Source organism: Canis aureus, chromosome 1 (assembly GCF_053574225.1).
Source record: "Canis aureus isolate CA01 chromosome 1, VMU_Caureus_v.1.0, whole genome shotgun sequence".
In the NCBI taxonomy this organism is placed as follows: Eukaryota; Metazoa; Chordata; class Mammalia; order Carnivora; family Canidae; genus Canis; species Canis aureus.
In genome coordinates, this window is record NC_135611.1 from 97,090,566 (window position 1) to 97,162,654 (window position 72,089).

At 46.6% G+C, this 72,089-nt stretch overlaps 2 long non-coding RNA genes across 3 annotated transcripts; both read right to left on the minus strand.

The window, feature by feature from the left end:
• Positions 1 to 19,858: 19,858 nt before the first annotated feature.
• Positions 19,859 to 49,174, minus strand: LOC144290302 (uncharacterized). 2 transcript variants are annotated; one of them, XR_013358053.1, is made up of 4 exons: positions 48,751 to 49,174; positions 47,780 to 47,943; positions 47,550 to 47,653; positions 19,859 to 21,678 (listed from the first exon to the last, which is right to left on the minus strand). It is a non-coding gene; the product is annotated as an uncharacterized LOC144290302 (long non-coding RNA). The 2 variants fall into 2 exon arrangements; XR_013358046.1 differs by lacking the exon at positions 19,859 to 21,678 and adding an exon at positions 45,015 to 45,699.
• Positions 49,175 to 62,077: 12,903 nt separating this feature from the next.
• Positions 62,078 to 64,572, minus strand: LOC144290362 (uncharacterized). Its single transcript, XR_013358075.1, has 2 exons — positions 64,346 to 64,572; positions 62,078 to 62,210 (listed from the first exon to the last, which is right to left on the minus strand). It is a non-coding gene; the product is annotated as an uncharacterized LOC144290362 (long non-coding RNA).
• Between the last annotated feature and the right edge of the window lie 7,517 nt (positions 64,573 to 72,089).

The following is a 72,089-nucleotide window of genomic DNA, read 5'->3' on the forward strand; positions in this document are numbered from 1 at the left end:
GCCACGCCAAACACGTCCATGAAATATTTGAAATCTGCTCCCTTAAAATCTCCAGAGCATGAGAAGAATGTGGCATGAAGATATTCCTCAGTCCTGCACAACTGCTCTTGAACATGAGACGCAAGGGCAAGGCCAAAGTTTTCCATGCTTTCCAACTACGATCTGGGGAAAAGATTGTCACCACGGAGAATAAACCGTTTAACGGGATTTTCTGCCAGATAATATTCCACCATTATTCCTGCTTGAAGTTCCCCTCTCCCCATTAATAAATCCTGGTTCTGGGTAGATTTTCATCGGTAAGAAAGTATGATCCATACCCCTACTGGCTAAGAAACCAGATTCTCATTCTTTGCTCTCATAAATTCTCTTTCTTTCTACGCTCAGAAGTGAACTTAAATAGAAGAGACTCTGCCAAATAAACAATACTAGTTCTGGTCCCTTTCTGTTGGAAATGTACTTTTCTGCTGTTTAAACTTCTACTGTAATATTCAATGTGGATCCAACTTTATCAGATATCGGAGATCCCCTTACATTTTATTTACTTTTTGGAGTTAGCGTGTTGGTTCTGTTTTCTTACTACACACTTTGCACTGGCACCTAGAGACCTGAAACTGAAATTAGGATGTTATGTTTGGTCCACATTTCTGCGATTTTTTTTAATTGATGGTTTTTGGCAAGCTAAAAGAGAGAGAGAGAAAAAAAAAATGGTTGACGGCTTTGAGCAAGAAAGCCTTTTTATTAACTTTTTACAAATGTCCCTGGTAATGTCCCCCACATGAGGGCATTGATCTTACGATGACTTGTTCATCCTGGTTTTTTGTTTTTTTTTTTCATCCTGGGTTTTTTGATGCATTGTACTCCCTCCAAGAACCTGTCGTTCTGGTATGACAAAGTGTAAATTGGAAAAAAGGCATTTTATGCTACACAATCTTGGTGGGTGGGTAATCCCTTCTTTCAATAATCCAAAAACACGAATTCATATTTTAGAAGTGATTTTTTTAAAAAATGGCAGCTATTCAGTTTTGTATGAGATTTTTAAATCTCTGGAAATATACTTCATATTTTTAGTACTGTGCGTAGTCCCAGAGAAATCCTCATGAATATGTAGTGGTGATTTCGCCTTGTTTAGTGATGAGAATTTGGAGTCTTTTGCTGAACATTTTCAGGAGAACGTGATAGAGCCTCTACTTGTAGTTATCAAGAAATGATTATAGAACCAGAGGTGGAAAAAATATATTAATTCTGAGAGAGTAAAGGGGTATAGTTGCAAAAGCAAAGAATTGGGCCTCCAATTATGTTTTAGAAACTTTGGACACTATTATATTTAAGTGCATGGTTTCTTAGGGCAGCACATAGTCTGTCATAATAAACTTGCTAGGAAGATACTATCTGCAAAAGAGGCTCAGAAAATGGGATAAATACATTCAAAATATCTTGTGGGAATACAAGATCAAGAAAACTTAGAAAATGAGGTGTTTTGGGGCACCTGAGTGGCTCAGTTGGTGAAGCATCTCCCTTCAGCTGAGATCATGATCTCAGGGCCCTGGGATCAAGTCCCACAACAGGCTCTCTGCCCAGCTAGAATCCTCCTTCTCCCTCTTCCTCAGCCTGTTGTTCCTCCTGCTTGTGCATTTGCTCACTCTCTCTGACTCTCTCTGTGTTAAATAAATAAATAAATAAATAAATACTTAAAAAAGGGAAAAGAAAATGAGGTGTTCAAATGGAAACATGAATGTGAACTCCCATCCTTTTAAAAATATATAATTTCTAACTTTGCCTCTGATGTAGAGAAAGGTATTAGCCACTACTTATGCTCAAGAAAAGCCATCTGATATTTGTTTCCTCTGAAAGAAAGCTATAGCTTTCTAGGAAGGACTTTTGGCATTTTAACATAGAACATCAAGTGGAGACTGGACATCTTCTTATAGCCAGGATTAAGAGTGGCTTGAAGGACACCCAGTGTCACGCTGGAATGGCAAAGGAGCTTCTTAACTGCTCCTGTTAGCTCAGACCATGTAAGCAATACAGGGAAAACTGTCACGCCATGAAAATCACCAGCTCATCATGAGATTTTAAAAGATTAACATTTAGGACGCCTGGGTGGCTCAGTGGTTCAGAATCTTTTCAGCTCAGGGTGTGATCCTGGGGTCCTGGGATCAAGTCCTGCAGCAGGCTCCCTGCGGGGACCCTGCTTCTCCCTCTGCCTGTGACTCTGCCTCTCTATATCTCTCATGAATAAATAAATTTTAAAAATCTTAAAAAAAATCATCAGTTATCAAACACCCTAAAGAGCAGGTCCACAGAATTTCTAATTTACAGAAATACTGCACATTGATCAGCTCAAGCCATGTGTGCATTGCATTAACTTTTTGGCCAATGCCTAGACTCATCAATGCAAACCAAGCACCCAGGGCCTAGATGAGCCCTGTCCAGAGAGTGTGTGTTAGTTGCAGGAGGCTCTCCCACAGTAAGAGAGAGTCCCCCAGCTGTCCGTGGGTTAAGATAAACTACAAGAGGCATATTTCTTTCCCACATAGCAGTGAAGCAGTTTTCAGGGACACAGGGAGGCTCTCTCCTCGAGGGTCATGCACAGAGCCAGCCCGCCCTCTGTATGGCTACATGCTGTGACCTTCCCCTTCAGCCACAGAGAAGGGAGCTGGACGTGCATACGTCAGTTCTGCACACGTCCAGGGTGGGCAGGTCTTCCCATGGCCACACCTGGCTGCAAGAGGATGAACGTCGGAAGGTGGGCTTTTGTGCAGCGAGAGCACAGGAAGCAGTTTTGGAGACCAGGCGGCCGGCCTCTGCTGCAGTGCATGCAGACAGCATCATCTTCATCAGGAAACAAAGTTAAAAAGATGTGATGATAAGACGTTTGTAAGTGCTTTCAGAAAAAATAAAGGGAAAAAAATGGAAGAAGACGGTGTGTGATGTTGTAAGAAAATACGTCAGTCTGAAACATCCCATTACAAGTAAGAAGTAAAGCAACAAAAGCCAGTTAAAGATAAATAAGTCTGGATTTTTTTCCCTCACAAGTCTCAGGGGCTGATCCTCCGCTCCAGTTGATGAACGAAATGTGTTCCCTTTGCCGGGCCTGGGCGAGTGGAATCTGTGAGCGTGGACACAGAAGCAGGGGCCTCCATCTCGCTGCAGGTAACGCGATCTACAGGGACGGCGACAGCTCATTAGTCACCACGCTCCTTTTGTGTTGCTTTGTCTTTATGACGTTCAGAGCAGTTCGTTATATTTACAAGTGTAATTTCTTAGCATTGTAAGAGCTGATTAAGAAACGTTTTTTTTTAAAAAAATATTTTATTTATTCATGAAAGACAGAGCCAGAGAGAGATAAAGACAGAGGGAGAAGCAGGCTCCATGCAGGGAGCCTGATGTGGGATTCAATCCTGGGACACCAGGGTCATGACCTGAGCCAAAGGCAAGTGCTCAACCACTGAGCCACTTGGGCATCCCAAGGTTTTGTTTGTTAGATGTGTAAGTCGAGGTAGGTGATTTAGGTCTCAGAGGTGTTAACTTTGATTTGGTTTGACTCTTGTTTATGCTGCAGAGAAGTGAAAATTTCAACAGTGGGAGTTTTCTCCTGGATTATAAAACAGTTTGTTGAAGATTAATGTTATTTTGAACATTAAAAAGTTCTTTCCCCAATATTTAACAAATTTGGTGTTAGCTAAAACACTACTAGCAATAATCGTAATTTTCGTGAGATCAAAGTTTTCCTTAGACACGAAAAACTCTAGTTGGGATAAAATCCAAGACCGATCCCAAAGGTTCAACTTCCTCCCAAGTGTTCTCTCCGATGACCAATGTCCTCCACTCAGGAAGCCCACCGTGAAAACGCACAACCGATAATAGGGAAGGTAACATTGGTGAATATTCTGATCACAGAGTTCTAGAGTCATCTGTGAGTGCCAGAGGACAGGGTCGTGACAGCAGGTGTGCAGGATCCACACACTTCAAGTCAGGATGGAAGGAGGCAGAGCCGGCTGTGGTCAGTCTCACACTGGTTTTGCCCTAGGACCTCCTCCTTATTCACGGAAACAGGACATGCACCGGACCCTGAGACCCGGCTAGTGGTGGTCTGGGGAGAGCCGGGGATTTTTCCCTCCCTCAGTGCTGAGAGACCTTGAACAGAGATCAGGGATCACTCAGCTGCATCGTGTGTCTCGCATCAAGTAAGAAAATCCAAGTCCCGCTCTAGGCTGTGCTCCGTGCGCTCCCCCTGGACACGGGAGTACAGCTGGTGGGCACCACGACATCCTGTGGCTGGGCGTGGGTGGAGGCGGCCCCAGCTGGGGAGGAGGTCTTGCCCACTTCACGACCCCCGAGGCCTTGGCTCCGATCTCGGAGGATGGCCGTGTCCTCGCCTGTGCTCGTAGATAATGTTGGCACTGATCCCCCAAAAGCATTTGCTGCTGATGCACCTCCAACACGGTGGATCACAATCCTGAGCACCTCCATGCCATTTAGTTGTTAAAAACATGGCACACTGGTTCACACTTGGCCTTAGGAAATACCGAAAATTAGGGAAATGTGCCAAACAGATGGGCACTTGGCTGACTCCTGCCCTGTCCTTATTATTCCAACATTCACCCCAGGACCGCTTTGATTGCTTCCCCATTCTGTTCCCGCGTCAGCTTCTTGTGGCGCCTTTGTTCCTATTTTGTTCCACTGACTGCTGACAATGGCATTTGATGTGTGAAGAGACTCAGCGGAGGGTGATAGGGACGTACCTGGGCAGAAAGTTAGTTCTGCTCTAACCTGGGTCCCAGCTAGCAGCCCCCAATGCAGGGCGTCCACCTCTCCTCTAAAACGTGTGTGTATGCTGCTTTTACTTAGGAAGAGAAAGAGTTTACAGTCTCACTTTGTACTTTAAAAAATTTCTATAACATTTAGCTCGTGATTCAGAAATTATAAATAAAGCTGTTTTACCTTCCAAAAAAAATAAAAATAAAATGTGTGTGAAGACGCAGAAGAAATTAAGATTTACAACACTGGCAAATAAGCTGGGGGGTGGGCGCCGGCTGGGACCAAGCACGTCCATGAACTAAAATGTCAGTATTTCTCCACCCGGGGAGGCAAACTGGAGTCTCACCGAGAGATGAAGGGGGCTCTTGGAAATGGTTGGGGTCTCTTGGAAGAGGTTGTCATCTGCAGCCAACTGAGATGCACAGACCAAAATGGGTGGCCGTGAGGTGAGGATGACAAACACAGGCTGTGGTTGACGTGGAAATGAAAAATCAGAGAGGGAGACAAACCATGAGAGTCTCCTAACTCTGGGAAACAAATAGAGGGTTACAGAAGGGGAGGTGGGAGGGGGGATGGGGTGACAGGGTGATGGGCACTGACCAGGGCACTTGATAGCATATATGCTGGCAAATTGAATTTAAATTTTAAAAATATAAAAAAAAGAAAAGGAAAGGAAAGAAAAAAAAAGGAAAGGAAAGAAAAGAAAAAAGAAAAGAAAAAAGAAAAAAAAGAAAAGAAAAGAAAAGAAAAGAAAAGAAAAGAAAAGAAAAGAAAAGAAAAGAAAAGAAAACCTCACATCACCAGCCCCAACCAAGGCACTTTGGGGGCTCCTCCTCCTCGTAGGGAAGCCTGGAGGGTGGTACAGGAATGTGAGTTCCCCATCTCCACACCCACTCTCTCAGGAAGCTGAACTGCTGTTGGCCCAAAGCCACGCTCCAACTGCTCCCACCAAACTCTCTCTAGTCATGGAATCTGCACCACGCAGAACCAAGGGGAGGTACAGAATCCCTGGTGGTGATTATGCCCTAGAAACAGCAGGTGCCACCAAGGAGCTCCCTAGAGACAGAACCAGGAGCACAGGAGGCTTGAGCGAGGCACACAGGGTACGGCCTGTGATCTCAAGATCAGAGCATCAGGAGCAGCCCAGCTAGTACCAAATTCCTACATTTTTTCCCCCAAAAAGTATCTGTAAATGGACACCTCCCAGACCCCAGAGAGTGGGCTGGAATGTACACCAGGCCCAAGGTATGCAGTGGAGGTGAAGAAACGTGGGGGCCGACCTTACCAGGTGACACTAACAAAATGACAGCATCTGTCTGAAATGACAGCATCTCTTTTGATAAAAAAAAAAAGCAGAAGTTGAGGCACATGAAGAGATGGAGAATTATTAGCTATAGAAGTTGGAAGACACTTAAGAAATATGATTAATGTATTCAAGAAAGCAGTATCTAAAATGCTGGAACAGGGGCACCTGGGTGGCTCAATGACTGAGCATCTGCCTTTGGCTCAGGGTGTGATCCTGGAGTCCCAGGATCGAGTCCCACATTGGGCTCCTTGCAGGGAGCCTGCTTCTCCCTTTGCTTGTGTCTCTGCCTCTCTCTCTGTGTGTCTCTCATGAATAAATAAATAAAATCTTTTAAAAAAAGATTCTTGCCATTATGATGAAGAAGAAAGTTTTCTCTATTTTAATTTTCATTTTGCTAATTACAGATGAGTTAAAATGTATTTTCAACTGCCTTAGACTTTTGCTGTTACTCTTCTGAGAATTGTCTATTTATATTCTTTACTCACTTTTCTATCAGAAAATTAGCATTTTGTCCTTGCAGTGACATATCTTTTCTCTTTTTATAAAACTTATTTTAAAAATAATCATAATGATTTTAAAAAATTATACACAGAACAAGAAATTTTAAAAGTACAACTATAGAAAGAATTCAGAAAGCTTCTTGTGAAAGGAAGAAAGGAAAAGGAAAAAATAGAAAATTCAGGTTGACATCAGAATTCTCAACAGCAATATGCTATATGATTTATTATATAATTTATTATCTAGTTAAGCTACCAGCTAAATGCAGGCATAGAATAAAACATTTTCAGTTATGGAGACTGAAAGATACAGGAACCTGTGTTTGAAACTGTCATTGGAAACATCTTTGAAGGGAAATATTTCAGGAAAAGATGAATATGTTCTCAAACAATGAGATAGGAATCACATAATTAAGAAAATGATACATAAGTAACCTAGGAAGTTGACTGGGCTTTGCAAAGTGAACTCTATGCATCCTAAGGTGGCAGGAAAGAAGCCACTGAGTTTAGAAAGAAAAACATTTAATTCATAGTTATAATCTGATTTTAGTTCCACTATTTTGCAGATTTTTTCTATATTATTTCTATATATTTTTTCTATTTTGCAGATTTTTTCTAAAAATCTGTATAGATTTTTTCTATACAGTGTGTATATAAAAAGCATTAACATATTCTATAAATTAATAAATGTGATTTTTAATTAATAGTTATTTATAATCAAACAGATTTGTAGGTGACTGTTCTAAAATGGCAAGATCACCTTACAACAAAAAAATACACCTAGAACTAAAATATTGAAAAATAGCAATTTCATAGTCTGGTGAGTAGTAGGAGAGAAAATAGAGAGGTAGGAGCTTAATGAAGGAATCCTTTAATTCAGGGTGAAACTTAGGTATTTATAAGCTCTTGAAGTTATTGGAAAAATAACAAGGCACCTGTTAGAGGGAATGCATAAGATAGAGAAATTAATCAGAAGAATAAATATAGAACATAAAGCTTTCCTAAATGTAGAAAATGAAATATACACAGTGTAATTTTAAAAAGAATATAAATTTATCAGAATTCATAAAATAATATAGCAAAACCAAGTCTCATTAGGAGCAGTCATAAGAAATAAAAAGGAATATAAACATTAATCAAATAAAACAGTGTAGGTTGACATCAGCAAGATGGCCGGGTAGGAAGATCCCAGCCCTCATTCTTCTATAAAGATAGCAGCTTAAAGGCAATATATGGACTGAATGTCCTTTGTGAGAGCTTCAGGCAGGCGGCCGAGCACCCCAGGTGAGCACAAAGCAATGAATTAGGTGAGAAAGTCCATTTATTGAACTGCCCTGGTCTCTCCTTCTTCCCAGGATCATGCAGCCTGGTTGGGAGAAAGCTCTCAACGCCTGGCTCTCTCTCCGGATGAAGATAGAAAAAATTGTGCATCAGTGTTTGGGATATCTGGGCCCCGGCACAGGAACTGGTCTCCATCTCCCTGGACTTGCGGTGCCAGAGGGAACAGAGGTGTCATTCAAATGCCAGGTGGGGCATCTCTGAGGACAAAGCACCAAGGACTCTGCAGTATCACAGACAGACACCAGGTGGAGCAAGAGATAACGGGATCTTGAGGACCAGGAGAACCGCTTTCCCTGGGCTTCTGTGCCTTAACCAAGATAGGACCCCACCCCAGAACACCTTACAGAGCCCATGCTGATTGGTGGGGATCTCCCCACTGTATGGAGCCAGTCTGTAAGGACAGGGAGAGGTGGCTGTTTTTCTCAAATGCCCAAATCTCAACAGAAGATCATAAGGCATACAAACAAACACAAAAAATATGGTCCAAATAAAGGAAAAAAAATAGTCTCCAGAAACTGGTTTTTAAGGAAATGGAGATATGACAATTACTTGATAAAAAAATTCAACAAATGGGGATCCCTGGGTGGCTCAGCAGTTTAGCGCCTGCCTTTGGCCCAGGGCGTGATCCCAGGGTTCCGGGATCGAGTCTCACATTGGGCTCCCAGCATGGAGCCTGCTTCTCCCTCTGTGTCTCTGCCTCTCTCTCTCTCTCTCAAATAAATAAATAAAATATTTTTAAAAAATCAGCATATGTATCTTAAGGAAGATCAATGAGCTAAGATTGAACACAGACAATAAATGCAATCAGGCAAATGATTCGTGAACCAAGTGAAGATTCCAACAAAAAGATACAGACTATTAAAAAGAACCACATAGAAACTCAAGAACTGAGAATACAGTAATTGAATTGGAAAATTCACCAGAGAGATTCATCAGCAAACTTAATCAGAAGGAAGAATCAGGGGCCCCTGTTTGGCTCAGTTGGTGAAGCATCTGCCTTCAGCTCAAGTCATGATCCCAGGGTCCTGGGATCGAGCCCCACATTGGGCTCCCTGCTCAGCAAGGAGTCTGGTTTTCCCTCTGCCCCTGCCCCTCCCCCGGCTTATGGTCTCTCTCTCTCTCACTCTCTCTCAAACAAATAAAATCTTTAAAAGAAGAAGATAGAAGAAGAAGAAGAGGAAGAAGAAGAAGAAGAAGAAGAAGAAGAAGAAGAAGAAGAAGAAGACGACTTGAACACAGGCTATTTGAAATAATAAAATCTAAGGAATAAAAAATTGAATGAAGAGAGGAGACTTATGGAGCCTTCCCAAAAGGACCAGAGTGTCCATTATGGGAGTCCCAAAAGGAGAAGAGAAAGGGAAAAGATGAAGAAAGTCTGTCTGAAAAAATAATGGCCAATAGTTTCTGAAATTCAAGGAATGAAATGCACAGACAAACCAAGAAATTTGACAAACCTTAACTAAAATAAACTCAGGCCAGCATTACCGTGTACCAAAGCCAGAAAAAGACACCAAAAGAAAAAAGAACTACAGACCAATTTCCCTGATAGATTAAAATGCACAAATCCTCAACAAAATATAGCAAATTGAATTCAACAACAGATAAAAGGAATGACAGACTAGGATCAATAGGGTCTATTCCTATGATGCAAAGATGGTCCAAAATATAAAAACCAATCAATGTTATACACCAGATCAACAGAATGGAAGACAAAAACCGTAGGATCAACTGATATAGGGAAAAGCACTAGAAATATCTCAACATCCTTTCATCAAAAAACACTCAAGAACTAGGAATAGAAACCACACATTTAAAAAAGCCATATATGAAAAGCCCACAGCTATCATCTCACTCAATGGTGAAAGCCTGAGAGCTTTCCTCTAAGATCAGGAATAAGTCAAGATGCTCCCTCTCACCGCTTCAATTCAACACAGTATTAGAAGTCCTAGCCACAGCAGTTAATCAAGAAAAAGAAATAAAAAGCATCCAAGTTGGAAAGTAAGAAGCAAAATTATCCCCATTTATTGGTGACAGTCTCGTATTTGGAAAATTCTAAAATTTCAAAAGAAAAAATCTGGTAGAACCAACAAACGGATTCAGCAACATTAAAATGAAAGCAAACATCCTACCATTTATAAAGAATCTCAAGGGATCGTGAATAGCCAAACAATCTTGAAAAAGAAGAACCATATTGGAAACCTCATAGTTCTTGAATCCGGAACATACTACCAATCGGCAGTGATCAGGATAGTGTGGTTCTGGCATGAAGAATGACATGGAAATCAACAGAGCAAAAGAGAGAGTTCAAAAATAAACTCTTGTTTATACAGTAAATTATAACATCTTCCAGAAGTATAGTACAATAATATCAAATCAGATTATTGGCCTTGATATGGTCAAGATATAGAATGTTTCCATCACCACAAGGACTCTCCATGTTGCCATTTTATAGCCAAACCCACTTGCCTCCGGCCGTTGGCAACCACTAATCTGTTCTCCATTTCTGTATTTTTCTCATTTCAGAGTGTTCTACAACATTCTAGAATCACACAATATGTAACCTTTGGGGTTGGCTTTTTCCACTTAGGTAACTTACTGATGACTCACCCAGGTTGTTGTGTCTATCAGTAATCCTTTCCTTCTGGGGCACCTGGGTGGCTCAGTGGTTAAGTGTCTGCCTTTGGCTCAAGGAGTCATCCTGGAATCCCAGGATTGAGTCCCACATGGGACTCCCCACAGGGAGCCTCCTTCTCTCTCTGCTTATGTCTCTGCCTCTTTCTCTGTGTCTCTCGTGAATAAATAAATAAAGTCCTTATAAAAATAATAATAATCCTTTCCTTCTGATTGCCTATTAATATTCTGTGACATGCATATATCACAGGTGCACTTCTCACCCACTAAAAGACATCCAGATTATTTCAACTTTTAGTTATTACAAATAAGGTTGGTGGGATCATGGACATCCAAGTAGAAAATACAATGGATCAACAATCAAGCTTCCAGAACTGATAACTTATTTTAGCAAGGTTGTAGGACCCCAGATCAAGATACAGAAAAAAAATTTATTTCTATAAACTGATAAGGAACAATTGGAAACTTAAATGTGTAAAAAATAACAAAAAGATACAATCACCAACAGTGGCATAAAAAATAAAATACCAAAATAACTGGGGATAAATTTGACAAAAGGAAAAAGCCTTCATCACACTATAGATGACAAATGTTTGGTGAAGGACATGATGACATGAATGAATGAGGAGATACACATGCTCACAGGTGAGAAGAGCCAATATTGTTCAAGTGTTCATTCTCTCCTATTATAATCCTATATCCAACACCATCCCTAGTAAGAGCCCAGGGAGCTTTCTAGAGAAATTGGCCTCCTGGTTCTAAAATCCAGAGGAAAATGGAAAAGGCAGAGAATAAACAAAACAATTTTTGCAAAAAAATAAAGTTAGAGGGCTAACATTACCAATTTCCACATAAAGGAATCTCAGGACGTGCAGAGGGAAGGCAGTCACCAAAACAATTGGACATGGCACATGGCTCCATGTACAGGAGATCCCAGTGAATGCACGAGAGGTGAGGTGAGGTGACAACGGCCTGTGAGTGGTGGCCAGGGGTTGGGTGGGGGGATTATGAAGAAGCAGCAGCAGGGAACTTTGGGGGGGGATGCATGTCTTTGTTATCTTGATTGTGATAATGTTTTCCCAGGTGCATACATATGTCAAAGCTCATCAAATTAAGCTCTTCCAACACACACACCCTATTGCATGCCAATTGTACGCCAGCGTAGCTGTTAAATAAAGTATTAGCAAATGTGATTTGTGCAGAACTCATAATGAAAGTCCCCTTTCCCAGTCCCAACCCTGGGGGGATGAGCTCGAATTAGGAAGCGAAACTTCCTGTTCATGAACCTGAGGTACAGCGAACCCATCAGATTTTACTAATTCTGAAGTGAGAAAATAGAGTAAAAATACCCAAAGTGGCAAAATCTGTCTCCTAAAGTGGCCTTGGGTTAACATACAAGGGCTCTCTGCAAATTAACTTTGTAAAATGAACTTTTCCTACTTTGAATGATGCCTGTAACTTCTTTAAGAGAAATCGGTGACTGTTGAGTGTGAGAAGTTAATAAGAACACTGATTATACCAAATATCTGAAATTGATGTAATTAGACAATACTTTTTTTTTTTCAGATTTAAAGCAGGACTGAATTATTTACAGATGTTAAATGTGTATTTCAGGGTTTTGTTTTGTTTTTAAGTAAAAGTGGTTGATAATCAGTAGCAATTTAAATTCTAAGCTCCTAACAAAAAAACACAGATCTAAGAAAGAAAGAGAAAGAAAGAAAGAAAGAAAGAAAGAAAGAAAGAAAGAAAGAAAGAAAGAAAGAAAGAAAAAAGGAATCTTTTTACTAGATTTCCGCTGTCTGACTATTCCATCCTTACAGCACACTCCTAAAATTCTTGGGAAAGAATTTTATGAAAAGAATGCTTCATTCTTTTCATAAACAGAGAATATTCTTCTATTCCAAAAGTAAAATAAAATAAAATAAAAACAAAGAGCTGGCAATATTGCATTGAATTTGACATGTTGTTTGCCCTTGATGTACCCCTCAGAGGTAGGGTTCATAGATGTACAGGCAGGTGTAAAGTGGTAGGAGACTGGAGAGAAATCCAGGAGATAGAAACAGGACCATGAACCAGCTACAAGGAATTAGATCAATGTCTCCAATGGAAAGAGGTGTCCATGACTATGGGGTAAGTGTGAGAGCTCGCAGCCCCTGGGGGAGAATGTGCACAGGCAGTCGGGCACCAGCAGGGAGCCCGAAATGGCTCCAGCCCAGGGCATCTAGAGGAGGAAGTTTGGGGATGAATTGCCTTGAAGGAGGAGTAGCAAGAACAGGTTGCCTGGTGGTAAATGGAGCACGGGGCCCCCCTGCTGGATCAGCATCGCCTGACACCACAGAGAGCTGTGCAAGCAACCCAGCACTCCATGCGTGCGTGTGCTCCCTTGGAAAACAGCTAACCCTTGAACGTAGGCATTGGGCCTTCTGACCGGACCACACCCCTTGTGCTTTAAAGAGCAAGATGTTTGAACAAAAAGGGAGGCGACAAAGGACAAGACCAGGCAGAGAGGAAGCAGCTGCAGAGAGAAGAAAAAGCAGACCTCTGATCCCTCAAACCCGAGCAGCACGGGGCCTGGGGTCTGTAATAATTTCAGGGACCCAGGAATATGTTTCCATTTTAATTCCTCCAAACATATGAAGAAGATGAAGATAAGGGTAAACATAGAATAAACATAACCAGAGAATCTCTGCCTTTCTACTGACAGAGTCATGATTCTCTAATGTGTTTTCTATCCTTGTTTTTCACGGGGGAGGAGGCTTCAAAGGCAGCCGTGCCTTGGGCTCCCCGAAGCCGTGATGCAGCCCTGCACAGAGGAAGCGGCCAGCGAGGCTGCCTGTCTTAATAAATATTAGGACAGATGCCAGTGCAGGGTCAGGGGTGACCTGACTTCGGGCTTATTGCTTGGAAGGCAGTGCAGACAGTGATGTGATTTCCTGGACCAGGAAGCAGGTGCCGGGTGAGGAGTCGGGTACAGATGTTTGCTGTGAAGTCCTCAGAAGCTGCCCGGTGGAGAGGAGCCAGTGAGACTGGGCAGGATCTGCTCCCCGGTGGCCCGCAGCGTCTTTCTGACCAGGACCCACCTGCTAGAAACACATGGAAATCTCCTCGACAGCAAGATACACTTATTAGAGGGGCCATGAGAGGACTTTTATTATCTAACTCCATCTGGCCTTTCCTTCCTCATCTCCAAGGGAAAATGTTAAAGGGGAATTTTAGATATATTAGTAAAATGATACACAGCCCAAGGAAATTCTGATCAAGACATACTGTTTGGGGACATCTGGGGGGCTCAGTGGTTGAGCTTCTGCCTTTGACTCAGGTTGTGACCTCCGGGTCCTGGGATCAAGTCCCACGTCGGGCTCCCTGCAGGGAGCCTGCTTCTCCCTCTGCCTGTGTCTCTGCCTCTCTGTGTCTCTCATGAAGAAATAAATAATGTCTTAAAAAAAAAAAGACACACTGTCTACCTTCAGAAGATTGCCACACACATCATAAAATAGTAATATCCCCCAACAATATTCTGATAAACAGCTTGAAGTCTTCCAGGACTTGTGATGCTAAACCATGGTGCTCGTGGCATGTTCAAACTCCCCCAGGTTTTCGTTGATGGGATTGTGTCTGTCGGGTGTGAGCATGGAGGGCAGGGTGGCTATACAAGAGCCCATTGGCTTTTGCAGAAAAAGTAAGTGATCTAAAAAGTAAGGAAAAGAAAAGCAAACCTTGGTCTGGTAGAAGGAAAGTCCCTGTACTTCAGGGGTTCAGAGAAGCTCCGGGAAGTGATGCTCGGTGCCAGTGCCACCGTGGCAGCTGTCCCCGTTCCCAGCAGGTGGGCAAGGAGGAGGGGAGCCTGGAGGAAGCTCAGCCCTCACCTGTCTGCATCCCTGGCCCAGGACCCAGGTGGCTCTGCGAGCTGTGAGCTTGGAGGGTGCGTGACATGCATTCGCGAGGGTGGTGGATGTGCCTGTTGTTCCATGTTTACACTCCTGCCTCCTACATCCTGCTGCCTTCTTCATGATGATGTGGTCCCATTTATAAACAGATTTTCAGTCTTGGGATTTATTTTTTTTTACCACTTTTTCTTTACCACTTTTTTTGGGCTCCATTCCAGTCTTGAAATGGGGTGTCCTCTCTGTACCACCAGGGTAAAGAGCAGGTCTTTTGAAGCACCTCACAGGCCCTCTGATGCTGTTTCCATTCTCTGCTCTCGGGCAGGGCCGAGTGCCAGGAACCAGGCACAGACCGCTGGCTCAGGACAGGGCACCTGCTGGACAGCTAGGCAAAGGCTGCAGGGTGACACCCGCCCTCTCCTCGGTGGTGGTGGGCTGGTGCCCACATTAGGAGCACAGGGTTTGACATCTGATGTTCTCTGGTGTATGAAAAACATGTGAATCTTAAACCCTTCTGCATTATTCCTGGACAACAGATTTTATTTTAACTGAAAAGCTATAGATTTGATTAGTTTATCTGGTTCTGTGGAGACAACTTCCCTGTGGGGACCATGTTCCTGTTGTTCAGGTGCTCCAGATGGGGAGGAGTGAACACTTCACAAGTACCTTCTGTTTCTTTTTTCTTTCTTTTTTTCTTTTTAAGATTTTATTTTTCATGAGAGACACACAGAGAGAGTCAGAGACACAGGCAGAGGGGGAAGCAGGCTCCCTGCAGGGAACCCAATGTGGGGCTCGGTCCCAGGACCCGGGATCACGCCCTGAGCCAAAGGCAGATGCTCAGCCACTGAGCCGCCCAGGCGTCCCTACCTCCTGTCTCTTACGTACACAAGTATTTCCTAATTAAAAATGCTTTCTTTTGTTTACAAATCATTCTGCTCAGTGTATCCTGAAAAGCTTTCTCTACATACTCATTCCACTTTATTCACCAACAGCATAAACACGGAACGTTTTGCTTGCATGGTTAGAAAATCAAAGTGAAAAAAAAAAAAAAAGAAAATCAAAGTGAAGTAATTCCCTCTTAAAGGAGTTTCCTTGGAATGTTGGTGTATCATTTCTACAATGGGCCATTTAAAAGAGTGGAAGAAAAACCAAATGTGTAAAAAGGACATCAGCTTTGGGCAAGGGTCCCACTCCAGCTGTCCTCCTACCCCCATATCCCCCCACGTCCCGGGCAGGGGACGGCCCCCATGAGCAGCCCCCAGGAGTCATACAAAGGACAATTCTTTCATTTCCGTAAGGACTGAAAAGTCCTGCCTCTCGTTCCCGTAATATAGCAGCACGCCCAGCGAGGCTTTTCTTCTTTGATTTCCAGCAGTTCTCGTTGCCGATCAGCCCTCGGATTTCATAAAGCCCCTGTTCACAAATTGCACATTTGGATGACAGGGCGCGTGGCAAGAAATGGGCGATGTGTGTGCACGCCAGCTGCTATAAAAGAAAAGGAACAGTCAACAAAGGGGAATGTTTAGTTGGACCTGAAAACGTTTTTAATAAGAGGAGCGAGGCGGGTGCCCTGAAATATGAGGAAGCCGGAGAAGCCGGGTGCACTAGCATTTTTTTGGAAAGAGGTGTAACTCTGAGCCAAACAGGAAACTGTAGCTATTCCTTGTCCCCTGTGGGCCACTTAAATATGCTACACTGTTCAGAAGACACAGGAGAAACTGGTCTGCGGGTGGATCTGCATTGCCCATCCTAGGTGGTCGGAATGCGCTTGTTTATTTTGTTTAAATATATTAGACACGGTTACGTTTCATGCTGTGTCTGGGTTAGTGAGAGCAGTTCACCGTGTCACACCAACTTCTTTGCATGAAAGCCTGTGGCTGCCTCGTTCCTTCTCTGGTTTAGCAGGACACGGCTTCCGCGTAGGTGCAAGGTGAAAGGAGGAGCTGGCCCAACGGTTCTGAAGGAGTTTCCCAGGCTGCTGTAGATGCACTGAGCTCTGGGCACCCCGGGTCTACACCGCCTGCAGCACGGCTGTGTTGCTGGCCAGCTGATTTGAGAAAAAGTCTAAAAGGACCGGAAAAGAAACAAAGCACAGCTGGTTCCACAGGAAAAAAAAAAAAAAAAAAGGATAAATATCAACAGAACCACACCTCCTGCTGCCCATCCTGCCCTTGGAAACTGCTACTCTTCATCTGTTCATTAGATGAAACCAACCACGCTCCTCAGGGCCTCTCTGTGCATGTCTAGTTAGAGTACCTTCCCCACCCCACTCCCACCCCCCCACCCCCGGGGACGGCGGACATGCATTTGCTTTCAGGCTTCCCCAGAGCCCAGCTTCTGCTAAGGAGCGTCCCCGGAGACCCACCGTGATCAGCGTTTCCTCTGGGTTGAGACCGTACCTTGGTCATTTACGTAACGAGCATTTCCCCAGAGGTTCTGCAAGTGCGGCTGGGCTCCAGGTTATCTGCATATCTATTTTGCCATTGTAAAGTTCCAGAAACCTGGTCAGGACAACCTGAGTCCAGAGCAGGCCCGTGTGGGGGTGGCAGGGTCGCAGGGGTTGTTGACTGCACACAACCCGCTGTAGGCGGCTGTGTCTGCACCGGGAGGGGGCCAGGCTGGCCCTGAGGACGAATCCATGGGTCCTAGGTCTGGGTGTCCAGGGAGGCCAGTGAGGGCGGCCAGACGGGGTGGATCTAGATGCAGGGGCGGCCCGGCTCCCAACATGACAAAGTCAGGAGTCAGAAAGCGCTCGAGAGCTATGACAGGGCTGGGGAGGCAGGGGCTCTGTTTTAGGAGATGGGAGACGGAGGAAAAAACGGGGACACGGGACAACTGACAAGGTGAGCTCCAAGCTCGAACTCGGTTCAGCCCCGCCTCTCTCTGAGGACCTGTGTGCCAGTGGCTTGGTTGGGGGAGCCTGAGCGCTCCTGCCTGGGGCCTGAGGGGTGCATCGCTAGTACAAAGAACTGGCCCGGTTCTGGCCCACAGAAACCCTCCTTCCCCCAGCAGGACAGCAGCCTGTCCCAGCAGAAAGAGCCACAGGATGGAGTGGAGCCTCTCAGGGCCTGTTTCAGCTTTGACTGCCATCAGAATCCATAGAGAAACTCATTCACGTGCAAATTCCCAGGATTCTAGCCCTGATGTGCCCTGAGCAGACCCCTGGGCAGGCGCCTGCAGGAGGGGCTGGTTCCAGGCTGCACTTTAGTTTGTAAACCTCTGAGCTAAGTGTCGATGCCGCTCTTGGCTTCCCTTCCAGTTCACTACAGACCTCATGACGTATGTGCTCAGCAACCCGACAAGGGTGACCGTCTAGTTTCTGGCTGTTGGGTAAAATAACAGACACTTCCGTTTTGAACTTGAGGGGCCTCCCTAGAGGTTACTAAGGTGAGCGTTCCTCCATTGCCAGCCGTCATCCCCATCCGTGTTCTCACGTTCTGTGCTACGTGGGGTGAGTACGTTGAGCAAAATGCACTTCCCCAGACCCTCTAACAGCACGAGGAACACACATCACGTATTGCAAGAAATGGGGCATGTTTGTCGATGTGAAATTGGTTTGGATGAGACCAGGCAAGGGAAGCTCCCTTCTGACAAAGTAGTGAGGGAGGCTCCCCGATGAAGCAGGATGGGCTGGGACTTTCTTGGCATCCATACGTGAAGAGCACCAGGCACCATGTGGGAAGCGTGCTTCGGGCGGCAGGCGGAGTGACCTGCGAAGCCTGTGTGAGCACCATGGGACGTGCAGGATGGCTGGCGGGATGACAGCAGGAGACACGGAGAGAGGTCCAGAGCCAGATCTGTTTTTCTCACATAAAAAAGCACGGGAAGTTCATTTTTCCGAATATCATTTACTTAACAGAAGATGAGCACACCATGTACTTGACAACCCAAAGATGTTTTACATTAAGCAGCAGCTTCGTTCACTAAGCCAAAATAAAATAACTCCAAAAACATGAACACAGAAGAGGTGTCAGGTCCTTCTTGCACATACCAGATACTCAGAGAAGTTATTTGTGGTTTAGGCCCTGTGCACAGGGGCAGCCACATTCCTGGCAGCTTCCTTCGAGGCCCCCAGGACACCCAACCCCGTCATCAACACCGTAAGCTCCATGCACATGACACGCAACTGTGCAGAGCAGACCTGGGCTCGTGCAGCAACCCTGGCCAAGACCACCTGTCCCACCCGCCTCACCTGTGCCAGATGCCCATCTTCACAGGACCAGAGAAGTCCCCAGCCAACCCCAGGAAACCAAGAGCAGGGGATCTCCTTCCCCCGCCCCTGGCTACCTGTTGTTTCGGGAGCTGGAATTTAAGGTAAGTTTTTCCAAAACTAGGAGTCAAGTCCAAGTCCATACTCATGGTTTATGGTCTTGTTTTTTCCTATAGGAGTATCCGCGTGGAGCAGCATACAACTGGCTTTACCTACTTTGAAAATAGTGTAGGGCTCCCTGGAGGAACCTGCTTCTCCCTCTGCTTGTGTCTCTGCCAGTCTCTCTGTCTCTCATGAATAAATAAATAAAATTTTTTAAGTGTAAAAATACAACTCACTGGGGAATTAATATTATACACGTTCTGTGTGACAGGTGCTTTGTATCCTCTTCAAAACCTGGGAAGCGATGGGAGAGGAAAGAAGGGGGTAGAGTTCTGTAGGAGAAACGTCAGGAGAGGGAGAGGTGCAGGCCTGGGCTCCTGCCAGTGACCCAAAGCCAGAAGGATCCTGGGCCTGGGAGCGTGTTTCCCCCACTCCAGAAGTGTGCCCGCTGCAGCCTGGGCCTCTGAGCCAGGCTCTGCACCGTGTCCCCGACCTCACCCTGAGGGCAGATTGGCCTCCCTAGCATTAGGAACAAAGGGTGTGGGTCTAGCTCAGCCAGCGACAGGGTGCTGCCCCGTAATCATGACTGTTCCTTTGGAAAGAACAGCGGCCACAGGCAGCCCGGGAGCAGGGTCCAAGGCAGGGGCAGGAGGGAGGGGGCAGCCGCCTTCAGGTGAGAGAGAGGCCACTGCACCGGCCCCAGAGGACTCAGAACCTCATTACACTCTGTGTATGAGACAGTCAGGAGGCAAAGAGCTTGTGTCTGGGGCGGGGGAAACGGGATGTGTGATACCCCAAATGAGCAGAAGGCTCTCCATAGGCTGATGGGAAAGCTGGAGGGGTATTGTCTTGTGGACCACCTGCATCCAAGAAAAGAGGGGTGAGCTTTGATTGCAATTTGGGGTCTTTTAAAAATATTTTTTAAATTTATTCATGAGACACAGAGAGAGAGAGAGAGAGGCAGAGACATAGGCAGAGGGAGAAGGAGGTTCCCTGCAGGGGGCGGGATGTGGGATCCCAAGATCCCGGGATCATGCCTTGAGCCGAAAGCAGATGCTCAATCACTGAGACATCCAGTCACCCCTTTTGTTGCAATTATAATGGCATGGACAGGTCTAGGTGTCAGTAAGAGTAGCCGGGTACCTGCCTAGCAAAGCATTTGCCCAGGTGACATCTTACCTTGGGAAAGGTACTTCCATCTGGAACCAACACATAGCGGTGAACCTTAGCTTTGTCAGCCCAGTAAGGGTGGATTGTGTTTCGGGGTCAGGCCACACAATTCTAGGCCACAGGATAGACCCAGCGAGCTGTCTGCAGACCAGACTTGGGTACAAGGTGGAGGGAGAGGGGACCAGCAGTGTCTGGGCCTGTGGTGTGTTTTGCGGTTAGATGGAGAATTATATCCCCGCCCCCCAACCGGGGGACATGCCATCACTTATTCAACAAAACCTTTGTCGATACACAGGATGCTTACTTCCGGTATCTTATTCCCGTGAACAAGGAGTACACACTCTTGCACACTGGTGCTGAGTGTGTCACATGATCATAAACAGAAATGCTGCATCAAATGACACCTGTTTCAAATTGTACATGTGCTGTCAAGTTGTCCTATGAGATGGGGGCATCGTCTTCTGCGCCCCATCGATGGCATGCGTCACTTAGCCCACATCAGCGCTACAAGTTAGATGACTTTCAAATCTTGACTGCATTTGTAAATGAAAGATCATGTCTGATAAGTGACTTAATTTGTATTTTGTGAACTATGAGTACAGTCAAGTGTCTTTCCTTGTGTCAGTTGACCATTTTTAGGTCTTTGCTTTAACTATCTGCTCACCCACATTATTTATTCTTCTATTGATTCTTCTATATTTTTTTTAGCAGTTTTTATTCTCTGTGGAAATGACACCATTGTCATTTGCCTTTGGACTTGGGCCACCTTCCAGCTGCACCCCGGCCCAGACAATGCCTCCTTAGAACAGGAAAGGATTTGGCTGGACCCATCCACGGCATTCTGGGTGCATTGTCTATAATGTAATTTAATTTCCCTCTTCCTGAGAACTACTATTTCCTAGTATGTGATAAGTAACAACCAGGAACATTATCGCAGCTCATGATGGGCATCACGTAGAAGGGCTTTTCTAGCATACATCTCACCAGTGACTTCGGCTAACATCAAATATTTTACTAAATAACTTCTAGAGCATATTATTTTCTTAGCAATCATATTCAACTTTGAAAAGGCTGGCATATTAGAAAACGGGGAATACACCCAAAGGCATAGTTTGTAAAAAAAAAAAAAAAAAATTGGGTCTTAGGTGCAGAGCAATACCTGTGAGCTGAGAGGATGAACCAAGGAAATACCGGCTGAGGTTGTTAAGGGCACAGCAGGCACACTCATGTAACGATGCATGAGAGTGTTTGAGGCAAAAAGAGTCAGACAAGGTCCTCCATCACTGGGTCTTCGGGGCTTCACGCGGACTTGACGTTGGGCATTCAAAATAAGCCAGGCAGACTCAATCCTATATGGGGGCTTGGAGTCTGGAGAAACTGAGTCTGCAAATGCAGGCACAGCCACTCTGAGGCTTCCCTCTGAGGGAGGTGAGCCTTCGTGCCCAAGGGGAAAGCCCCACACTGACCACGACAGGTGTTCTAACAAAGCCTTAACTTTAATAAAAACAACTTTAGCTTTGAGCGTCTGGTCTGCAAGGACAGGCGACAGGAAAATAAATTAGGAGCAGGTTGTGTAGCTCATGAAGTGATTTTGCAGCAGCAGCATAATTCGGTTGCTTCCCCCTTGCCATCCGTCCATGTGGCCCTGCTACATTCAGCCAAACGCGGAGTGAGAGCCACTGCAAATCTGGGGTACGGTGCCTCTGGGCTCATGGGATCTGGGTCTGATGATGCTGAATGCAGGCTCGGTCCACTGTCTTTCACTTGTTGAGCATTCTGGGGAGAAATAAGAGACCGTGTTGCCATCTGCATCAATGTGCTTGCATCCGGAAAACAATCAGATCAGTGTCCACTAGGCAGAGGGATTCACCCCCAGGCAAACGTCCTAGTTGGTAAAACTAAAAACTGATGTGTGTAACTAAATACTGTCTCATTTCTTCTTGGAATTAAATTGTCATTGTTGTAAAAATCCCCTTAGAGGTATGTGCTTTAAAGAGTTACATAGGAAAGACATCAGAAGGCTGCCAACCCATCCTTACGTGCCCCCTGCTTGTGGAGCCAGGGACCCTGGGAGGACCACGGAGGCCAGCCACATGGCTATGTTGAATCCCCAGGTATAAATGAGTGTGCACAGACTTGTCCTCGTCCCATAGATAGTCTACATCATAATAGACATGAGCCTATCAAGGTCTGTGGAGGATGAGTTTCTTTCTTTTTTTTTCTTTTCTTTTTTATTTATTTGAAAAAGAGAGTTTTAATATTTATTTATTTGAGAGAGAGAGAATCCCAGGGGGAGACCAGAGGGACAGGGAGAAGCAGGCTCCTCACCGAGCAGGGAGCCCCCTATGGGACTGGATCCCAGGACCCCGGGGTCATGATCTGAATCAAAGGCAGACACTGCACAGACAGAGCCCCCCAGGGGCCCAGTGGAGGGCAATTCTAAGGGAATTCTAAGGTCCCTTAGTGAATATGGAAGCAAATAACAAAGAAAACCATTCGTTTGCAGAAGTGCAAACGACCTTTTCTTATCCGGATCCAATGTGTATACAGTTTTATTAAAAATCTCTCTGTTTTTCACATTTGCCTCTGATGATCAGATTGTGGATGCTTCCCTTCCCCTCTGAAAGCATTTCTCTTACCAAAGTATTACAGGCAATTAGCCGAGATTGGACCTTTCCAATTAGCCAACACCTGTGTGATTTATCAGCCATCTGGAATGTGCAGGTGAGGCTTCCAGAACACACCCTGCCAGCTGGAACTCGGGGCTGCGCCTCCGCTCACACATGCTGCACAGACATGGGCACGTCAGGCTGCTTCCAAAGCCTGCAGGTCTCTTGTAAAGGCTGCATCTTCTGGACAGAAATTGTCATCCAGTACGTGCGTGTATGATGTTAGGTCAAGAGATCTGGACGAAATATTTCTTCTCAGTTAAACTTTTGCCTTTTTCACCCAGAGTGGGGGAAAAGAAAAATTTAAGGCTAAAGATGGATGATCTAAGAATAATATAATTAAAATATATCTGGGTCTCTAGACTAGATATACTTGATCCATGCGATTATTTTGCCTTGGTCTAAAATCCCAGGGTCAGGCTAAAAGCAGCGCAGCGTGGGCTTTCATTACCAATGTCATCTGGGTGCAGAGCCGCTGGGCATGAAGGTGCCCGGGGCATCGTTGTCTGACTGGTGGAGTTAAACGTGTCTCTGAGAGTCCGCAGCCCTGTCCTGAAGCTTGCTGTCAGGTAACCTGGAGCAAAACCTCGAACTGGAGTCACCCTCCCTTCTGTTGGGAAATTTAATTGAATGGTCCCTTGACCCAGCCCAGTAGGCTAAAGGCCACCCCAGGGTCCAGGCTGCCCTTCCCATCCTTGGGGCAACATCAGTGTATATTGCTCATTGGGTAAATCATACCATTTTACTGATTCAGAGTCATAACTTTCCAAGTGTTATTCCTTTTATTTTTAAAAAAGGTTTTATTTATTTATTCATGAGAGACACACAGAGAGAGGTACAGACAGAGGCAGAGGGAGAAGCAGGCTCCCTGTGGGGAGCCCGATGCCGGACTTGATCCCAGGACCCCAGGATCACTCTCTGAGCCAAAGGCAGACGCTCAACGGCTGGGCCACCCAGGTGTCCCTGTGATTCCTTTTAAACATTTTTTATTTAAGAGCTAACCACTATGTTTTTAAAACTCTGCTGTTACACTTGAAGAGTATCTTAATATTTTTTATCTGCACCAGAATAAGATAAAGACCAGGGCAGCCCAGGTGGCGCAGCGGTTTAGCGCCGCCTGCAGCCCGGGCTGTGATCCTGGAGACCTGGGATCGAGTCCCACGTTAGGCTCCCTGCATGGAGCCTGCTTCTCCCTCTGCCTGTGTCTCTGCCTGCGTCTCTATGAATAAATAAATAAAATCTTTTTTTAAAAAAAAGATAAAGACCATCCCTAGTATTTCCCCAGGTCTGTTTCATCACTGAGGCAGTCGGCATCTGTGGCTCCCTCTCCTTCCAGTACAGGAATGTGTTGCAGGTTACTGGGACCCCTCCAGGCCCCGCAGGCCTGAGGAATACATCATTCTGAGACTTTTCCTTGCTGTGTCCTTGGGACATTATGTCAGTGGTGGGAGCAGAATGAGGCCTGGAAACCTGCAGCTTTGGGCCCCAGGACCAGCCATACAGCACTTGTGGGTTTCTGTCTCTCTTTTAAAAAACAGTAACACAATACACACAGTTTGGCACCTTGCATTTCTCTCCCAGAAATATATTTTGAATATCTTGCACATCATTAAATAAACAGATGCCTCGTTTTAAGGCTGGCTTCATATCCTTTTTTTCTCTCCTTCAAATTTTTATTTAAATTCTAGGTAGTTAACATTCAGTAAAATATTGGCTTCAGGAGTAGAATTTGGTGATTTGTTGCTTCCATATAGCACCCAGTGCTCATCGTAACAGGTGCCTGCTTAATGCCCACCCCCTACCCGCCTCCCCTCTGTCAACTCTCAGTTTGTTCTCTATCACTTAGAGTCTCTTATGGTTTGTTTCCCTCCCCCTTTTTCCCTCCTCCCATATGTCCATCTGTTTTTCTTCTTAAATTCCACATATGAGTGAGATCATATGGTATTTGTCTTTCTCTGACTGACTTATTTCACTCAGCATAATACCCTCCCATTCCAACCACATCGTTGCCAGGCTGGCTTAACATTCTACTGTGTGGCCATACGGTTGTTTACTAAACCAGTGCCTCGTTGGTGTCTCCGATTTTCTCAAAGGCAAAGAACGCTGCCTTCTTAAATCTCGATTATTTTTGCACATATTCAAGTAGAGAAGTAGGATGAATTCCTCAAAATGGAAATGTTGAGTCAAGGAATGTGTGTATTTTGAACTTGACAGTCTCTTCCTACTTGCCTTTCCTGGATGGATGCCATTCCAGCTTCCCCATCTGGAGGAAAGCTTGGCAACACCTTTCCTCCACACATCATCAACCCAATGTGTGATATACTTTCTCTCTCTTTCCAAACCAGGTAGGTTCATTGCATTCTCTTCTTAATATGAATTAGGCTGAATATCTTTTCTTATATTTAAAATTCCGTTATTTCCCTTGTCATTGATTTGCAGGAGCTCTTTATACCTGAAAGCAATTGGTTCTGTTCTTAGTATCATGGCCCTTAAAATGTTTAACCACTGACTAGTGGTTAAAATGGTAAGCTTTGTTATGCATATTGTATATGCACACCCATTTGTCATACTAAAAAATGGTTTTAAAAGCAGCCAACAGAACTTAAAATACAATGAAGGGGGAGAATCAAGGAAGATGTAATGTGTTTAGAAGTAATAAGGTAAACTGTCAAATAATCAAAAGCAGTTTTCTGTGGGGAGAGGCAGTCAGGAGTGGGGAAGGAGATTATGGTTCCTATTTATAAAACTTACTGCACTTTTTAAGTTTTTAAGCCATTTTCACAGGTTAATTTTACAAAAATATGAATTTACCCTAACAGTTAAAAACTATGCCATTTCGAACGGGAAGAGAAATAATCTGGTTTATGAACATCATCGCTAGGGAAAACAAATGTCCTGGATAGTCTAGAACAAGGCCAGTTTCAAATCTGTGGTTCCATTTTCTCCAGGGATATACTTTTCCTCACGTGGATGCTACCCCACGAATCCCCTCCAGAACAGGGGCCTTCTTCCTAGAAGCACCTCTGTAGCTGGATGACAATTCATGGAAATAAACAGATGTAAGCGTGAGAGCACAATAAGCAATTCATAGGAGCAGTAGGGAGTACTTAGAAAAAAAAAAGACAGATCCTTCGTGGTGCGATACAATGCCTTTGCTGATAAATTCCAAGTTAAATCTGTTTCTTGGGGAACCTGGGTGACTCAGCGGTTGAGCGTCTGCCTTTGGCTCATGTCATGATCCTGGGGTCCTGGGATTGAGTCCCACATCAGGCTCCCTGTAGGGAGCCTGCTTCTCCCTCTGCCTGTGTCTCTGCCTCTCTCTGTGTGTGTCTCTTATGAATAAATAAATAAAATCTTAAATAAATAAATAAATAAATCTGTTTCTCAACAATGGCAGTTACAGTGGACACGTGCGTTTTGCCAAGAAGAGAGGAGAACTCTTCGTAAAGTTGCTGGAGGAGACACCGTTGCTGTGGACAGTTGCAGGCCATAAATCAATGCCCAATCTATAGTATATTCAATAAAATAGAACTTTCCTCTCATCTACTTGAATCTTACAACATATGCGTGGCTTTGTGAACTACACCCAAAAGACTTGTGGGAGTTTTATTGCTAGGGATGTTGGGAAGTGTCACACCGAGGGAAGAGCAAATCCTTTCTAGATTGATTTACCTCATAAAAGGTAGTATCTTAAAGAGGATTGCCAAGCATAAGTTGTACTTTCACAACCACTTAGTCAAACTGAAACTTTCTCCATTCACTTAGCACCATCGTAAAATACATATTCTTGCTTTCATCTGGAGGACGTGATGCATAAGGTCCCAAATATATAAGTTTTACCCATAGCCCAGCACCATTAATTTTTATTGTCGTAAGAATATATTTCCAGGGAGACATAAACAAGGGTGTAACAGGAAGCTACATTGGCTGGCTTGAGCATCCGTGTGATCTGTTAACCAATTAACAGATTGTGAGCATTTTCAACGCCAAGGGCGATGTGGTTTTGATCAATAAGCGGAAATCCTACTTTTCTTTCATGAGTTGTGTAATCGCTAAAACCCAATGCTGTTCCCGTCCTGGCCTGGATGGGGCGAGTGCACCCCACTCCGTGTCTTTCACGGAATGCAGCTAGAAAACCAGAACAAAATACAGCGTGCAGCTTGTGGGAGACACTTAAAAGTGAATGGTGTCACATCAGGCCGTGTAAGACGGCCACTCTCGAAAGGACAGGAAACAGCCTGTGTTGGCGAGGATGTGGTGCCATCGTTATGGAAAACAGTGTGCAGGGTCCTGAAAAAACTGTTATCGTTCAGTAATGCCACTCCTGGGTACACGTCCAGGATTTTAAAGAATTATGTGTCCATCCATGTTCATTGCAACAATATTCACAATGACCCAGAGGTGGAAGCATCCCAAATGTCTATTTATTGATTAGCAGATGGGGAAAACCTAGAGGTTTTCCCATATATCACAATTTATGATATACACATAACATAAAATATTAGGGAGCCTTCGAAATGCAAGAAATCCTGACACTGGCTACAATGTAGATGAATCTTGAGAACATGACACGACATATGTCACAAATACTATATGATTCCACTTACTTGAAATGTCTAAAGCTCATCCAGTAAGGTTCGTTGAGACAGAAATTGAAACAGAGTCTGCCGGGGGCTGGGGGAAGAAATAGCTCGTGTTTCATGGGTAAGAATTCAAGTTTCGCAAGACAGAAAGAATTCTGAAGTCGGCGGCCCCAAAATGTGAGATATACTGAGTACTATTGACCTTCATAATGAATGTAATCATGGCTAGGATGGTTAATTTAATGTCATGTATTTTTTACCATAATGCAAAATATAACTAATTAACTAACTAAATAAAGGTACTTGGCTGATTGGAGAAGACCAACATTGAGAGTACCACCAAGCTGGTGGGAGAAGAAAATGTGAGAGTTTCAATATTTCCTCTAATATCCCCAGCTGGAAGCCAAGGCACCCCAAGGCCCAGAAGTGGGCTCTTGGGCACAGAAGCAGATGAATGCCCCAGGACGGAGGGCTGTGACTACAGCCCCAGCTTCTGGCCCTCACACCCAGAGGTCACACATGTGGATCTGATCCTAATAGAAAAACTAAGACGTTGAGACTAAATTAAGGGACTGACCATCACACGGATTCCAGACTGGCTTCCCTGTGGTGTGTGCACAGGACACATCTGGATAGCAACACAGAGTCAGAACGGAACTGACATGGGAGCCAGCATGTGTGCGGGCTGGGGGGTACCCCACAGCCTGAATCCAAGAGGGTAGATCATCTGAAAAAACCCACACAGGCTGGTAGGAACCCCAGCCTGAATCCAAGGAGGTGGATCGTCTGAAAAAACCCACACGGGCTGGTGGGACCCCCAGCCTGAATCCAAGGAGGTGGACCCTCTTCTGGAACAAAAACAGCAGCATTCCAAGTAGAGCATCAACAAGACCCAGCTTCCTAACAGGAGACACAGAGTGTCCAGGGTTCGATGCTGGCTGAGTGTGGACGCGGTCACAGTGGCTCGGTTCACAGCACCCAGCACCCTGTGAGAATCTGTTTCTGCGCACGCGAGGTACCGACATTTAAACGCCACTGCAGTGCTTGTCTTCGCCGGTTCCGCTGTCCTCAGGACATCCCGCAGGCGGGCTGGCGCAGAAACAAAAGTTGCCTTATTGTGTCTCTGAAGGCTGAATGTCGGCGATGATCTAGAACTGCTTGTGGGGCCATGGCCAGTTTTTGCCATCACCGCTCAGGGTGGAAGGGGTGACGGAGCCCTGTAGGGCCCCTTATATGAGGATGCTAATCGGGGCGCCTGGGTGGCTCAGCGGTTGAGCATCTGCCTTCAGCTCAGTTTGCGATCCCTGGATCCTGGGACCGAATCCCGCATGGGGCTCCCCACAGGGAACCTGCTTCTCCCTCTGCCTCTCTCTCTCTGTGTCTCTCATGAATAAATAAATAAAATCTTTTTTAAAAATTAAAAAAAAAAGGATGCTAATCCATTCACCTCCTGCACCTTCCAAGGGCTCCTCCTACCAACACCGTCACATCAGAGATCGCATTTCAACATAAGGATTTGGGAGAAACACAAACTCCAGACCCTGCATTCACCACCCTGTATTATGTTATACACTATACTGTGTGTATGCTACTCACTGATCCATCTGGACACCTTTCTCTGAGCACATAACCTAAACTTGTAAATCTAAACACTCAAACACAAAAACTCATAAGCCACATTTCTTAACATACAGATTTAATTGGTTTCTTGAGATGTACCACTGCTTTGGGCTCCAACTAGTATTTTTGTTTGTGTCAATAACCACCTTTAAATGTACGTTGTCAAATGACACTGCTATCCTAGGCAAATGGTCCCTAACAGATATCTTGTGATCCATGGGTTTCCTGTCATCTGGTAGATTAGGGGCTCAGTGCATGATTTAAGGCTCAGCCCTGTTCGTCTCGCAGGCACGACCCCCACTGCTCCTAACTCTGCTCACCCTCCACTGTCCAGCCTTGTGTGCCATTCTGGTCGGGGTCTTGGGGGGGAGGTCCTGCCTTGCGGTCAGCTCGCCCTCCCACTGCTCTTTCCTCCAGGCAGGCAGGGGAGAGACCTACAGGGAGATGGCACAGTTTCCTGCACCTGCTCAGCTCTGGCCCACCTGTGGTTCCAGGTAAGACTGGAGCCTCCGCTGCATGGCCGGTGACATCCACCTTGCTGCTCCTCCATGGTTAGGGCACCCACAGAGAGGCCACCACAACTCCTCGGCCTGGCCACAGGCATGCACGTCCCCATCCCCTCTCCTGGTTGGAAACCCCATGTGTGTGTTCAGTTGGGCGGGGTCAAACCTCTGAGAGTCTCTCTGCATTCCCTGCTGGTTTTATGGGATGGAGGGGGCAGCCTCTGGCCTAGAACAGACCCTTGGTCCTGCGGGAGCTCCAGCACAGGCTGCTCTGGGGGCTCGAGGTGGCCGGTAGGCCCTAGGCCCAGCCTCTGAGCCCCGGGGGATGTGTAGCAGCTCGGCCTGGGACCCCATCACCACAAAGCCCAGGCCCCACGAGGCTTAGAGGTGGCAGGATGAGGCTTCCAGCTATGCCAGCCCCTACTTGGAGTGTGGCTTCCCTCTGGGCCACTTGCATCCATTCGGGACGATGTTAACATTTCTAAAAAATGTCCACAACAACACGGTGGACATTACAACTTCCCCGGCTTTCAGCCGGATTCTCGATTTCTTGACCCAGTTAACTAGATCCTGCCATTTTGTTAGGAACAGACGCAGTCGTTTTAATGCCCGTGCTACGGAGGAGGCAGGTCTTAGACCATCTGATTTTTAACCTGGGACTCATGCAAGCCTTGGGGTCACAGGAGGATAGGGCAGTGCTCCACGAGAGAGAGGAAGACGAGGGCGCAAAGCCTTCATTTCATCGCCGTTCTTGAGGTTGTCACCAAATCTACTGAAATTTCTTGGTAGACTGGCAAACGTAACTACAGAACAGCCGATGGCTAGAATTTAGACATGATCAACTTTCTAGACCCTTGGAAATTCCTGCTAAGCCCCCGAGTGTTGCATTTTACCTTTGAGTATGTGTTTGGTTCGTCCTGGACCATTTTCCTGATGGGATATTTGCCTCAAAACTATTCATTGCTCAGAGAGGAATCCTGGCAAGGAAGAAAAATTTCCCCTGGTTTGTTTGCCTGTATTTTAACTCTGGGGCTCCATCTGCTGACCAGACATTTCTGATTATGTTTTAAAGTTCCAGTTGATTCTATCAAGTGAATTCATAATGAAGAACAGTTAGTTGGATTATGTACCTCAGCCTCCCTCAGGGGGTTTGATTTAACTGACCCAGTTTACAATCACACCTTTGGAAGTGAAATCATGAGAATAATAGTTTTTTTGCATGAAAAGAACAGCCATCTCAATTCCGCAAGGGGACAATGCGATGCACCAGCTCAGGCACAGGTGCTCCTCTGTAACGAGGTAAGCATAAATGCAGGTAACTGTGTGTCTGCAGATCAAGAGCTTAGAAATGTCCTTTTAGCCACAGAATTTAAATTCTGCCAATACACCCCTGGGTGGACCAGAGACGTGGGCAAATACCCACGTGCATGGCTGCATACACTGGCTGAGAGGTATACACATACACACAATATGCAACCATTACGGTTTTCAATTAAAACTTAAAAATTCGGGGTGCCTGGGTGGCTCAGCGGTTGAGCGTCTGCCTTCAGCTCAGGGTTTGATCCCAGGGTCCTGGGATCGAGTCCCACATTGGGCTCCCTGTGGGGAGCCTGCTTCTCCCTCTGCTTGTGTCTCTGCCTCTCTCTCTCTCTGTGTGTGTGTCTCATGAATAAATAAATAAAATCTTAAAAAAAAACTTAAAAGTTCAAGAACGATGTGGAAAAACGTTCATGATACAATCATAAGTGAGATAAATCTAGAAACTGAACAGAATTCACATAATAATCCCAACTAAGCACACAACCAATTCATATTATCAACTTAAAAGAAATAATGTAAAAGAAGCTGCGGACGTGGCACAAGGATTGCAGTTGAATTACAGTTTCTTGTTAAGAGGTTTTCATATTTCCAAAAATAGAGAAGTCCCTTTCACTTTTGTGATCAGAGAACGTAGGTATGCAATGTAAGCACGGGATTTTTATTTAAAAAAAAAAAAAAAAAAAAAGTTGCAGCTGGAAAAATAAAATTGCATACTTTGCTTCCCCCTCGTGGGAGTAGGAGAAATTGCACTTAGAATCTAACTTTTCCGTAAAACCTAAACTACCTTCAAAGCAAAACCAGGGAGCGACTGGTAGAGCAGAGGGGAGGAAGACAGCAGGACTGGACACCCCGCAGGATGCACAGAGCTCAAGTGCACCATGCCTCCGATTGCTATTTTAAGTAGAATTGTACTGCTTGGTATTTGTGCACGTTTAGAAAGCTAACCTCTGCATGGCTTCCTTGGTTTGACCCTGGACACCCTGTACTTTTTCTTCCAGGACCACTGGCTCTCCACTCGCCAGCATCTGCAGCCCTGATCCCCCCCACCCCTGACTGCCCCCAGTCGGCCCGACCTCAGCAAGATTAGCTGATCCTGGAGGACGCCCATGGTTCTCCTGCCAAAGCATCTGACCTGGTCTGTCTCCTCCCTGAAGCCCGCGTGGGTTTTCTTCTGAGCCCTCTGAGCCCCTCTGAAGATCAAATCTTCATTCCAACACTAATCTTCCCTAGTCCGTCTGTGGCTGAAACATCCTCAACATCCTTGTGTCACTGGAATAAAGCCTGTATTTCCTTCAGTTTCCTCTGTATTTGATGCATGCGTGATATGCTCCTATGTGAGGTGCGTAGCTGTTTGTAATTGTTGGGGTCAGACGACGACCCCTTTATGATGACCCCTATGTGATGACCTTCTTTGTCTCTTTTTTTTTACCTTTTTTACCATTTTGAATTCAAAGTCTATTTTGTCTCTCATCAGTGTACCTGCACCTGTTTGCCTGTTTTGTTTATTTCTTTGGTTGGTTGGTTACCATTTGCTTAAAATATCTTTTCCTACCTCTTCCCTCCCGGTCCATGTGTATCTTTAGAACCAAAGAGAGTGTCTTATAGGCAGCGGGTGGTGAACCTTGTTTCCTTATCCATTCAAGTAACAAATTCCTTACAATGGCTAGGGGTCACATCACAACTGAGCCTTTGCCTCTTGGTGCAGAGCGGCCCCCTTCCCTCCTTATGGCCACATCACTGCTCTCTTTCAGGTTTCCACCGCTTGCCTTGGGCCATGCCCTTTTCCTGGGCTCCCTTTGCACATTAACCACCTGGAGAAATCCTACACACAGCCGGCTTCTCCTCTGTGAAAACCAGCCATCTAGAGAAATGTAGGCTTTTTTGTTTGTTTGTTTGTTAATCGTGATGGAGCCTGCAGAAATGATCTTTCCAACTACCCATACCTGGGCAAATTTACATGCAGACCCGTATGCAGATAAAGACCTCGATCTAGATCTAAAACATCCATCTCCGTCTAGAGACAAGACACGGAGGTCCAGAGAAAGGATTGGAAACCTTACCACTGAGAGTAGGCATCCGTAGGTATTTTTGGAAAGCTTTTTTCAAGTGAGTGCTTTGCATGATCTCAGAGATTCGGCATCACTTATTCCTTGAATTTTTAGAACAATTCACAAATAACACTACCTGGGTCTGAAATTTTATTATTCTCATGGGAAAAGTTTTAAGTGACCGATTCTGTTTATTTCCTAGATACGGGACTAGTCAGAGCCTTTATGGGTCTTAATTTGAGCAGTTTAGATTGGCAGCCTCCTCGCCCCCTAGTGGGAATGCCAATCGGTTCAGCCCCTGGGAAAACCATCGGAATCACCGGGTCCGTGTGCAGAGGGACACGGGGCAGCACACAGCAGTCTCACTCCTTGTGGATTTGTCCTTGCACTGATTGATGCCTGCCCTAGGTTAGGGACTCTGCCGGGAGTTTTAGGAATCTTAACTCCTTAACACTTCCAGAGAACCATGTGAGTATTATTTTTCCCATTTATGGAACCATGAAAGAGCACGTGACTCATGATGCATGGGAGAAACAACAGTCATCTTCGAAGTTAGTGTCCTTCCTTCTTCAAATGCATCCCCTAGAAGTTTGCCAACATGCCTCCTATTTCCACTACTGAAATTTATTAATTTGACCTCAGAGGAGTACTTTTTAAAGTCTCAAGCAGTGATTTTTAAAAATCACAAATGTAAGGTTTTTTTTTTAAGAAATAAATGTTTAATCTAGAAAACCCAATGTTTAATCTAAAAAAAAAAAAAAAAGCAGAGATTCTCTCTTGGGGAAGGAGATGGAAGCTCAAGGTTTTGTGTGCCAGACATTCACTCCCCTCGTATTTCTCTAGAAAACCCATCAGCTCCAGGGTGCAAAGTCAGAACAGCTCTCAGTTCCAGAATTTAATTCCCAAGAAACATTCTTTTTTTTCTTTTTTTTCTTAATGTGATAAGGCTGGGAGAGGAAATACCTTCATTTGTTAAATATCAAACTCCAAAGGACAGGGATAGAAATTTGGCCACTGCCCTGGTGGGGTTATAACCAGGAGCCTGGTTTCCCTCTGCCCCTGGCAGGCCTGCAGGGCCAGCGTCACCATACGCAGTTACAGATAAGACACCAAGGCCAGGAGGGCAAAGAAGAAAACACGGGTCTTAACTGGGGAACTGAGTTCTGGGTCTCTTTGCAGTTTCAAAGCTCGTATACTTTATATAATCCACTTCCAGAAAGCCAACCCTCAGTGAAAGCAAGCAGTGGAAGGCCTTTGGAGTTGATTTCCATTAGACTGATGGAGCAGAGATGGTACAAAGACAGAGCCAGAGTGTTTCAGCCAATGAGGACAGTTCCAACCAAGAGCGACAGTGATCCTGGGGAGCCCTCCTCCCTTCGCTCCTTCCTAGCCTTTCAAGCCAGGGCGCAGAAGACAGCTCAGAAAAGCGAGAGGCCCATGAGCTCCGTGTTTCCTTTTCTACCTGTTTGCATATGGCTGGCCTATGCACACCCCGTCTGCACCAAGCAGCTGATCCCGGGCATCCCCGCCCTTGCTGTACAGCGCTTTGAATGGAAGAGTGAATAGCAGCAGAGATGGCAGGGGGACAACAGGGGACAGTAGGTGGGAGGGTCCAGGCAGGAAGCGTGGGGCTGGCTGTGGACACGGGTCTGTGGTGGTGGAGCTGAGGACACCTGTTGCTGAGCTGAACCCAGGAACCAAGGGTGGCGTCGCGTCAGGGTTCTGGTGGGTCCGAGGAGCTGCCCAGCGGTGCCGATGGTGATGTTGGGAGGGAAATGGGTGGTGGGAGGCAGGTGAAGACTGAGCTCTGTCTCTGCGGTTTGCAGACACCCTGTCTGCACGGTTTGCGTGCAGGTAGAGACATGAGGGGGGCAGCTGGCAGAGTGGCTGCAGAGAAGGAAGGTGGAGAGAGCTTGTCCTTGAGATGAGTGGGGAGGGGGGAGGACGGAGAGTGGATGATGTAGGCAAAAAGGAGGCAATACTTCGAGCCAAGTCCCTCGAGAGACACTGAGGGTTTAGAGCACCCAAAGCGCAGGTGCCCCAGGGCAGCAGGAGGGGGGTGCACGGAGTATAGCTCAGCCTTGGGGGGACCAGGGGCTCATTGCCACTGCAGCCAGTAGGTGAGAAGCAGGAGCAGGATGTTTAGTGTGCCCGCTGATAGAGGGCTCTGCCCTGAGCCCGGGATGGGGGGGACCGGGCGGTGTGCAGTGTGTGCTGGATGGCACAGAGCGAGCACGCTGGGGTCCACGGGGCCCTGGCCCGGCCGTCGGAGCACACGGAGAGAGGCCGTTAGGAATGGAGGGGAGATGTGATTCCCCTGGCAAGTCCAGGGAATTGGAGGCAGATTTGGAAACGAGGACCATCACGAGCCAGTCACTTGGTGGAGAGTGGAAAGAGGGGGCTCAAGGTGATTTCGGGGGGGACTTTAAGATAGCATCAGGGTCTCGTCTGAGTAAGGAAGGGGTGAGTGCACAGATGGGGAGGGCGTGAATGGAATCAAGGGGGGACCCAGGGACCGCAAGTCCCAAGGAGCTTTAGGGACTGCTGGTGTGGTGGGTAGGACAGGTGGGCAGGAAGACAGGCTCAGGGGCGGGAGAGGGGCCAGCGCTCTGGCCTCAAGACAGGCAGACAGGCCAGGGGGCCTGGGTGCCCGCAGCAGGAGTCAGGGAGGAAGAGGTGCTGCACCCCTGCAGCACGGCCATCCCCACCGAGGCTGCGGGAGCCGCGAGGAACGGTGCCGGGGCTGTGCCGGGAGGGGGAGATCCCTCCATCCCTTGGTGCTTACTGGTCCACCTCCTTCTCAGGCCTGTCTTGCTGCCTGGACCCCATGCCTCTTACCTTCTGGAGCCACGTCCAGACTATCCTTATGAATGGAATCCTGGCGCTGCCTCGGTTTCCCCCTGAGCACTGGCCAGGCCTCTCCTCCTGGCTGCATCACACACACACACACGCACACACACACACACACACACACACTCACACACCGTCCTCCCGCAGTTCCTACCGGTGCCCAAAGTGGGCTGTAGGACAGCAACACGCCCTCCCTGTGCTTCCCACATGTGACCTCCCTTCCTCAGCTTCCAGAACTTGATCCATCTTTCCTGGAGCTCCGGCAGCTTGAAGACAGCGTCCGTTCCCACAGCTCAGAGTTGTGCCTGGAAAATACCCGAGGTAGGGACAGGTTACGTGCAGGGTAAACCCGTGGGGCTGAGACGAGTGGCCTCTGTGGTCTTTGCTCCAAGTCTGCCAGGCACCTGAAGTAGCACGTGTGCAAACAAAGATCACATCAGCTTGCACACAGTGCTCTTCTCCATGACAGACACTGGTAACTGCAGAGAGAACTCAGCCCGGGTCCTCTCCACCGTGTGAGTGCAAGTCTGAAAGGCCTTGGTACTTCCAGATGATCGATCCCGAGGAATGAGCAAAGGCAGGCACCCCGGGGCCTGCTGGGGCCCCTGCTGCAGGAGAAGGCCGCACGGGTCAAGGCGCTGCGTGGTCACTGGGGATGGGCATATGTGAGCTGACTTTTGGCATCAGGTCAGGGAGGGAACAGCTAGACTGTGGGTGGTCAGGCAATCAGGAATGGAAAGGAGCAGATTTCTAACCTAACATAAATAGCAGCTGATAACTGATGAATGATGTCAACTTTGACTTCCTGGGAATCAAAATCCTTTTTATGTGTTGTTTATCGTGTGCTCCAAAATGCCCACCTGAAGACATTTCAAAGGGGGATGTTTTTAGAGTATTCGGAACAATTTAAAACTGAATGCGTTCTATTTTTGAAACCCTACATCTTTCTGCAACCGGAAAAAAGCTTTCACGTTAAGCAGCAGGAGCTGCTTGCACATTCAACAAGAAAAGCAGCTGCTTTTTACGTGAATTGTTTTTTTTATAGATCTCAGCTCACTGGTTCCGTGGACGATGAGAATAGTGATCTACACCAGGGAGAAAGCACTCTGTCACTGGCAGCAAACACCCTCATATCCCACTTTCGTCTTCACCTGTGTGGCAGGACAGTGATTGGGACTGTTTCTCAATTTGTGGAGATGTGTCACACCAAACCATGTGCATCGTCTTGCCCTTCCCAGCTCTGTACCTGAGGCACTGGCCAGATTATGCTGTTTATCGAACCCCAACCCTTGGTATTAACACCCAAGGAACACCCTGAGCTCCTCCTCTCCTTAGTGGGGCTCCTCACTTGTGCAGAATAGAGGGACCATTACCCACCCTGGATGGCAGGGTACAATCAAGCTTCAAACCCATTCCTTCCATAGAAATAAGAGGTAACACAAAAACCAAAATAAGACAAAACCATGCATGCAAGCTTCATGGATCTGAAATGGGTCAGAAATGCAGCCAGAAGTTTGGGGTGAGCCTGGAAGTTACAGCCGTGACAGCCTCTAGGCTTCAGAAGTGGAAACAGATGTCCTCTTACACTCCCGTGAGGTCACTGCTCCGAAAGTGTTCTATGTGTATGGGAGGACAAGAGTGTTAGCTGCACAAACACAGCTCTGAGGTCACACGCAACCTTCCAGGGCCTGGCCTCGCATGCTGCCTCAAGAACTCAGTGTTAATTGAAGCTATGATGTCACTGCCGAGAAGGAACACCAAACTGGTCCTGCAGAATGATGACCCCTGTGAAGCCATAGTCGTCGAGAAGGGAGAGGGATAGCAAAACTGCTAAAAATGGCCAGGAGAACAGAAACACTAAAACTTGCTATTCAAGATACATTTGCAAACTGGAATCCTGAGCCCACAGAAGAAACGGAGACTAACCAAGAGAACCCAGCAATTAAGTGTTCCCTCCTGACTGATGAAGTAGGACAACAAGCCAGAATAGCTATAATATAAATATATGTTTATATCTCTGAAGAGAAAAAGGAAGGGTGAGTCTGCACTAAAAAATAAATAGTTATGAAGGAAAGCACTGGGAACACATGTACATAAAAAAATAACCACTTTGAAAAAGGAGAAATAGCCAATACAGCCATTGAAATTTTAAAAAGCTCTTGAAGGATAGGATCAACCTTATCCTTCTCTTTCTGGCCTTGAAAGAAAGAAAATGGGACAAATCAGAAGAGAAAACTGGTAGATCCCTACCTAGGATACAATATGGAAAGAAAACATTAGAAATGACAAATACCCACCATTTGCTTCAACGTGGATGGAACTGGAGGGTATTATGCTGAGTGAAGTAAGTCAATCGGAGAAGGGCAAACATTATATGGTCTCATTCATTTGGGGAATATAAATAATAGTGAAAGGGAATAGAAGGGAAGGGAGAAGAAATGGGTAGGAAATATCAGAAAGGGAGACAGAACATGAAGACTCCTAACTCTGGGAAACGAACGGGGGGTGGGGGGTGAATGGGTGATGGGCACTGAGGGGGGCACTTGACGGGATGAGCACTGGGTGTTATTATGTATGTTGGCAAATTGAACACCAATAAAAAACAAATTTATTATTAAAAAAATAAAATAAAATTTCAAAAAAAAAGAAAACATAAATGAAGATATTGCTTGCAGTTCAAAAAAATTCACTGCACTGTTTCTAGATCATAGGAAGAACTGAATAAGCCAAAATTAGCCTAGTCATATTGGGTTGAAACTGAAGAACAACAAAGAAAATTGTAAAAGTTAGTGGAAAAGACAGAGCCACCAAGGACTGATCACGTGGTGGAAGATTTCTCATTAGAAGCAGTAGAGCGGGGGGTTGGAGTGACTGAGTGACAGGCACTGAGGGGGGCATTTGATGGGATGAGCACTGGGTGTTATGCTACATGTTGGCAAATTGAACTCCAATAAAAAAAAAAGCAGTAGATGCCAGCAGACAATGAAATAATGATAGTTTGAAAATCACAACTCCCAATCTAGGATTCTGGATCTTGAGGAGGAGCATAACCAGAAGGGGACCGTTGAGCACAAGAAAAGACAATGCTTCACAAAAGACAGGAAAAGTTGGTGATGTGTTACACACATTAGAGGAAGAAACTAATCTTGCAAAGGAGGGAGGGAGAAGACGAGGAGAGAGGTTGCAAAACTGGGGAGTGGTCTGAATTCTTTTAAGCAGAACAACGATGCCTCTTCCCCCCCCAACAGAGCTGTACCTGACAAAGCTTCCTTACATCCTCGCTCCTCCGTGTTGACATTGACCTGGTTATCGGACCTCCCACTTGTGGTAAAGGCAACGTAGTAAGTAAATCTACACGCAAATGAGCCAGTGCTAATTAGGAGTTAGCTCCACGCTGGAGAAAGATCTACAGTGAAAATTGGAAGGATTTTATAGTATAGACCCCAGAATGGAATCAGAAAGAAATGACAGAATTTATGTGGCCAAAGGGTTAATTTGATTTCCAGTGCTTGCAAAAGACAGACTTGCTTACCAGCTCCATGACGGGAAGAAACTCTCAGGGCTCAAGCCTTGGAAAATCCTCCTCCCTCACTGGGAGCTCTGTGCAGTGTTTCTCTCCCAGGGACAGGGGTCACCCTGAAATGCAGCACAAAGTGTCGACCCTATACCCAGCTAAAATATCACTCAGGGATGCAAGTGAAGCACAGATGTTTTCCAACATAGAAAGGCAAAGTGGGTTACTGTTGAAAAACCTTTCCTTAAGATATGGTGAGAAGGATCCAGAGAAATGGGTAGAATGTAAAAAAAATACCAGAAAGCAAAGAATTTGTAAACCTGCTTATAAAATCTAATTAGCTCATTACAATTAAAAAGTTATCATTTTATTTGCTTTAATTAAAATAGTATGCAATAATAAGGAACAGGAGATTCAGAGGGTGGCAAAAGCACTTAATATTCCCTGTTTCATTTAGGGATTCACAGTATGGGGATTGGTTTGTTTGTGAACTTAACAGGTACAATTCTTATGCCAAGGTGATTTTTTTTTATTTATTTTATTTATTTTATTTATTTTATTTTTTTCCAAGGTGATTTTTAAATAAAGATTTTATATATTTATTTGAGAGAGATTGAGAGACAGAGGGAGAGAGCATGAGCAGTGTGAGGGGCAGAGGAGAAACAGATACCTCACTGAGCCAGGATCCAGACATGGGGCTCCATCCCAGGACCCCAAGATCACGAGCTGAGCTGAAGGCAGATGCTTAACTGACTGAGCCACTCAAGCATCCTGTCATGGTGACTTTTTTTTTAAGTTGTAGTGAATACAAGAAAGGGTATATTTTTCCATAATCATATGTTGGTAAATGCAGAAGTAGCTGGAGGAGTAGAGAGACCACCAGGTCTCCAGGGTCTATGTTATTAACTTATTTGATGGGATATATATTATAGCATGTTCTTGTGCTCAAAGGGAAATACAATTGCACTTAGTTTCTTAGAGGTAAAAGAAACAAGCTTTGAGAAAGCAGGGAGGTCGGTTGGGGGGATTTGAGGAGCAAGAAGACTAAGTTGTCTCAGAGAGAGAGTAAAGATTGATGACGAGTTGCTGGCAGCCTGGCCAGGCAAACTGTCCATTCAGTCAAGGATGGCTAAATGTCATAGCTGTGTGTTTTGTGTGCTTGGGTCCCATCTCAGAATGAGCAGATTGTTTGACTAAAGCTGGGGTTTTCAAGAACAAGGAGCAAGAACATTGGGATTATCTACAAGGGGGTGCTTACCATGTGGGATCAAGATATCTAAGTCAGAAAGGAGGGAGGTGGGTATATATGACCAGGAAAATGGAGGTGTGGTGGCAAATGGCTTGGGGAGCTCCATGGAGTAAGATATTTTGCAGAGACGCCAGGGTGGCTCAGTGGTTGAGCGTCTGCCTTCAGCTCAGGTCGCAATCCAGGGGTCCTGGGATCAAGTCCCACATTGGGCCTCCCACAGGGAGCCTGCTTCTCCCTCTGCCTGTGTCTCTCTGGGTCTCTCATGAATAAATAAATGAAATCTTAAAAAAAAAAAAAAAAGACGTTTTCCAGTGGTTGAACTAGACAAAGTGGCCTGGAACACCAACAGTTTGTAGTCAGAGAATAAGAGGCTCACAGTCGAGATTTTGAAGGAAACACTGCTGTTGATAAAGATCAGGTCCAGAATTTAATGCTGGCAGTGGGATTCTGAGGTGACGTGATGGGAAAGAGTATTGTCAGGGGAAAAGAAGGGACCAGGTTCATGAAGCTATGTGGTCCTCCAGAGTGCTGACGCCACCAAATCTGGTGACAGAGGGATGGGCGGAAGACAGAAAACCAAACGCACAACTGGAAGGAATAATGAGGCACGCTCTGGATCATTATGTCAAGAGGAGCAGGAAGGGATTACAGTCTTAGGCACAGGCTTCAAAAGTGGGGGTTAGTGAGGAAGGCGGGTGATGGTCATGAAGTAATGATGAGGAACAAGGAGACACACCGTCTACATGTAGGCCAGGGTAAAAGAGTCTGGGGAAACGGCCACCACACAAGATGGCCAAAGGGAAAGCAGTATCCTCAAGGAAGAAGCTGCTTTCATTTGGAAAGTGAGTACAGGGCCCACCGACAAGACAGGTTGAGGATGTGATGCTGACCGTGGCATCTACAGGGCACAGTTGGGAGTTTGTGGAGTTGCTGAGGCCTCCAACCACCAGAAGATTGGGCTGGGTGATGCCTGGGGTCACAGGGCTGCAGAGCACCTGCAATCACACCACTACTCTGCTAGGGGTAGGTGTGGTCAGCATTCTGATGATGGCTTCTATTTAGAAACCAAGCCGTGTGTGGCCAGAGGAGGAGCAAGAATGGGGATGTGGGAATGTGGGGGGAGCCCACATGGGAGGCAAAGGCAGAGTGCGTGGTACTGCTTCCAGACTGAGTCTTCAGGTCCTCCATCGGAGGCCTCCCTGAGATCCCAGAATGTCACCCAGCTATAGGGTGAGCAGAGATGATCTGCTCGTGCCACATGGCATGTCTTTTTCCTGGTGTGTTCTCTGTGATGCCAACTCCTCAGAATCCAGTGCAGCATTAAGTATTAGGTCCGATGTTCGGTGTTTGTGATGTGGCAATCTTCCTTTCCACTGGGAGGCATAGCTAGCCTTGTCTTCTGTCCCTGGTTTTTCCTTAAAGTACATCACCAGGCTAGGAGTCATGCCCAGCACCAAGTCCCCTTTACCCCAGTGGCTCTCACTCAAGCTATGGCCCCTCACCTGCCCTTACTGCTGGGATATGACAGATGGACAGAGGAATGAGAACCCCAGGAGAGCCCGGGCTGGACCAATAGGCAGGAAGTATCCCAAGGCCAACAAATGGCCAATTCGTGGGATAAATAGGGAATAGATTTCACCATGTTTCAAATATCCAAGCTGTAAGGAACTCATTTCTAGAATACTCTGGACCACCATTATATCTCAGATCACATCTGGCACCACTGATTTGAGCTACCCTGGTGCAAGAAACCATGCATGCACATTCTGTTCTAGGAAACTGGTAGGTTAAAGAATGTGATAGGCTTGGGTCACAACTTCAAGGAGCCTCAGTAGCCAACCAGGGGACCAGTTGTCCCATCCCCTTTGCAATGTGGCAAAGAACGTGGGCTGGAGGCTTTGCAGCATGTTCAGAAACAGGGTGCTAATGTCCAGGCCTGGTTGGCTGCAGACCACAAACCAATGTGGAGTGTCCATTGCAAAGGCTCTTTCCCCATTTCTAGTTGAATCAGTTAACAGGGACCATGTCGAGTATTTTCTTATTTTCTCTGCGCCCACTAAGTGATGTGAAAAAAAGATTTAGAACCTGGGCTCCCTGCACCCTCACGCTGCACACCCAGACCTCCCAAATGCTACAAGACATCCACCAGTCTCCTGCAGAGCTCAGGATTCTCTCCACAGGAAGCAAAATCATGCTCAGTGATTTCCAGCTTTTGCTCATTCCCTAGAGAAACGATGAATGTTTATCGAAATCGAAGGAGGTGCTTAAGATGTGCTGGATTTGTTCTTCCTACAGCAACATCTGTATCCAAAGAGACTCATGTCACTTTCTCGTTCTGAGCCTTCCCACCACTGCCTTACATTTCCTTGTCGAGCATTTTCACTGGGTTGAGGGAAGTGTTACTGTCTTGGTGGAAATGCTGGTAATGATCTCGGATGTTGCAGATTTAGTGATGTGTTAAATTTTCTCTTTGATCTGTCAACATCTCTCCACCTATTTTGACATCCATTGCAGTGATGGGGGGGGGGTTACACGATGCCTGTGGACACAGAAATTTCTCTCTGTCTCTGTCTCTCTTTGCCCTTCTCTTCTTCTCTCTCACAAACACACATGATGCACGCAAGCCTCCGAACTCACAGAAGCACAGGTGTACTCTTGACGACACATGGTCACACTGGAAACTACGCACACCTCTCTCTGCACCAGGAGGCAAATGAAGCAATAGAGAGAGTGTCAGAGAAAAGGTGTTCACTCTTTGTGTCCATTAGAGTGCAGGCAGGAAAGGATGACATTCCCAAGCAGTAATTAAGGGAAGTTTTCTAAAGTGCTTTCAGCAACACAGAGGAGTGGGTGCACTGGGGATGGCGGCTCCAGCCTGACAAGGCAGCAAGAGGAAGTAGCTAATGTTAGTGGGCCCCCCGGTGAGGGTGGTTGTTTGGAGCACACTGTCTGATCACCTCTGGGCCCTCAGGAGTGGGACCCGGGCAGCAGCTAGGAACTCAGATCCAGCCATCAGAGCTCCTCACAGTGCCTCCCCTCAGCCTAACCTGGTGGGATGCTAGGGGCCATGGGAGCCCTCTAATATCCAGAAAGGGAAAAGGCTCCACAGGGGCAGGTGGTATCCAGCACCTTTTCTTTGCTCAGGGCTCGGTTCGCCTGTCTGGGTTAGTCACGTGCCGCCCCACTCTGATCTACCTCCAAGCATTTTACACCACCCTCGTGCGTTCAGATGAAACAACACTCAAGGGCACTGTCACCTGCAGAAATGAAGTTTGGAGAAGAGAACTCTTGCGTTTCTGCTCTACTCAGGAGGCCAGACCTGTCCGTGCAGTTTATCACAGGAGCACCAACCCCCTGACAGCCACACACGGAGAGCATTCGTCTCTTGGTCTCCCGTTTGGCATGTTCACACTTGGGTAGAATTGTTCCAAGTTCTCATGCTGAGTTGTCAATATTTTAATCGAGTTCTCCTGTTTCCAGCTGCATGACTTAGCACAAAGGCCTTCCATCTGGCTGCTCACATGCTCACTCAGGGCCTGGTCACTGACATCATTTCCCTGGGTTCTAAGACACAGGGCACTGGACACTCTATGGTGGCCAGAAAAATGGTGAGTAAATATTGAAAATCTATCTCACCTTCGTAAAGAATACAAATTCCCAAAGATAAGTTTCCCTGCATTTGAACATTAGTCCAAATCCTGAGAAGACCCTGAAAAAGATTTCTGGGGTTACTAAGAAGTTATGCGTTGGGACGCCTGGGTGGCTCGGCAGTTGAGCATCTGCCTTCGGCTCAGGGCGTGGTCCCGGGTCCTGGGATCGAGTCCTGCATCGGGCTCCTCCCAGGGAGCCTGCTTCTCCCTCTGCCTGTGTCTCTGCCTCTCTCTCTGTGTCTCTCAGAATAAATAAATAAAATCTTAAAAAAAAAAGAAGTTACGCGTTCCCTAGCAAGGAAGTTGCACTAAGTCAGCAACATGTTAAGAAATGATAGATACGAGGCTGGCTTACTTGTTTGTTTGCCCTTTTACTCACCTGCCAATAAATGCGTTTGTTTTTAAGGCATGCCACATCTCACTATGGACCACAATAGCCAAAACCCCAGAGGACAGATGTGTCACGGCTGCACCCAGTCCCGGGAGCAGAATGAAGGGAAGGAGAGCCTTCGTGGAGGGAATCTGCACACCTGAGACAGTTTTGCTGTGACCTCTGCCCAAGGACAGGGAGGAGATAGAAATCCATGAGGGTCCTTCTGGTGAAGAAGGTCTGGATGGGCAGTTCTCAGAGCAGGATTCCCTGTTGTCAGTGATGTACAAGGAAGGCACGTGAGAAAAGGAGCCATGGTCAGGCAGTGTGCAAAACACCACTTTCCACAAACTTAGAATAAGTTTACTTATCTCCAGCTCCAAAACGCTACCTCGGTGCACGCAAAATTACCCAGCTCCATTTAGTGATGGAGCCCTTTTAAAATTTTTTTCGATAAAGCATCTAGAAGAGAATGATATTACCCAAAACCTACTTAGGAAAATAATCATCTGCATTTTTTTTCAGATCCCAGATAAGGGTGCTACAAGCCTGCCTTGCAGAAACACAAAAGATAAAGAAACCAGCACTGTTTGTGGAGCTACAGATAGTTTTTACCAGAATCAACTTCTCAGACTATCCAAGACGCGAGCGTTTTGAAAGATGTTACTCACGAAACGAGGCCAAGAATATGGGCAATGTGTGCAAGCTTTATAAACGAATGGATTAAAATATTGGCAACAGGACAGTTTCCCTCTAAAGCGAATGCACATCGGCCTCTGAGTTGTCAGGGGCGCCTCTGTGCAAGCAGACGGGAGTGTGTGGCTCTGGGAGGGGTCCCCCCAAGCTCTCCTCAGGCATAGCTGGGACCCTTGCACCTGCCTCCAAAGACAGGATCCTCAGACTGGAGCCTGCACCCCTGGGGAGCCCTGCCCCCCCCCCAAGCCAAACAAGTGGCCTAGAGCAGCAGCCCTCGTGAGCATGGGCGCTGTGTCACCAGCTTCCCGTCTCACAGCCTCTTAAACCCATAGGCCACACAGGTGCAAGGAGTAAGTTAAGGACATTACCTTGCATTCTTAATTTCAGAAAAAGGGAAAATGTAGAGAGAGTTTTAATTTTCATTGTTTATAAAGAACTGGAAGTTGGTAGTAAACAGCATGATGAAAATATCTTCAGGATTCTCTTCCCTAAAACTTGGAGCCTTTCTGAGTTTGCTCGAAATTATGCCTATTTGCTTGCCTTATGTATTCCTGTAAAGTCTCTGCAGAGGGTCCTGAGCACAGCTGGTGCGTGAGGCCGTTCACAGAGACACTCATCCACCCCTGTAACGGTGAAGAGGACCAGCTCGGGCCGGCACCACGGACCACTAAGGACACTCAACTCTCGCAACAGCTGTCACATCCATGTATCATTTGGCAACTCATCTGTAAGAAATAAGGGCACAAAAGAAAGGAAATCTATAACTTGGGTGATTCCCACCTCTTGCTGTCCAAATTTATATCTTATCACAATAAAAATAACCAGAGTAAGATAAAGAGACAGGATGTGACAAATATTTGTAGGTCCTGGGGGCACCTGGGTGGCTCAGTGGCCGAGCATCTCCCTATCTGCCTTCTGCTCAGGGTGTGATCCCGGGGTCCCAGGATCGAGACCCACATCAGGCTCCCTGCAGGGAGCCTGCTTCACCCTCTGCCTGTGTCTCTGCCTCTCTCTCTGGGTCTCTCATGAATAAATAAACAAAAACTTTTTTTTAAAAAAAGCATTCACAGATCCTAAGACAGATATGAATCTCTGCAAATTACAAAAAATATTCAATGGGTATTGGTTTTAGAGATGTGGTCATTCATCCAGGATTTATATGTCACTTATCACATGCCAGTTTCTATTGGGTCCAAAGGACAATGATCAAAGTGTTGGCCCTCACGGAACTTCCAGTCTAGAAGGGGAGGAGAATGCACATCTGAACTCAGAAATGTGTTAAGTACAGGTGACTGCCCAAGAAGACAGATGAAGGAGAGAGAAGCTGAGTGATGGGTGAGGCTTCCTAAATCTGTGGGCTATAGAGGTCACACGTAGAGTGAGGCTGAGGGAAGGGAAGGCAGTGCAGAGAACACAGGGCAGGGGCTGGAGATGTTGAAGAGAAGGGGAGGAAGGCAGCTGGGGAAGGGGCAGGTGGTAAGGCCAGTGCCTGCAGGAGCAAAGGCAGGCTGGGAACAAGGAAGAGCACACACTCACTCAAGGAAGAGCCCAGTGTTCACATCATCCAAGATGCTTCTGCTACAACGTGGTCATGGGCGAAAGATTCCAAGCCCTGGGCTGGTGGTCTCGCTGGGAGAGTGCAACTGCTGTGTGAGTGTGGACGAACAGAGAGGGACGATGATGAAAACCCAGAGCAAGAGGGCAGTGCTGGGACTCGCAGAGCAAGGAGCAAGGAGCTGGGTCCAGAACATGGAGGACGAGTTGACTTAGGTATTTGTGCCCAAACTCAGTGGCTGTGGCTCATCAGCAACTTGGATTATCAAGTGCTCCTAAAGCTCAGATTTGAGCTGGAGATTATATTTGGAAATATCTCAGGGCAGCGCAGTCTTGCACAAAGTCACAGAAGCTATGGGGCACCTTGCTGGCTCAAGGTTAAGGGTCTGACTCTTGATTTTGGCTCAGGTCATGATCTCAGGATCATGAGATCGAGCCCCAAGTTGGGCTCTGCACTCAATGTGGAGTCTGCTTGTCCTCTCTCTCTGCCCTTCACCAACCCCCCAAAAAATAAATAAATAAAATATTCAAAATCACAGAAGCTGAAATGAGGAAAAAACATATGATAAAAGGCAGCGGGGGGCATCCTGACGGCCACAGCCACCGTCATCCGCAGTGCTCAGCCCCGGCTCCATGGGCATGTGCTAACTAGAGAACGAGACTAATCATGGTGCCCTCAGCACTTGTCTGGGTCAGGGTTGTGTTTGTTGTGTTGACTGGGAGCAAAGCTATTCTGACTGCAGGAGAGAGAGGGGCCTGAAGAGGGCTGCTCTAAAATTTGTTTTCTAGGAGACCCATGTTGTGTTGCTAAACAACTGCTGTGCATTGACGGCTTTCATTTCCTATAAATATAGATCCCAACGGGAGTGTCCGGTGTTTCCTGACTCAGCTCCAGAAGGAGCAGGTGTGCTTGCTGGGTGAGTCACAGCCTCTAGCAGCCAAGCTGGGACAAGGCTGCAGAGCCCTCATGGGACAAGAGCAAAGCTAAGGAGGAGGCCCCAGCTTCCAGGACGGCACTTACTTGGAATTTGGGATTCTTGTTTTTTCATTTCTGCTAAAAGCAGTAGCACCCCCAGGCTTCCAAGGAATATTTCTTCATTAATGAGTATATTTTTATCCATTCATCTGTGGATGCAACATATAGGTCATTTCTACATCTTGATTATGGATTAAAAAGACAGACAGACAGACAGGCAGACAAAGAAAGAGATACAGTGGAATGTTATTTGGCTTTAAGGAAAGAAATCTTACCCCATGTAACAGCTCGGATGATCCCAGAGGATGCCAGGCTCAGCACCACGAGGCAGATACAGGATGAAGGACACATGGTTCCCCTGCCAGGAGGGCCCTTGTGGTTGGCACAGGGAACCAGAGCGGGAAGGTAGGAGCCACGGCAGGAGGAGGAGAGGAGATCTCTATTCAAGGGAGAAAGTTCCAGTTTTGCACGATGAACGAATCTAGAAACCTGACACCCCCCCTGTGCCTGCCGCCAATGATGTGAAAGTCTATGAGCAGGGTCAACCTCATGTTGATGCTTTTACCATAATAACATAAAGACCATAGGTGACTATCTGGTTGGTCCCAAGACTTTTCTTCTTCCCTTTTGTATCCACAAGGCATCAGCACACGGGCCCGAGGACGTGGCCCGCAGCAGCCTTCCAAGTCAAAACTCACCCGTTTGGTCAAAAGCACCTCAGAAGAAGCTCTGACATAAAGAAGCAACATACAAATGTGACCATGTTAAGGATGCTTTGCTTCATTCACAATTAAATCAGTTATCAAAATGATGTAACTGGATCCAAAGGTCTCTGTCTGAAAACAGCGATGTAAGGGAGTCTTAAGACACACATGGGGATGACAGTACTTTCTGGGACAAGGTCCACTGTTCAGCCATCTTATGAATCACAAAGAGTTGTTTGGACACAGTATTTAGGAATTAAAACAGGTGCGACAGTGGCTAGCCTAGAAATGGAAGGAAGAATTTGGGATCCTTTCTAAAATTATTAATTTTTTAAGATTTTATGTATTTATTCATGAGAGACACACACAGAGAGAGGCAGAGACACAGGCAGAGGGAGAAGCAGGCTCCCTGCAGGGAGCTGGGTGCAGGACTCGATCCCAGGACCCCGGGATCATGCCCTGAGCCGAAGCCAGACGCTCAACTGCTGAGCCCTCCCATGCACCCCCAAATTATTTTTTCTCGTGAGTGAGAGCATACTCACATGGCAGGACAACAGGCTGTGCGTTCTGACGCGGGAGGGACAGTGTTCTACGGCTGCATTCTGTGGTTAACCGAGCTTTCGCCCTCACTGCACTCTGAGTAGAGGGCTGCACAGAAGCAGGGGAAATTGTTCTAAATGGCTGTGAGGGAAACAGTAAAGCTGAGCTGGAGGCAGCTGCAGGGGAAGGAGCCCTGCTGGATGACGCGCTGACTCACATTTGTGGGAAGTACACATGGGGGCCCCACTCGGAGGCTGTCAGCCCCACTCCTCTGCACTCTGTCCTGTGCGCTCTGCTATTCTGGGGATCCCCGGACAGGCGGCAGGTGCTCTGGGCTGGAAGTGCATGCACAGCCGACAGCACCTGCCCAGGAGCCCCGCAAAAGGGGCCCCCAGAGCTGACAGGAGCTCCTGAGGGCCAAGAGGACAGGCGGCTTGCCTTGAGCATGTGTTCCCATCATAAATTAGTAAGCACACATGTTCACCCCGATGAGCCAAGGGTATGGGAAAGTGTGATGACTCATCCTGTTTGTCCTCAGGTCTCCTTTCGCTCATTACCCTACAGACAGAATTTCTGAAAACAAAGAGATCTTAGTGAACTCCTGGAAACAGTGTTGGTTTGATATGAATATTATTGTTATTCTCATGTCATGTTTACAGTAATGTATTATTTACAGTCATCAAACTGCTCATGAAAAAGTTACCAAATCCACAGCTGTGTGATTTTGGGAGGAGAGGACTGTATTGTACTATGGCCCAGGATATACAGAATCCTTCCCCACACCCCAACCTCCCCAGGCAGATGCACAGCCTCGTCTGACAAGTAACGGGCCCAGAGACTTACTTTAGCTTTTTGCAGTGTGAGGGGATGTGGATCCGCCTGAACCATGACCTAAACGCACTTGCTTACTTTGGCTCACTCTATACATCTTCCTGTCTGCATGGGAGCCATGTGGCCCTGTTAACAGTTCTTTTTCCACCTGGAAAGGTGTGGTAATCAGCTCTCTGCCCACCTGCAGCCTGCAGGAGAACACCATGGTCTACCTGCAGACCCAGAGGGAAATAATGAAATGTTGACTGTTCTACGTCACCTAAAAGGGGGAATTGTTTGTTACCCACAGCAAAAGTTGACTTGCCTGTTTGCTCATTGACTTATGATATCATTCCAGATTACATTTAATTTTGCTGATCTCCAATTGTCAGTTGTATCAGCTCACTATTGCCACAATAATGCTGCATAACAACCAACCACAAGGTTTCAGTAACGAACAATAATATGTGTTGGTTTCTTATGTTTCTTTACTGGAGTAAACTAACATAGGCTGGGCTTAACTGGGGTGCACTGGCTGGAGTAGCTCTGTGCCATGTGTCTGACACCCAATTCCAGGCCCGGCAGGTTATCTGAGACACCAGAGCCCAACTGTGCAAGCAATCTTCAAGCTTCTTCTGTGTCATAAATGTTAACATCCCAGCCAGCATGGCCAAGGCAGCATCGATGGACCAGGAGGGTAAACTTCTCCTAGGTGTTCACCTAGAGGTCAAGAAGAAGGACTGAATATTTCTGAAAAAATCTAATTTACTGCACTAATTCGTCCTAATATTTTACTGGGAGTAATTTTATTTTTGTTATTGTTTGTGTTTGTTTGCTTATGTTCTGCTTTCTCTTTCCATTTCCAGGTAAAGAAAGTAATAAGAAGAAACATGTTTCCCTATCTACATACAGGCTGCCTTCAAAGGATTTCTGCCATTGAGTGCTTATGTAATGTGACCGCTGTAACCTAATTAACTGGCCATTCTCTACATTATCAAACATCTACATTGTTTGTCTACAATCAAGACAAAAATTGTTAATGATACGTTTTACATTTTTATATTATCAAGGATTTAATATTGATCAAGGATAATGGAACATATTGAACACACTTAGAGCTATGACATAAATCCCTTTTGTTCAATATGGTACCATAGCCATGTGGGCCTATGGAGCATTTGAAATGTGGCTAGTCCAAGTGAAAATGCTTTGTTAGTATAAAATATACACTGGATTTTGGAGTGTCATATAAAAATGTAAAACGTATCATTAACAATTCTTGTCTTGATTATATGTTCAAATAAAAAATTTGGGGTGTATTGGGTTAAGGAAAATGCAAGACTAAAATTAACTTTACCTAGTGGGATTGAGGAATAAGTAAGGAACTCTGAAAGCCTTCTCTTTCATAAAAGCAATGAGACCACTGGCAAAAATGGTCAGAATCAGCTTTTTCAGTACTCTGGAAATTAATGAAAGGCTTACAACAATTTAGGAAGTCACGTCAAGAAAAAATGGCCAAATCCTGGCAAGAACAACAAGTTTTGCAATATTTCAACTTACATTCTCCCATCTCTCCTCTTCCCTGCTCCACAGTGCCTTTGAATGGCATCTGCATGTGATTGTGCTGAAAATCAGTAGCCCCGGAGAAGGCAAAATGGAGGCCTGTCCAGGGTTCCCTGGGAGACTCCACTCCCAAGCCTCTCTTTGTTTTGCTTGATTCAGAGCCTGTTCCTACCAGTAGCTTTTTCTCCAGGGGTGTTTGTCTAAATCAATCAGAGGCAATTGCTAAGCGCTGCAGCTGCCTAAGGCAGTGGGAAAAAGTTGGACAATTAATTAGAATAAGATAAAATAAAAACTGGAAAATGGCACATCCATCCACAGGATACTTTTAAAAGCTTTAAGACATTTTGGGGACTCCAGAAGGTCATGCATGTACGCATGGTTGTGTGCAGGCCCAGAAAAGCCCTTAAAAATATGGAAGCTCTAGGGGTGCCCAGGTAGCACAGTCGATTAGGACTCCAGCTGCTGGTTTTGGCTTAGGTCCTGGTCTGAGGATTGTGAGATCAAGCCCTATGTTGGGGCTCTGCACCCAGCACAGAGTCTGCTTAGGACTCTTCTCCTCTCCCTCTGCCCCTTCCTGGACAGGGGCACACATTCTCAATGTCTCTCCCTCTCTCTCAAATATTCAGTCAATCTGTTTTTAAAAATCTCGAAGTTCTTACCTCTGGATGACCTTGGGACTCTATGCCGGTAGGAAGTGCAGGTTAAGGCAGGATTGCCAACTGCCTGGCTGAGTTTTAAAACATTCCCCAACTTGCACACAGAACTTCTCTTGGTGAAGATTGGGAGACTTACTGCTTCCAGGCAGGTAAGGAAATCTTTGTCCAAACATTTGTTGTTCATCAAATTAATGGAGTAGAGACATCAGTGACTAAATAGAGGGAATATAATTTAGTCAGAAAAGCAACTAAACAAACAACAACAAAGTAATAGCACAACAGCAAACCAGGGGTAGAGGGAAGAATCTGATTTCTAGAGTTGCCACCTATTATTATCTAGAATGTTCAGTTTTCAACCACCACAACAACACTGTAAACCAGAGTAGGAAACAAAGAGATGGGGCTTATCCATAGGAAGAAACGAAGTTGCTGGTAGAGATGGTCCATGAGGAAGCCCCGACACAGAACCTACGGGCCAGAAACTTCAAATCATCTATTGTAATATGTGGAAAGAACTAAAGGAAACTGGGTTCAAGGAACAAAGACAAAGTATGAGAATGCTGTCTCATCTAGCAGAGAACGTTAATAAAGATAAATAATTTAAAAGAACCCAGTGGAAATTCTGGAGTTGAAAAGTGAAGTGAGAAGTTTCCCTAGGGAAGTTCAACGATGGATTTCCAGAGTCGGGATTTCTGCAGGTGGCGCAGGAGTCTGTCCTTTGTTCAAGTCCCTACACAAGTCCCCACATGAGCTGGCTCCTCCAACAACCCCTGGGACTGCATGCTGCATCCTGGAAAAGACCTCTGAAATCCCTGGGATTCTTGGTAGCATTCAGAGGCCACAGTCCCAGCCGGAACTATACACATGGACTCCCCTGGGCATTTGTCCTTTGGATAGATGTCACAAGTAATCTTGATGTGCACGGCAGAATGATCTCAATGCCCTGTGGGGCCTGGGGGTGGGACAGAGCAGTCACTTCTGGGGAGAGCTGACCAATGGTCCAAGAAGCCAGGGGCTTCAATGTACATATGGAGAAGGTGACAGTTCAGTCTACAAACAGGAGGGCAACAAAGATTTGACCCTTGGGAAGAGATATGGGGCCTTCAAAATGGACACATGCCCTCAGGACTGCATTGTTGAAGGATCCCCAAGATTGCCTCCCTTGGGTTCCCTCTGGTGTGAAATGATAACAGCCTGCACGCCTATAGTTAGTACTATTAAAGGCAAAGTGACACAAAAGAGACTAAACCTCGCCATTACAGTAATGTCATGTAAGGACCAAAGTTTCAATTCTTTTTTTTTTTTTTAAGAGAATTCAGTACCATATTCAGAGAATTGTGAAATTTTAAAATAGTAGAGACTGAAGGGCTGCAGAGGTCTTCTGATATAAAATCATAGCCAAACCCACCTGCTACATGGTAGCTCCTCACACGTTCCCTGGTCTACCTGAAAATGGAATTGCGACTCCTTGTCCCATGCGTTCATATGGCCATGCAGCGAAGTTGATGAATACGTACAAATTAACCAAGCAGAGTATTACAAGCAAAGGGACATGAAGCGTGCTGTTAGTTAAGCAGACTAATGAACAAACAAAAGAGTTGATCAGAGATAGATAGAGACAATTTTTTTAAAGATTTAATTATTTATTCAGAGACAGAGAGAGGCAGAGACACAGGCAGAGGGAGAAGCAGGCTCCATGCGGGGAGCCTGACATGGGACTGGATCCCAGGTCTCCAGGATCACACCCCAGGCTGCAGGTGGCGCTAAACCGCTGTGCCACTGGGGCTGCCCTAGATAGAGACAATTATGTTTTTGAACCTATCCACTTTTCCCCCACATTTTTGAGTTGGTTGTATGCAAGGTGCAATTAATTATCATTGTTAAAAGTTGACTGAACTCCTCAAAACAGCTTTGGTCTGATGGTACCAGAGAAAGTTTCAAAGAACACAATTCTCCATCCCTTGCAGCTGCGTGTAGATACCTGTACACGCAATTCCCCACTCCCCGCAGACCTCCTTCAGAAGCAGAGAGCAGCGCAGATATGCTGACAACTGTCTTGTTCTGGGGTCTTCAAAGCAACAGTCCTAGAAATGAGAAGACCACAAATCGCCATCCCCAGGTTGCTTCTCTGATCCCTTCTCGGAGCCTGAGATTAGAGGATGGGGCCATCCAGATAGTCTATGGCTTCAGGCTGCGGGTGAGGCCACCAATAAAGCTTAAACTGGAATTTTGCTTCACTATTCCCCTGGGTGGAAAGAGAGAGCTGCCTATCAGATTTGCAGTCAAGGACGAGATGAAATACCAGTAACCTTGTCGATAATATTACCGGGTGCTGGTAGCCTATGGTGGTTCAAAACCCAGTGTAACTTGGCAGTAGATGTAGAGCTTTGGGCCAGAGGTGGTGACAGAAACCGGGGCTGGCAAGTGGCTGCCCCCGGGGCCAAATCCACCATAGCCTGTTTGTGCACAGCTGGTGAGCCAGGAATGGTTTCTGGGGTTTTTGAATGAGTAAACAGTATTAGAGGAAAAAGACTATTTCATGACAAATGAAAAGTATATGAAATCTGAATTTCAGTGTCCTTAAATGAGGTATTCCTGGAGCTCTGTGTGAATGGATGTTGGCTCACTGTGGGTGGTTGGGGGCTTTTCCAGGTGACTCGTCATCACAGAGACCGTATGGCCCTTTATAGAGAATACCTTGCTCCTCCCAAACTCCCCACGTGACTCTGGAGCTCCTCTGGCTCCGCTCCCCACCACGGGAACACCTTCCCAGGAGCCACACACGTGCATGCGTGGACACCCATGCACGCACACCGCACACATGACTCCCACGTGCACACGTGTGCACACACATACATACATGCTTCCTGGTGACTTTCTGAGCTCAAGGGAGAGGAAGTAGACTACTAAATCGCAGGGGTAGACCACTTATCTAAGTAACACACATGTCCTTTTCCTAACAGAAGCCTCTCTGGGCCTTGAATTTGAGAAATAAGCAGTGGCCCCTGGACACAGGAATCCTCCTGTAAGATCTCAAGGTGGCTCCATTCTCTGATCTACTTCTGCCACAGCTGAACCTGTAGGTGGCAGCAGAAACTCACAGATGACACGCTTCATGGCAAGTGTGCTTCTGTCCGTGTATATGTATGTATGGTGTGTGTGTGTGTGTGTGTGTGTGTGTGTATGACTCAGTGTGTGTGACTGTGTGTACGTATGGTGTGTCTGTTTACATAGTGTGTGTATGTATGATGTGTGTATGTGAGTGTGTGTGTGGTATGTGTGTATGGGTGTCTGTCTCTCTGTGTACGTGTGTTGTGCGTGAATATGAGTGTGTGAATATGAGTACGTGTGTTTGTATGAGTGTGTGAATATGCATATATGTGTGTGGAGGTGTGTACATATATGCTATGTGCATATGGGTGTGTGTGCATGTGTGTGTATGAGTGTGAATATGAGTGTGTGAATATGCATATGGTACGTGTGTGTGGAGGTGTGTAGATATGTGGTGTGTGTGTGTGTGTGTGTGTGTGTGTGTGTGAAGCACGCCCGCTGCATGTGCCCAGCACCTCAGAGAGACCACTTTGGGGAGGCCAGCCTGGGGACCCGTGTCCGCTCCGTGCAGCCCGCAGGAGGAGGGACAGGGGGAGGCCTCGCACCTGGCGGCCAGAACATCACCCCCGGCGCCGCCCCCACAGCTCACCGCTCAAGGGCTCCCACTAGGGGTCGGCAGAGGGGATGGAGGGGACAGGTGCCCCTCCCTGAGGACACCCCCTCTGGGCGGAGAGGTGGAGGGCTGTCTTTCTGGCTCCTTTGCCGTCTGCCACCTGCCCCGGAGCCACGCATCCTGCCTTTAGGGCTCCTCGTCTCCATCGCACGGTCTGGGGAAGAGGGGGCCGCACACCTGCAGCCGGCCCCGCTCCCTGGGCTGCGAACGGCCGGGAGCTTCCATCGGCTGCAGCCCCCGGGTGCGCAGCCTCGGCGCCCCTGCGAGCAGCCGGTGTCCTAACCGCGTCTGAGTTGACAGGGGCAGCTTCGGCTCTCCTCGGGCTTGCCTGGGGCTTGTCAGAACACTTACATTCTTTCAGATCAAAGTGTTATTTGATTTGCAGACCAGAAAAGGCATAGAAAGAAAAGAGGAAGCCTGTGGACATGCTGGGCTGCCGTGGAGGAAAAAGGCCCCGTGTTCCAGAGTGTTCCAGAGTGTTCCAGACCACCTCGGCCCTGCTTCCGTTACCGTCCTGAGCCCCACCTTCCGTATCTGAGAAACGGGCCACGTCGCCCCATCGACCCTCCAGCACCGGGAGGCTGAACCAGGCACCGTGCCCTGGGGTGGCCTCGGCCATTGTCCTGCGGCCTTCGCTTCCGAGCCTGGGAGATGAGCGCTGGGCCCGCTCAGCCACCTTCTGGGCCACCAGGGCCACTGCTCCCGCGCAGAGCAGACCTTCTGGAGCCAGTGCTCCTTCCCCGATGAAACGTGCCGGCTCCTCACCCTGGCGACTCAGCTTGTCCCCCTCCCGCTGAACAGGGAGCCACCGTGGCTCTGAAATGCCCCACGCTGCTCCACTGGATCTGACCTTGGTCCTTCACCGCTTGTGTCCCAGTCTGCACAGTGCGGTTTTCTTTGTCAGGGCTCGGGCTGCAGGCAAGGCCTCCACCTTAGACACATGGACACATCCCCTGAAGAACTCCTGGAGACACCAGACACCCTTCCTAGTGGAACGGGAATGCGTTCTCGGACTTCTTGCGGCCCCCCCGGGGGCTGCCAAGTGGGCCAAGATGTGTCTGGCTCCGTGCGAGGCTTCTCTTTACAGACGAACACCCATCTGCAGCCACTACCTGTGCAACTCCTCCACTCTGTTCAAGTGCCAGGGAGGCAGGTGTGCAACAGCTCCGTGCTCAGGGATCTGCGCTGGATTTACTTCCCGAGAAGCCACCGGGCCTTGCATCACTCTGGGGAGTCCCATCTCCGGCCGTCCCCTGCCGTCTTCAACCATAAGATAACTGAACAAAGCCTGTTCTGTGGCGTCTACTCAGTCCGAGGAAAGTACTGGCCAGGCATTGGACCTGTGAGGTTTCAGGGTAACAGCTGGTATAAGGACTGGGGTCTTCCATTGCTGTGGGGTGTCTCGTCTGTGTGTGCTCAAGGGGGCAGAGAACACAGGCCAGCTTACAGAGGTCTTTCAGACAAGACACCATGATCTTGTTGGAAAACTGAACAGAGGAAGAAATCGTGTCCTTTCCTGTTGTGACTATTTTTTTCTGGGGCACTAGGATGGCTCAGTCAGTTAAGCATCTGACTCTTGGTTTCGGCTAAGGTTGTGATCTTAGGGTTGCAAGATCGAGCCCCACGTCAGGCTCCACGCTCAGCACTGAGCCTGCTTGAGACTTTCTTCCTCTGCTCCTCCACCCTGATCTCTCTCTCTCAAATAAATAAATAAACCTTAAAAAAGAAAAATAGAAAGCCGTTCAATATTTTTTCTGCCTATTCAAATAATAACATGTTAATGATAATAGTATTCATGTGACCGAACTCCAGTAAATCAATCAAAGCAAAGGTGAGAAAAGGCATCGGCAGGGCGCCCCAAGCACAGCAGTCTCCAGGCACCCCTGTCATTCTGCATCAATGCGCTGGGCACTTCCTGAATCAGGAAGCGCCCAGGGCCCTGCGTCACCCCCCATGGGTGTCTGCAGGCATCCCAATGTGCTAGGAAGGCACCTGCGGATTTGGCTTCTCTTGAAGATGTTTCTGTCCCCTCTTCGCCCCCGGAAGACGAAGCTGACTTTGCAAGGGCTGTGGTCCTCCCCATTACCAGCAGTTGCCCTAAAAACAGAGGGTGCAAAATTTGCCAAGCATTTCTCAAGCCCCAGAGAGCCTTTCTGCACAGAAATCTCAGAGAGGGTCTACAGGTGTGGGGCAGAGCCAGGGAGGAGAAGCATCTCAGCAGGTGCTCAGTGGCACCTGTCAGACTCACATTGTTCGAGGAGACGGAGCGGCGGCCAAGGGAAGATGCTCGAGGCTGCCGGCTTAGTGATTGGTAAATAATGAGCTCCTGGAGGGAGGCCTCTGGTTTTCAGAGCATATGCTCTAACAGATGGAACTGCATCGGCGGTGTGCAGCGCACTCCGGGGACCTGCCAATCACTGGCATCTAGCTCCTGGGTGGGAGCAAGCCTTTGGAAAAGGACAGAGGTGTTAGAAGGCAGCTTCAAACCCATTTCAGCAAGGGCTGACCTCAACCATAAGGGCCTGTCTCTCCCCAGGAGCCCAGGGAGTCCCGGCGAGGCTTCAGTTCAGCCTGGAGATATTTCATGCGGGCCACACTACTACTAAATCTGTGGTTCTCAAAGTAGGGTCCCGGGATCAGCAGCAGTGGTGGGACCTGGGACACTGTTGGAAAGGAGAGTTCTGGCCCAGTCCACACTTGCTGGGGAAGCTCAGGATCCGTGGTGCAGCAAGCCCCCGAGGGGTCCCCAAGTGAGCTAAAGTTTGCAAACGTCTGCACTAGCTCTTTGCCTACGTAAGAACCAGGGTTGTATGATTTGCCCCTTCCCACCCTTCTCTCTGAGGCCTAGCACATTCCAGGACATGCGGGTGAGTCCAGAAGATAGCTTTGGAGGGAACAGAGGAGGGAAGGAGGGACACTGATGTAATTCCAGCTTCCCTCCTGAAGCGTGGTTTCAGATTGAAAAGCTGAAACCCGAGGGAGAGAGAGCCTCTGTATGGGTTTGTTTCACACGCATCTCAGGAACAGGATGCCCTGGAGAGACAAGTGCCGCCTCCTGCCGGGCCCCCTGGAGAAGCAAATTTCATGGAGACATGAAGGGCTGCTGTGAGCCCAATCTTGAGTTTGGGATTAACCCTGCAGAGTTGCGGACTGTCCAGTTCAGAAGCAAAGAAAGCAGGAAAGCCTGGGTGGCTCAGTGGTTGAGCATCTGCTTTTGGCTCAGGTCGTGATCCTGGGGTCCTGGGATCGAGTCCTGCATCGGGCTCCCCACAGGGAGCCTGCTTCTCCCTCTGCCTGTGTCTCTGCCTCTCTCTCTCTCTGTGTCTCTCATAAATAAATAAGTAAATAAATAAACAAACAAATAAATAAAATCTTAAAAAAAAAAAGAAAAAGGGAAGAAGCTGCCAAGAAAGCAAAATGCAAAGCAAAGCCACGAGGGGAGAAGCTCATGCAGAGCTTTTGCTCCTGGGTATCTATGGGCCACGCTCCTGGTGGCAGCGACGTGGACGGGTGGCGGCTGAGCGAGTGGTGTTCCTGGAGCCAGACTCTGGAAGAGCCACTCTGGTCCCCAGAGACCATGTGGACACCTGTCTCCACAGAGCTCCCACCGACCCAGGAGGGCCAGTGTCCACTCCTGTCCCTAATGCCAAAGGTGTGGAACAAGAAAGGGCTTTTATTAAAGCAAAGGATTTCTCCAAGTCACTGAATGCTGCCCGGGCTTTGAGTTTCTCCGTAGGCAACACGGAGCTATTAATATCTTCCTCAAATACATTTTGTGGATGTTAAATGAGCTGTGCCCAGCATCTAGCATCTGGTAGGTGATGGTGCCAGGGGTTTGGAAATGTGGGTTGCCACCCATTACTGGGAAAGAAAATCAATTCTGTAAGCCATGATTCCAAATGATTCAGGTCGTTGTCGATTCTAAACGCTTTATTGGAGTTTCCAGCTTGAATCATCTTGTTAGGAACTCCACCCCGTTTTGTCCTTTATCACACACAGTGTGAGTGAGCTTTTTCACGAAACCTTTGTTTCATTTGTGTTGATCATACACCGTGAGTGGTTCGCAGCACGTAATCTATTTCTCACCCAGAATTATAGACAGAAAAAAATGAAAACTTTGCATCGAGTGATCAATACGTATTAGCTTTGCTTAATATCTATTTAGCAAAGATATAAGCTTTGCTTATTTCTCCATCTGGCCCTCAGGAGAGGAGGTGGCCACCTGTATCCATCTGGTACCGATGAGGGTTCTGTGCCCTGTGACAATTCAGGTGGGAGGGAGTGTAGGGGGGCTTCCCACACTGCCAAGCACCTCAGTTGTGACCCACTCTCCCCGAGGAGGGTGTCAGATTCCCCTGGTTATGGGTTCATTCCCATAGGTCCCACAGGGCCGCCCCCATGCCCTGCAGATGCCAGCCACCAAAATCAGGGTGTCACCTGAGCTCTTGGACTCCAGACTGCAGGTTGCAACAAGCCCCTACCTTGGATTGGATTAATTTTTGAGTGGGGCTCGCAGAACTCAGGGAAATATTTTATTTACCAGATCATAGATTTTATTATAGAAGGACACAACCCAGGAGCAGCCAGATGAAGAGACGCACAGGGCCAGGTATAGGGAAGGGCTTGAGGCTTCCACACTCTCTCTGGGTGTGCACCACTCTCTCCAGATGTCTGTGAGTTCACCAACCCAGTAGCCCTCCAGACCCTGTCCTTAGGGAGGTTTACGGAGGCTTCACTGCACAGGTGTGATTGATCAAAACACTTGCCTTTGGTGATTGATCCAACCTCCAACCCTTCACGGCTCCTCTCCCTGAGGTCAGAGGTGTGATTGACAGTCCAGCCCCCTAATCAACCCCAGGGTTCACCCCCACCCCCGTGCCTACTTTAGATGTGGCCAGAATCACCCCATCAACACCACAAAAAACACTGTCCTTATTCTCCTTCCTCAGGAAAACCCAGAGTTTCAGGAGCTCCTGTGCCAGAAGGAGGGACAAGGACCCAATACTTCCTTCTTATTATGGATGACAATATTCCAGTGGTAATATTGGTGGTTGCCTCAGCTGAAGCAGGGGGTACAGGGGACAGATCATGGCTTCAGCATGTGATATGGCCCCTCCACTCCCTAGGAAACCCTGGGCCAGCAGGATTTGTTGGGGGGCAGGACTCCCCACATACCCCAGCAGGCCCCACCAGAGCCAGTGGGACCACAGGGGCCAGGGAGATGGAGAGACACAGAGACGGAGGCATGTGCCTGTGTATGGGGCAGGGGGCAGTTCCCTACCAGAGCTGTACCTACCCTGGTGTTAGGAGGGAAGGCAAAGGAACATGAGTGACCCCCCGCCCCTGCCTGGGCCAAGACGTCCACTCTGTGCAGCCAGTTGCTATGAGGACAGAGGCCACCATTCCACCGGACAGTGATCTTGACCCCCGGGAACATGAGCCTCCTAGATTTAGCACGTGGTGCACCCTTCTGTCACTGCGCAGGCAAAGACAGACATCCAGCATGAAGCCTGGCCCCTCCGAGCTCCAGCTACAGGACAGGATGCGTGTTCCCAGATCCTGCCCCACTGGCCCAGGGTCCACACTCCCAGGCCCTCCTTCCAGCCTCAGATGTTAGGAGGGAGTTCTGCCTCCTGGCAGCGGGCAGCTCCTACTCTGGGTTCCTGCCGAGGAGCAAGACGGTGATGGAGGGAGCAGCTGGGCCAGAGCCTCGGAAGTCTGGAGCAGACCCCTGACCTCAGGGTAAGCCATGGTTTGGGACTGCAGCCACATGTTTTCTTGAAGGCATCGTGGGAATCCTGCTGAGAAGTCCCCACCATCCCCACTGGGTTGAGAAGCATTGAGAGGCTTTGTGTCACCCCTTATGATAGCCACCAGAACCCAGGAGAAACAGGATGTCTCAGCAGGTGGGGGAAAAATACTATTCCTTTCTGTCTTTTTGTTTTGCCATTTTTATCCAGTGGGCCTTCAGCAGATACACATTGCTGTTCATCTGAGGACTAAGCTCTTCCTCAATACTTTTTTTTTTTTTTTTTTTGCAAAGGCATTCTGAGAAATATCTTTGGCAAGCTGGGGGGCATCCCACCAAGGTGTGATACATTTACACTAAGAAACTGAAAAAAGAAATTATCTGAATGAGTTAGATTCACAGTTTCCGAACTGCATTTCCGCATTCCTCACCCCCATCAGAGTGTGTGTTAACTGAATTGGCAGCAAGCTGATTTAGGCTTTAGGGTGGAAGACAAAGCTGGAAGGGACTTTGCTTTTTGGGCTGTGAGTGGCACTTGACACTATGTCTGCTTCTGGAAACCCATTGTCAAAATGCCTCCAGCTTGGGACGCCTGGGTGGCTCCATGGTTGAGCGTCTGCCTTCGGCTCAGGCCATGATCCCAGGGACGTGGGATCAAGTCCCACACCGGGCTCCCCACAGGAAGCCTGCTTCTCCATCTGCCTGTGTCTTTGCCTCTCTGTGTGTCTCTCATGAATAAATAAATAAAATCTAAAATTAAAAAAAGAAAGAAATGCCTTCAGCTTTCATTCCAGCACCATCTTTCCAGAAACATACATTTGTGTGTGTGGTATCCAAGTACTCTTTATTATGAACTCATCCATTCATTCAACAAATTTGAATGGAGTGCCTCTGACCACCGGCATCCAGCCAGCCTCTTCTCGGAGCTCGGTGTGTGATGACGAAGCCTGAAGCACGTGGCTGCACATCCAAAATGGAAAGACACACAGCAGTGTCAGTATGTAAGCAATCTCTCTTTCCAAAATAATTGAAAGCAGGGACTCTTACAGTTATTGGTAGACCCATGTTTGTAGCAGAATTATTCACAATAAGCAAAAGGCAGAAACAACCCACACCTCCACTGACAGATAAATGGAGAAACAAGATAGGGGGTACACACACAAGGGGATATTATTCAGCTTTAAACAGGCAAGGAATTCTGACACCTGCTACATCAGGGAGAAACCTTGAAGACATTATGCTGAGTGAATAAGCCAGCCACACATACACACACACCCCAAATACTATAGGATTCCATTTAGATGAGGCCCCTAGAAGAATTGGAGTCACAGACAAAATAGATGGTGAGTGCAAGGGAAGAGGAGGGGATAAGGAGGTGTTTAGGGGGATGCAGTTTCAGGTTTTTAAAAATTTTTTTTTTTATTTATTTCTGGTAGTCACAGAGAGAGAGAGAGAGAGGCAGAGACATAGGCAGAGGGAGAAGCAGGCTCCATGCACCGGGAGCCCGATGTGGGATTCGATCCCGGGTCTCCAGGATCGCACCCTGGGCCAAAGGCAAGCGCCAAACTGCTGCGCCACCCAGGGATCCCCAGTTTCAGGTTTTTAAGATGAAAATGTGCTGTTTGATGGAGGGTGTTGATGGTGGCACAACAATGTAAATGCATTTAGTGCATTGGACCATACACTTATACATAATTAAAATGGTAACTTTTAAGCTGGTGTCCTGAAAACATGGCCAATCAAGAAATTCTGATCACTTCTCCAGATGGCTTACAGAAGTACCAAGGTTCTCTCTGGGGTCCGCTTAGAGCAAATAGACGTCTGAATTCACATGGATGTCTAAGCTCAGGTACTGGTGCTCACGTCACGTGTTGCATGCATGTTGACAACATCATGTGCCAGGCGCTCTGCTGGGTGCAGAGCCAAAGCATCAAAGAAAACCTCTACCAAGTCCTCACCCTTTGAGGAGCTTCCAGCCTGGTCAGAGAGACATGTGCAATTTAATACACATGGAAACTTTATTTTATTTAAGTGGGAACTGCCAGGGAGAAAAACTGAGCAGAGTTGTGGGAGGTTAGGAGGGAGGGTGGGAGTGGGGTGGTGTAAGCAGCAGGTTACCATTTTTCAAAAGACCTATCTCGAGGCACCTGGGTGGCTCAGTGAGCATCTGCCTTTGGCTCAGGGTGTGATTCCAGGTCCTGGGATCGAATCCCACATAGGGCTCCTCATAGGGAGCCTGCTTCTCCCTCTGCCTATGTCTCTGCCTCTCTCTCTGTGTCTCTCATGAACACATAAATAAAATCTTAAAAAAAAAAAACAAAACAAGGACCTATCTCACTGGGTACTATAATACTAAAGACAAAAAACACACATTACCTGCCTTACAGGTAATTTGTCAGTGGTAGTTTAGAGCAGTGGTTGGCCACTCAGGAACTACTTTACCTTATATTAGCATTAAAAAAAAATAAGCAAATACTTTGTAGATAATGAGACTCAGGTTTCTCCCCAGAGAGAAAGAAGTTACAGATAAGCAAGGGGCTGGATGCTAGAATGAACCTTGTCCTTTGGATTGGAGTCAGAGATGTCAACATGACCTCTTGTTTATTTTAATACGTGCACAAATGAGTAGACACAGAAGTAACTGTGTGTTTGCACATATGGGTTAATATGCACACGCATTTTTTTTTCTATTTCTGCCTGCTAAGGGGGCCTAGCAATAGGCACACCCAGCACCTTAGCAAGTGTGCTTTCACTCTTTTCTCCAGTAAGAGAAATCAGGGCTCCTTGGAGGAATGGTTGATTTCAGGACTGAGACAGGGAAGGTATAAAATGAGCTTCGAGCATGTTGGGGCTAGAAAGGAAGGAAAAGATTTTTTTAAAAATTAGGGGTGGCGTGGGGTGGGGCAGGGTTGGAAGCATGTCGACAGGAGCCAACCCAAAGAGCACCCAGCAGATGAAGCTGGACCAGTTTCAGCCACACAGATAGACAATGGTATTGTTGAGTCTGCCCCGAAGGACAAGACGAATAGCCACACGTCCAACCTGACACAAGGAAATGTTGCATGTGGGAATGGAATGGGACAGGCGGTGCTCACCTCCCTCCACTGAGTAATTCCAGCCAAGCACTGCACAGAAATCTCCATGGTAACACCCTGGCGGGAACCGCCACAACAAGGTGGGAGCTTCGAGGGGAAGCAGAGCCTCCAAGCACCCACCACCCCCTCCCCCCCGCCAATGCTCCTAGTCACGGTGTTAGCTTTAACATCCACACACAAATTATTCCCGGTTCCTCCCCTGAGGGATCCAAGCTGAGTTGTCCTCCTTTGAGGAAGGAAAATGTAGTGACTTCACAATGGAGGGACCCAACAGATGACCTGAACCAGGTGATGGGGAAACATCACAGGCGACGAGTGACAATGACATCACATACACTTGATATGATGAGATGATGCAAACACATCACCTCCATGGCCTTCTCCCCAAACTCATCACTTTCAGGTAATCATGAGAAAGCACCTGACACACCCAATTGGGGGGAAAATCCTCCAAAATACTTGGCTAGTGTTATTCAAAAGTGTCAAGCATCAAGTGGCACGGCGTGGAGACTTAAACAGACATGACGCCTAATGCAGCCCTGTGTCTAGTGGGACAGGAGCCTGACATTAGTTTATAGTGTGGTACTGTGTGTCTACACATGTACCCAGGAGAGATGCACTGTGCTTTTGTGAGATCCTGACTTTAGGGGAAGCTGGGTGAAGGATCAGGAACTCCTGGGACCATCTTTGCAATTACTCTGTAAATTTAAAGGCATTCCAAAATAAAAAGTTAAATTTTTCAAAAGGAGTCACTGACCTTCTAAACCCTCAGATGCTATGTTTAACAATAGTAGGCAATTGTCTCGATGAGGTCCAGACCTTCCACGTAGGAAAGCACAAAGGCTTGATTCTGGGAGGCTTTCAGTGAGATGAGGCCAGCTGACCAACCCTTGGTGGCTCCTAGTGACAAAGGCAGACCACCATCTCTCCAGGGTGTTGGTGACAGTAAAGGAGGTTGAGGAGCAGGGCTTTGTACCTCAAGGCTGAATGATGACAGACTGAGCATAATGCATAGATTTTTTCCTTCATCTGGAGAAGAATCTGCTCAGATGGAGACACCTGTTAGCTCAAGCTCATCACAGTTCATCACTGGCTGGTTCTGGACTCTTAAAACTGCAGCTGGGGATCCATTGGATCACCATCTGAGCTTTGTGTCTTCATCTGTGTTTCCCCCTGACACAGCGTCCATACAGGAGCTAGAGCAGATCTTTCATACCATCTGCCGGTAGAGATGCCCTTGCCTATCAAGTTGGAGAATGGAGGACGTCTGCTACATTACCCCCATGTGGTTGGCATGATCACTTTTAAGACACACCATCGGGTTTATCTACAAAAATCTCTTGTAGACACAACTTTGTAGAAGGCTATGAAGGGAGGGAGGGAGGGAGGAGTTAGGTTGGGGAAGGGGCTTCAAACCTTCAAAGAAATCCATTGGTCGTGCTAGGACTCTGCAAGATTCCCTCTTTCTTCCTTCTAAAGACATTTCTAATGTATTTGTGAGTGTGTGTGTGACTGAGTGTGTGTGTGTGTGTGTGTAGTGTAGTGTAGCCATAGACCCTCGATTCAGTGCCTTGAATGTGGAAGGGACCCAAGACAGTAACCAGGAGACCCAGTTCTTCCCCCAGCTTCACTACAAGCTGTGACTCTGCATAAACACCTGACCCTGTCTAGGTCCCATTTCCTAACCCATTAACCACAATAGCAATTTCTAGAACTTTCATCCTGTTGTCCCAGCGGCAGGACTCGGCCAAATGGAAAATGGAAGATCCTGAGTGTATGAAGTCTATCAGCACCATGCCACCCAAGCTAGCTCAGCACAAACCCGAAACAGAAGTGAGGTTACTGCAGAGGGTTCTCCAGTCTTAGTGAGCCCCATGAATGTTGACAGAACATTTATAAAACATTTCCAGATGATGTCAACAGCCATCTCTCTCATTTTTTTAAAAGATTGTATTTATTTATTTATTTGTTTGTTTATTTATTTATTTATTTATGAGAGACACAGAAAGGCAGAGACACAGGCTCCCCTGCAGGGAGCCTGACGTGGGACTCAATTCCAGGACCCCAGGATCATGACCTGAGCCAAAGGCAGACACTCAACCACCGAGCCCCCCACGTGCCCCAACAGCCGTCTCTTTCATAAGTGGTATTGTGTGTGTGTGCATTCTGACCCAGTGGGCCAGCCAGCTGCTTGCTGTGTGACCATAGCACCTGAGTAATGCCAGGCCCTCAGGTTTCAAAGAATTTGAGTCCAAATCTGAATGATCAGCTGAGGCCCCCTTTCATTTCCAAGACAAGGGACAGTCCTCTAATTATAGCAGACCACAGAGGAGAAGCTATATAATTAATTCACTTGAAAACTAACTACCTCTCTCTTCACAGGACACACAGTGAGAAGCTTTGCTCCTTGGTAACCATCCCATTCCCGCCCTGATGAGCAAGGCTCCAGAGGGATGGATGAGCCCTGTAGCCACGTCCTGCTGGGTCATGCTGCCACCCAACACCACATGGGCTGGAAAGACCCATATGGGTGAACAGATGTGAGGCACGGGGACCTGGCTGGGAAAGCAAGGAGGGGCCAGCCTGGCCGTTGAGCTGAGAGGTGCTGGATGAAAAAGAAGCAGAACCAAAGACACTTCCTCATGACCTGGTCCACCTTCATCGCAACGTGGTTTCTTGCTCTTCCAAAGGGGCTCAAGGCCGTTGTCTGACCTCAAACACTGCTCAGATGGCAAAACCGCATTTGGACAAATGCAAAGGAGAAACAAATCAAAACCACTCTTGGGTTTAATTGCTCATAAAACACAGAGGGATTGAAAAGATTAAAAGGGAAAAATGAGCAAAACAAACTTGGAGCTTGTACACACAGTCCATGTGAAACTGTTTGAGATACTGGAAACAAAAATGTGAGGGTCAGATCACCCAGCCCTGCTGTTAGGTCCCTTATCTCAGCCACAGGGAGCCAAGGCAGTGGACACTGACCGTCTGACACAGGGCAGCCCCAGCCCAGGCCCGGAGGACAGAAAGGCCCTCCAGAAGCACAGTGCATTGCTCACAAGAGCACTTCCAAATGCTCCGGGGACAGCTTTGTACAGCCCCCGACACCTGCAAATCATTTGTGTTGGCCACGTTCCTACTGGCTTGTGGCCTTTCTAACCAGACAACAGAGGATCCCATCAACTTCAGCCTGAAACAGGACTTATGTAAAAAAGTTAGGAGAATTTCTGGATTTGGAGCTCACCCCTCAAATTGCTTCTTTTGAAATAGTGGCAGCCTTCGTAGGCATCGTCCGATATGTCTAACATTTGAATTTCTAATGTAAGCCTCACATGTCCGGGCTTCCTAGCCTTCATCAATATTTTACCCATTCTGAAAGTGGAATTGGAAGGCATTTCCCCCAAATCCTTCAAGATATACTATTTTATCAATTCTTTACTCAGAGAAATGACACCAAGAAATCGTTGCTTTTGCTTTTTGCTTTTTCTTTCCAGTTCAACCCTGTTCGATGGCAAATGCACAGATTCATTCTGGATGGTGCCTCAAACTGCGTAATGGAAAGACTTGAACATGCTGTCATCAGGGACCTTAACATTTACCCTCAGAAAATCCTATCGCCCCCTTGACACCCCGAGTTAGCTAATATTATGGTGGTTTACATTTGCAAATGACTTATTTTATCAATGTTTTTCTGCAACCAAGACAAACCTAGACACCCAACAACAAAGATGTTCAATAGAGTTGCCCAAAACGATTCTGCAAGTGAGGTAAAAACAAGTACAGCCACTGTCTCCGTCAGCAATGCCCTCACCTGTCACTTCCTGGGGAATCTGCACTGCCCTGTTAGCATCTGTCCACAGGGAGGTAGCTTGTTGAGGCTATGAACCCCCAGCAGGGCGAGAGGGTGTTTGAGGTCCTCAGAACCTCCCCCAGAGCAACACACTCACATTATTCCATTATTATTATTATTTTTTTTGCCCTAGCAAATCTCAGATATTTACTCTACTGTGTGGATTAAAATTATTGTATTTTTAATTCAGGACTGCCCATCTCCTCCCAGAAGTAGTCTAAGGATAGATTGGGGTTCCAGTTGGAATTGCATTTGATCATTAAACAACAACCCATGAAAAAGGATGCTAAAACCCAGCATACAGATGTAGGTGGTTGACCGTTTGTCGGTGTCCCCTTACAAATGTCACCTCTCACTGTGTGCCTCCTTCCACTTTTTAATAACTGTTTCTTAGATATGAAGAAGCAGCTCAGTATTTACCCTTTCTAGGAACATTTTTGTTTGTTTATTTTTTATATTTACTTATCTTTTTATTTCAAGTTCTTACTTGAATTCTAGTTTGTTAACATCTATGGTAAAATTGCTTTCGAGTATAGAATTTAGTGACTCATCACCTACATATAACACCCAGTGCTCATCACAAGTGCCCTCCTTCAGGCCCCTCCCCCATCCAGCCCCTCCTGCACCCACCTCCCCCCTCTAGCAGCCCTCAGTTTGTTTTCTATGAAGAGTCTTTTGGTTTGCTTTCCTTTCTTTTTTTTTTCCCCTTCCCCTATGTTTCTCTGTTTTGTTTCTTAAATTCCACGTATGAATAAAATCATATGGTATTTGTCTTTCTCAGACTTACTCTGCTTAGCATAACACCCTCTAGCTCCATCCACATCATTGCAAATGGCAAGACTTCATTCTTTTTAATGGATGAGTAATATCCCATTGTATGTATAGACTACATCTCTTTATCCATTCATCAGTTGATGGTCACTTGGGCTCTTCCCATAATTTGGCTAATGTAGATAGTGCTGCTGTAAACACTGGGGTGCAGGTGGCCCCTCAGAACACAATGTTTGTATCCTTTGGGTAAATACCTACAAGTACAATTGCTGGATCCTAGGGCAGCTCTATTTTAACCTTTTGAGGAACCTCCACACTGTTCTCCACAGTGGCTGCACCAGTTTGCATTCTCACCAACAGGGCAAGAGGGCTCCCCTTTCTCCTCATCCTCAACAACACCTGTTGTTTCTAGGGCTATTGATGTTAGGCATTCGGACTTACTTGAGGTAATATCTCATCGTGGTTTTGATTTGTATTTCCTTGATGCCGAGTGATGTTAAGCATCTTTCTATGTGTCTGTTGGCCATCTGTATGTCTTCTTTGGAGAACTGTGCGTTCATGTCTTCTGCCCATTTCTTGACTAGATTTTTTTAAAGATTTTATTTATTTATTCATGAGAGACACAGAGAGAGGCAGAGACATAGGCAGAGGGAGAGGAAGACTCCCTGCAGGGTGCTCAGTGCAGGACTCAATCCCAGGACCCTGAGATCATGCCCTGAGCCAAAGGCAGATGCTCAATCAATGAGCCACCCAGGCGTCCCTCTTGTCTAGTTTATTTTGGGGTGGGGGGGAGAGTTGTTGAGTTTGACAAGATCTTTATGCATTTTGGATACTAAACCTTTATCAGATGTCATTTATGAATATTGTCTCCCATTTCCATAGGCTGCCTCTTAGTTTTGTTGATTGTTTCCTTTACTGCACAGAAGCTTTTTATCTTGATAAAGTCCCGATAGTTCCTTTTTGCTTTTGTTCCTCTTGCTTCTGGAGATGTGTCAAGTAAGAAGCTACGATAGCCAATGTCAAAGAGATTGCTGCCTGTGTCCTCTTCTAGGATTTTGATGGTTTCCTGTCTCACATTTAGGTCTTTCATCCATTTCGAGTTTGGTTTTGTGTGTGGTGTAAGAAAGTAGTCCAGTTTCACGTGGCTGTCCAGTTTTCTCAACACCATTGTTGAAGAGACTGTCTTTTTTTCCATTGGATATTCTTTCTTGCTTTGTCAAAGACTAGCTGAAGATAGAGTGAGGGCCCATTTCTGGGTTTTCTACTCTGTTCCATTGATCTATGTGTCTGTTTTTGTGCCAATACCACAATGTCTTGATGACTACAGCTTTGTAATACAGCTTGAAGTCTGGAATTGTGATGCCCCATTTTTATGATCCTTGTACCTCCCTAATAGTCTCTCAAATGCTCCTTTACGATCTAATACTTACCTGTATCCCACTTCTTAACATCATTTTGTAATTGGCAATTTACTTGTCTATCTTGGCTGCTATTTTAGTGGAAGTCCAAAGATAGATCACCTGTTTCTGGGAAGTTCCCACATAAATGCCTCCGAGCAGTGGACGGAAAGCCCCACAACGGCAGCTATCTTCTCTGTCATACTCATTGAGCTACCTCTGGACACGTGACAGACAAGCAACAGACTTTTGCCAATGAATTTAGCAGAATAAGTGTAATTCTACAGATCTCTGGAAGGAAAAGCTATCCCTCTACAGCAGACTTGGCGGACTGCAGCCCACTGTCTGCTTTTGCACTCCTGCCAGTCAAGAATGGCTTTTACATTTCCAAATGGTTTTTTAAAACCCAAAATGAGAATAACATTTCATAATGTGAAAATTCTGTGACATTCAAACTTCCGTGTGCATAAATAAAGTGTGCAGCATGCAACCATGCTCTCCCCTGCGTGTGCTCTCCCCTGCGTGTGCTCTCTGGGGCTACTCTCACAGCTAGACTGCACCAGCGGCTCTGCTCCAGCTGTGTGCTCGGCTGGCCCAACACTGTGGTGCACTGCTAATCGTAGCAATGCCCTTGCGACTCCACAGCATTCCCAGTGCCACTGCCACACTGCCACATTGTAATATAATGTCAATGCACTTCATTACATCAACCTAGAGATGGGGGAGAGAGACATGGACACCGAGTGTCATGCTTCCCAGGCATGGGGGAGTGCAGGTTATTTGTTAGTCAATGACACCATGGCAGGGCTAAGGAGGCCATGATCCATCAATACCAGATAAAGCACTCATCACCATATTCCCAGCTACCGGCAGAAAATTGGAAAATTTAGAATGGAATATCAGCAGAATTTCTCAAAAAATTATCATTTCTCTCTCTCTTTCTCTTTTCATAGGTAGATAGACAGATATAGATATGGCTACCACCAAACTAAATTTCCAAGTGGCTCATTTAACTCAGCAAACAAAGCCATTTATTGATGTTCACTTAATTGCAGCATGGGTTTGTTTTTTTTTTTTTGGCATAGTTTGAAGAAATATGTCCAGAAAACATGAACTTGCTTAAAATATTAAATTTCAGCAAGAACACTTGTTCAAAGATTTGAGGACATTGAAAGAAACCTCAGTAATCAATTTAAAAGCAAGGCAAAATTATAAAACTATTATAAATGATTACACGAGGCAAAATTATAAACTATTAGATGATGATATAAGACAGTATCTTTAAAAAAATAATTTTAAAAAAAAGTTGTCCTTATCACTGTGGGGATGCAAAAATTTTTTCAACCCATCTCAACTATCGCAAGCCCATACAGGAAAAGATGTGAAGTTCTGCATTAAATTAAAAACTTAGATCATTCAAAATACATTATAATTTCATAATTAAAGAATGCAATTTAAAATTACACCTGTTAGATTGACAAAAATCCCAAATTTCATATCTCACCAAGATGGCAAGATTGGGCAGAAATGAGCCTCACGCTTTCACTACTGGTAGGAAAATAAATCAGTCTGGCCAAGTCTTGTTACAAAGTGAATTTTGCCGCATCTATAAAAATCTCATAGCATTTCCATTTCTGGGATTTTAGCCCTCTGCTATTTGTACAAAATTTTTACTAAAACTTTTTTAACAATGGTAGAAAATTTAAACAACCTAGATACCCATCTAAAG